The sequence below is a fragment of the Theobroma cacao genome, chromosome 3, assembly GCF_000208745.1.
Source record: "Theobroma cacao cultivar B97-61/B2 chromosome 3, Criollo_cocoa_genome_V2, whole genome shotgun sequence".
Lineage (NCBI taxonomy): Eukaryota > Viridiplantae > Streptophyta > Magnoliopsida > Malvales > Malvaceae > Theobroma > Theobroma cacao.
This window is the reverse complement of record NC_030852.1, coordinates 17,935,421-18,007,509: the sequence shown is the minus strand read 5'-3', so window position 1 is coordinate 18,007,509 and position 72,089 is coordinate 17,935,421. Positions and strand designations below refer to the sequence as shown.

Here is a 72,089-nt window from a genome sequence, read left to right as displayed (position 1 = left end):
TCCATGATTAAATTACATGTTTTCATGATGAATTCAATTCTGAAAAAATGGGTTAGGAGAGAGAAAGTTGTTGGATTTATTTGATTTTAATTTATGTTAGTGTTTTTAGTTAGTTTAGCATATTTAGAAACAAAACAACAAGAAAAGAATTTATTTTCTCCCCCAACCATTAATGGCTGAATTTACCATGTAGTGAGTGAGGATGAGTTTGATTTTATTCTAGGAGAATTGGTTAAGGAATAATGAATTATGAGCCTAGAAAAATAATGGGAATTTTCGGAGCAAAAATACGAATTTTTACCCACTAGGGGTATTTTCGTAATTTGCTGTTGGGACTGATAATTTGCACCACACTGAGGGACATTAAGTTAATTTGGGTGCAATTGAGGTATAGAAACTGAAAAGAATTAAATTGGAGTTTAAACGGACCCGTTAGGAATTTAATCGGGTGATAAGACGAATTAGGCCAATACCGGGTTTAGATAGTTACCAGTGCATTTTTGCATTCCATATCATGCATTGGTAGTCTAAATTAGTTTAATTTTGATTTAGTACCAACTTGGTGAAACTCTCGATTTTGTACTGTGTCAAGGTGGTGAGTCCTCCGATAAAGGCAAGGAAATTGCATCCGAGGACCAGTAGACAGAGTGCTTCGAAAGTCTGCATTCTAGACATTGTGAGTAAACTTACTGTCATTTTAATTATCTAGGGTGGTTTTTAGATGCTTTCATGAATTCTATGGAAAAAGGAATTTAAAAAGATAAATTTTCATGTTTTATGAATAAATGAGTTTCAATGAAATTAAATTATAAATTGTTTTGAAATTAATAGTGATTTTGAAAAATAGAGTACACGGAGACTGTTAATTGTGGCAATTTGATTGTTTAAATTAACTGGCTTATGATAAATCGAGCATGATTGGCTAGTTGGCAATTGTATTGAAATGCGAATTGTTTGGTTACCTTGAAAAACTACGAATTACAAAATTGCCATATCATGTTATTGAGTTTTATTATATGGTGGATTATATATTAATTAATCACTGCAGTAGGGGGTTTCTGTGGACCAGCCTTTTAGAGGGGCACGGTAAACCCCATTATATTCTTACCTCGAACGGAGAGGCGCGTAGGGTATCTCCTGGGGTAAAGTTTAGGGTTCACTTCACGCTAAACCACCACGTGAGGGGGAACTCAGCCAACGCCAAGGAACGGCTATGTTTTCAAAACAAAAACATGATTTATGTGAAATGTGAATTTTAATAGCCTTGGCGGTCTCGGTAGGATGCCTCGGCCAAGGTGTCCCCGAGAATGGATTTATGGCACAAGCCTAGATTTTTATGAGATTCATAAGCCTCTTTACGTGTTTTGAACAAAATGTGTTCTAATGCTATAACCCAGTTTATGATGATTTACTTTATTGTCTCCATGTACTCAACTCTAGATGTTTATGATGATGTTTGTTTACTCATTGGGATTTTATAATCTCACCACCCTCCTTTCCACCCATTTCAGGTTCAGTATAGACTGTAGATAGCTGATCTCATCGAGGACTACAGTGGGATCTGCATTTTCCAAACCGTAGGTTCACAGTCCTCTTTACTTTTGTTTATTCGGGGGCACTCTTGTTATTGTAAATTAAATTAAATATTTTGGCTTACTGTATTTAAGTATGTATAAATTTATTTAGCTTTTACGTTATAAAAATTATTCACGTATAACTCTATAAATATTGTTTTATAAGAAAATAGAATATTTTACTTAATATTTCTTTTATTTTCTTATTATATTCAAATAACCATAATTTCGTTTTAAATGAAGATTTTAGACTTTTAAACTCATTTTGAATATGAATTGTGTGTTTTGTACTTGTATATTACGTTTTAGCCAGTTTTAAAATTTTTGAGAAACATGACCAAAATACCCTTGTGAGACGAAAAATTAATATTTTATTTGTTTAAAGTTGGAAACAGCTTAAAATATTTTAGAACACGATATTTGACAATGGTTGCTCACAAGGGAACAGAGAAACTGATAGTAAAGCCTTGCGAGGTTTCGAGTTGACATTCCAGGCAATAAGTGTCTACCGGGACACCGCGACGGTTGTCACGGGCTCGAGGGGAGTACCGGGTCATGACACAAGGTATCCCCAAGGATCAGTTTTGGCTTGAGCCTTGTTTTTAATAAAATTCAGAAGCCTTAACAACTATTTTGGTAAATTATAAATATTTTATGGTTTAAAAAATAAATTGAAAACCTTATGAAATGGTTTGTAATTTGTTGTTTAAACTTGCCTCCATGTTACTCGCCTTTAGATATTTATGATAATGTCTGTTTAATCATTGGGATTGCAAAATCTCACCCACCTCCTTTCCAAATATTTCAGGCCTGTGGTAGCTTGTAGATACCGATTTTGTCGAGGATTCCAGTTGACCCCTCTATCTCACAGACAGTAGGTTACTATCACCAATACTTGGTGTACTTAGGGGCCACTTGTCATTGTAATCATTATTGTACATTATAACTTTGTAAATTTTTGTATGTATGAATTTGTTTTACTTACACGTGTTTCTATAAATGTTGTTTTATGTAAAAATGCTATATTTTTGTCTTTTAATTTACTTGAGCCGAAAATGACTGGTAATTGTTTAAAACGGAATGTTTAAAACGATTGCTCACAAAAAAGGCAAGAAACTGATATGTAAGCCTTGCGGGGTTTCGATTGGCATTCCGGGCAATGAGTGTCAATCGGGACATTGCGGCGATTATCATGGGCCCGAGGGAGGTTCTAGGTCGTGACAATTTAATTGGTATCAAAGCTTTCAATTTAAAAGCTTATGGTTTTGAAAGAAGTTTTTGATTTTTAAAGTTCGTAGATTTAAAGTTATTTAAAAATAATTTACAATGTTAATGTGGCCCAGTTAAGATTAGTTAGTTGTATGTAGTTGCATATAGAGTCTTAAGTTGTCTAAACCAATTCCGTTTTTCTTGTAGATCATTATGCCTCCTCAACGTGAGCTACCACCTATCACTAGATCTATCGGTAGAGGAAGAGGTCACCCCAGACAGAGTCTGTTGGATTCCATAGAAGAAGAGTCGGCTGCATCTTCTTTTAGAGCAGTTCCTACTGCTGAGTCTACTGACATTTTTATACCTCCTCCACCACCTGTTGCTACTCCTGGCGTACCTGCCATGTCACCTGAGGCAATTCAAGCATTAGCGACTTTTCTCGCTACTCTTACAGGCCAAGCTCAAGCTAGTCTAGTTCCACCCGCTGTTTCCCCTGAAACAGCCCTAGTACCACCACCTCCTATTCCACCCCAGACACTGAACGTCTCCATTTCTAAGAAATTGAAGGAAGCTAGACAGTTAGGTTGCATCTCGTTTATTGGTGAGTTGGATGCGACCACAGCTAGGGATTGAATTATTCAGGTATCGGAGACACTGGCAGATATGGGATTAGATGATGATATGAAATTGAAGGTGGCTACACGGTTATTTGAGAAGAGAGCCCATACCTGGTGGACTTCAGTAAAGTCTCGCTCTCTTATACCACTGACTTGGACGGATTTCCTCCGAGAGTTCGATGGTCAGTATTACAATTATTTCCATCAGAAAGAGAAAAAGAGAGAATTTCTGAGCTTGAAACAAGGGAACCTGACCATTGAGGAGTATGAAACTCGTTTTAATGAGCTGATGCTTTATGTACCTGAGTTGGTGAGATTGGAGCAAGACCAGGTAAACTACTTTGAGGAAGGACTCCGTAATGAGATACGTTAGGGTATGATAGTGACTAGCAAGGAGTCATATAAGGAAGTTGTGCAGATGGCCTTTCGGGCTGAGAAGCTCGCCACTGAGAATAGATGAATCCGAGCTGAGTTCGCAAAGAGAAAGAATCTGCCTAAGTTCCCGGGTCAGTCTTCAAAGAGAGGCAGAGATTCGGCATTTGCTGCAGGAAGTACTACCTCAGCGTCTGTGGCATCCACTAGACCTCCATCTCAGCAGTCACAGCCAAGATCTTCTAGATTTGATCTGCCAGTGATGAGTAATCAGAGGGGGACTTCAGGAGGATTGGACAGATGCGGTAATTGCGGAGGATTTCATGTTGGGTCATGTAGAAAATTTGTAAGATGTTTTAAATGCGGCCAACAAGGGCATATCCAGAGAGATTGTCCTTAGTTAAGACAGGGTATAGTAACTACTTCTACTCCTCCAACTCGTCTTAGTATACCGCGGAGAGACATTTCAGGATCACAGTCCGGACAGGGCCTAGTGATACGGTCAGGCATGGGGAGTAATACCCTAGAGCAGCCATCTTCCAAACCATAGCCCCAGATTTTGACCAAGGTTTTTACAGTGACAGAGGATGCAGCCCGAGTTCGACCTAGCACAGTGACAGGTACTATGATTGTGTTTGATAAAGATGCACATGTTTTGATAGATTCAGGCTCTGATAGATCATACGTGAGCATATCATTTGCATCATTCTTAGATAAGAACTTGTCACCATTAGAGGAAGGGATTGTAGTGCATACTCCTCTAGGTGAGCGGTTAGTAAGAAATACGTATTATAGAGACTGTGGTATTAAAGTTGGGGAAGAATAATTTATGGGTGATTTAATTCCTTTGGAGATTCGAGACTTTGATTTGATCTTGGGTATGGATTGGTTGTCCACTCATCGAGTAAAGGTGGATTTTTTTAAGAAAGAAATGATTCTCCAAAGTTTAGAGGGAGTAGAAGTTATATTTACGGGGAAGCGTCGAGTATTACCATTTTGTGTAATCTCGGCCCTCAAAGCTTTAAAATTGGTGCCAAAGGGATATCCGACATACTTGGCTCATGTGATTGATATATCGAGGGAGGAACTTAAGTTAGAGAATGTCCTTGTAGTAAGTGAGTTCCCTAATGAATTACCGAGACTTCCTCCCGATCGTGAGTTAGAATTCACCATTGACTTACTTCCGGGTACTACCCCTATCTCTATTCCTCCATATAGAATGGCTCCGACAGAGTTAAAGGAGTTGAAAGTACAATTGCAAGAGTTAGTGGACAAGTGTTTTATACGCCCTAATATATCTCCGTGGGGAGCACCAGTTTTATTTGTGAAAAAGAAAGACGGTACACTTCGGTTATGTATCAATTACCGACAGCTTAACAGAATGACCATTAAGAACAAATATCCGTTACCAAGGATTGATGATCTTTTCGATCAATTACAGGGAGCTACAGTGTTTTCTAAGGTTGATATGAGGTCTGGGTATCATCAGTTGAGGATTAAAGAATAGGATGTACCCAAGACAGCATTCAAGACTCGGTACGGTCATTATGAGTTCTTGGTCATGCCTTTCAGGTTAACTAACACACCGGCAGCTTTTATGGATCTCATGAACAGGGTGTTCCACCCTTACTTGGACAAGTTTCTTATTGTGTTCATTGATGATATCCTGGTTTACTCAAGAGATAATGATAAGCACGCTACCCACTTGCGTATAGTATTACAAACTTTGCGGGAAAGACAATTGTATGCAAAGTTTTCGAAGTGTGATTTTTGCTTATAGGAAGTGGTATTTTTGGGAAACGTAGTATCGGGAGCTGGAATATATGTTGATCCCAAGAAGATAGAGGCAATTTTACAATGGGAGCAATCTAAGACAGTGACGAAGATTCGTAGTTTCCTCGAATTAGCCGGTTATTATCGGAGGTTTGTTCAAGGGTTTTCCTTAATAACAGCTCTTTTGACCCGTCTAACTCGTAAGGGAGTTAAGTTTGAGTGGGATGATGTTTGTGAGAATCGATTTCAGGAGCTAAAGAACCGGTTAACTTCCGCTCCCATTTTAACACTTCTTGTGAGTGGTAAGGGATTTGTAGTTTATAGTGATGCCTCAAAGTTGGGGTTGGGGTGCATACTGATGCAGAATGAAAAAGTTGTGACTTATGCTTTTAGACAACTAAAGAAGCATGAAGCAAATTACCCTACCCACGATTTAGAGTTAGCAGCAGTGGTGTTTGCTTTAAAATTTTGGAGGCATTACTTGTATGGTGAGCATTGTCGAGTATTTACGGATCACAAGAGTTTAAAATATTTGCTCACTCAGAAGAAGCTTAATTTGAGGCAAAAACGATGGTTGGAGTTGATAAAAGATTATGACTTGGTGATAGACTATCATTCGGGAAAGGCGAACGTTGTAGCTGATGCCTTAAGTCGTAAGTCTTCATCGTCTTTAGCCACACTTCAGAGTTGTTATTTGGCAGCCTTACTAGAGATGAATTCTCTTGGGGTCTAGTTGAGAAATGGTGAGAATGGATCCTTATTGGCAAGTTTCATTGTGCAACCTTCGTTACTTAATCAGATCAAGGACATTCAGAGGTCTGATGAAGAGTTAAGAAAAGAAATTCAAAAATTGATCGATAGGAGAGTCAGTGAGTTCAGATTCAGAGAAGATAACGTCTTGGTGTTTAGGGATCGAGTTTGTGTTCCTAAGGGAAACCAGCTGAGATAGGCGATTTGGAAGAAGCCCATTCATCTGCCTTTGCATTACATCTTGGAAGCACCAAGATGTATAGGACTATCAGGGAGAATTATTGGTGGCTGGGTATAAAGCGAGACGTAGCAGAATTCATAGCAAAGTGTATCGTATGTCAACAAGTTAAGGTGGAGCATCAAAGGCCAATAGGTACACTTCAGTCTTTACTTGTTTCCGAGTGGAAATGGGAGCATGTAACTATGGATTTTGTTTTGGGACTGTCGCAGACACAGAGGGGAAAGGATGCGATCTGGGTGATCGTAGATCGGTTGACTAAGTTCGCTCACTTTGTAGCTGTCCATAGTACATATTCTATTGAGAAGCTGGCTCAGCTTTATATAGATGAGATTGTGAGGCTACATGGAGTTCCCGTTTCTATAGTGTCAGACCGAGATCCTCGATTCACTTCTCGATTTTGGTCAAAATTTCAAGAAGCTATTGGAACCAAATTGAAATTTAGCACTGCTTTTCACCCACAGACGGATGGTCAATCACAGAGGACTATCCAGACTATGGAGAATATGTTGAAGGCTTATGTCATGGATTTTCTTGGGAGTTGGGATAGACACTTGCCGTTAGTGGAATTTGCTTACAACAACAGCTTCTAATCTAGTATCGGTATGGCACCGTACGAAGCTTTATATCGAAGGAAATGTCGTACTCCACTTTGTTAGGATGAAGTGGGTGAAAGAAAGTTAGTTAGTGTGGAATTGATCGATCTAACTAATGACAAGATCAAGGTTATACGAGGAGGCTAAAGGTAGCCTAGGATAGGCAGAAGAGCTATGCAGATAAATGGAGAAAAGACTTGGAGTTTAAGATCGATGATAGAGTTTTTCTTAAGGTTTCTCCGTGGAAAGGTGTGATTCGATTTGCGAAGCGGGGAAAACTTAACCCGAGATATATTGGACCATTCCGAATCATTGAGAGAATTGTACCAGTGGCTTATCGGTTAGAATTACCTCAAGAGTTAGATCAGATCCACAACGTTTTCCATGTCTCCATGCTTAAGAAATATGTACCAAATCCCTCTCACATCCTCGAAGCACCTCCGATCGAGTTGCATGACGATTTGAAGTTCGAGGTGCAACCTGTGAGTATCTTGGATCAAAAGGATCGAGTATTGAGGAACAAGAGTATTTCAATGGTCAAAGTGTTGTGGACAAGTGCTCGAATTGAGGAAATGACATGGGAAGTAGCGCATCAGATGAGGAACCAATACCCGCATCTATTTGTTGAATTTAGTAAGTGAAATTTTGAGGTCAAAATTTTATTTTAAGGGGGGTAGAATTGTAAAACCCGACCCTATAAACACATGTCATGACATACATGCACTGAGTAGCATGTTATTATGCTAGGAAAGTCTTAAGAATAGACGAAACCTGATATTGTACCTAACGGTACACTTGAGTTTATTTAACCTCGAATTAGCTCAAATAGGAATCGAATGATGAAATTTAATATTTTATAGTCCAGGAATGACTAAAAATGGTTGTTCGGAGTTCGAGGGTTCATTTGGGAAAAAATTGAAAATTTTGATGTTTAGGGGAAAAATCGTCATTTTGCCACCTAAGATAATAATTTGATCATGGAGTGAAATTTTTGACCAATATTAACTATTTGGAGTATAATTTAAAGATAGGAAGTGAAAAATTTTAATTCCGGTAATTTTCAGAACATAGGGGCAAAACGGTAATTTTATCATCCGAGGGTAAAAATCGTAATTTTCACCACCCAAAACTTGTCAAAATTATAGGATTTCTTTATTTTTGGTATGAATAACTATGGTATTTCAAGTGGTGAAAAATAAAAGTCTAATAGATGAAATTTTAAAAACTGGCCAATGGGAAAGTGACACATGGCACTTTTTAATGATTTAATATTATTTTAATGAAAAGTCAGCCCATTTAAACCCCATATTAAGTGATGGCCAACCATAAGGAGAGAACAAGAGAGAAAATAGAGAGGAAAGGAAGAAAAGAGAAAAACCAAAGGAAAACTAGAAAATTCAAAAGGGAAATCGCGTTTTTCGACCGTTTTCGGGTCTAACGGTAAGATTTTTCGACTTTAGCTTGATTTCTACCTTTCTTATGCCTTTGTTTCCATTTAGCATGCTTGAGGAGAGAGATCAAAAAGTGATATCAAGGGCATGATGAAATTCAAGGGTGAGGAATTTGAAATTTTTATGTTTTGATTTTTAGTTAAATTGATAGTTTTAGTTAGTTAAATGTGTATAAAAATCAAATTGGGCAAGAAAGCATGAAATTTTCACAATACCCACCCTTGACTGAATGTTCAATGATGTACAATGATGATGAACTGATTATTATTCTAAGAGAAATGAAGAGAAAATGATGAAAAATGGTTAAATGTGATAGAAAAACAAAGTGGAAGATTTACCGAATTAATGTCCCATTTTTGGCCAAATGTTTCAAGGAGGAAAGTGAGCTGATTTTGGTGATTTTAGAACGTTATTGGCTGATATTTAATGGTTAGAAATGTTGGAGAGAAAATGGGACAATTTAAAGCTAAAATAGAGCACGTTAGCAATTTATCGGGTAAAGTGTCAAAAATAGGTTAATACCGCGTTTAAGCTGTTTTAGGCTATTGCATTTCATACCATGCATTAGTATAGGATTTAAGTCAATTATATAGTGATTTAGCATCAATGCGGTGAATTGGGTAAATTTTGCAATGTGTTTAGGAGGAGAGCCTTCTTGTAAAGGCAAGAAGTCGTACCCGACGAACAGTGATCGGGGCACCTAAAAAGCAATTAGTTTGTACAAATGGTGACTAAACCTATTATTATTATAAATTATCTAGAGTTTATTTTTAAATGATCTTTATGTATTTTATGAAACGAAAATGAGATTAAAATGGGATTTTTGATGTTTTAGAAATAAATGTGACAAATAAAAATATATTGTATTGATTATGAAATTGAGTAATTGGAGGCTGCCAATTATTTTGAAATATATATTTTCCTATGAATGGCTTATGATATATGAGTATATGTGGCTATATGTTATAATTGCATTGGGAATTTATGTAAGTTGTCTTTCACTATGCAGGCTGGGTAAATAATTAAAAGCCATGTTATACTGTCAAAATTTTATTAAAATTGGTGGGTTTAGTCACTGCAGTGGTGGGTTTTCGTGGACTGCCTATTAGAGGGGCACGGTAAACCTGGTTATATAGTTACTTCGGTAGTAGAGGCGATGAGGGTAAATCCCGGGGTAGTGTTAGAGTTCACTTCACGTCGAACCCCAACATGAATGTGTAACTCAACCAACGCCAAGGAACGGCTTGTTTTAAAAATAAAAATGTGTTTCCCATGTAAATATCTTAACAACCTTCACGGACTCGGTTAGATGCCTCGGCCAAGGTATCCTCGAGGATTAGTTTTGGCTTGAACCTTGTTTTTAATAAAAGTCAGAAGCCTTAACAACTGTTTTGGTAAATTACAAATATTTTACGGTTTAAGAAATAAATTGAAAACCTTATGAAACGGTTTGTAATTTGTTGTTTAAACTTGCCTCCATGTTACTCGCCTTTAGATATTTATGATAATATCTGTTTACTCATTGGGATTGCAAAATCTCACCCACTTCCTTTCCAAATATTTCAGGCCTGTGGTAGCTTGTAGATACTGATTTTGTCGAGGATTCCAATTGACCCCTCTATTTGACAAACAGTAGGTTACTATCACTAATACTTGGTGTACTTAGGGGCCACTTGTCATTGTAATTATTATTGTACATTATAACTTTGTAAATTTTTGTATGTATGAATTTATTTTACTTACACGTGTTTCTATAAATGTTGTTTTATATAAAAATGCTATATTTTTGTCTTTTGATTTACTTGAGCCAAAAACGACTAGTAATTGTTTAAAACGAAATGTTTAAAAACGATTGCTCACAGAAAAGGCAAGAAATTGATATGTAAGCCTTACGGGGTTCCGATTGGCATTCCGGGCAATGAGTGTCAATCGGGACGTCGCAGCGATTGTCATGGGTCCGAGGGAGGTTCCGGGTCGTGACACACATAATCATTCTAGGACCTATAGTGAGCTTTATTTTTCATTTCTCCTAATCACTTTTTTTCTCTTTTCTTCACCTTTTTTCCTTCATTAAACACTTTATTCTATTTTTTTCATTTTTTTCTTCTTTTTTTCGTTTCTTTTTCATTCACAATTTAACACGCCTAAACTTATTTCTTTTTACGTTAGGTAGTGAGGTGAACACAAATTTTGGGCATTTTTCTCAACAACTCCACCTTTTCTACCTTTTTCTTTATTGCTTAGCTCAATTACACTCCTTAAAATGATCTATGTACATAAAAGTGATGGGTGTTAAAGTGGAAGTTATTTAAAAGCAAAGGTTAATTAGCTATATGTTTAACAAAGAAATGGAAAAATTTAAGCTCAAAAAGGGGTGACTAAGGATCATAGCATAGCAAGGTGGGCTCAAAAAGCTCAAATGATCCAAAGATAGCCTAAGTTATTTCCCTCACTAAGTGTAGCCTAGGATTTCACCTCGAGAGAAACTCAAACAAATTCTAGAACTCAAGACTTTATTCAAAAATTACACTCACATAAACTTACTATAAATGTACTCAACCATTCAAAGCAGGAAATATGCTCAAATTGTGGGAAAATCACATTTTACAATAATGCTTAGCAAATGAATTCAACATAATACTCAGACAATATTTACCTTCACTAAGAGCACAAGATAACAAGATAACTATTTTTCTTCATTGGATAAGTGAACAAAGAATATGGTGCAACTAATTGTAGCTAATTTTTTTTTTCACAAAAACATGCAACAACATGAAAACTAACAATAAAACTAAACATCAACATTAAAAAAGACATTAAAATTCAAGAAATAAAAAGAAAAGTTTAAACATAAACTCCCCCCCCCCCCAAAACTTAAAGCTAACATTGTCCCCAATGTTACTAAAAGTAAGGAAAAGAATACTCTTCTAATCTAGTCTTCCTTTTCCTCCCCCTCCTCCTCATTATTATCATCACTTATGAAATCCTCTGGGAAAGATGGAAAAGTGGCCATGTCCATCCCCATATGTAGTGCACAAGCCCGCAACATCTGCTCCATCACCTTCGCACACTCTCCCTGGTGCGCTACTCAGCATTGAAGACACTCAATCTTTATGGTATGGTGAGGTTCGTAGGGCGTGGTAGAGGTCGTGGTGCGGAAGATGAACTCACACCAGCTATAGATTGCTCATAAGCGCAAAACTAGTGAATGATGCTAGCATCTAAGAGAGCTCTTGGATGCAAAAGTTTTTCATTTCCAATCCATTGAACTTCGACTGGCTTGCATAATGCAATGATGGGCGATGGGTACTAAAGTCCATCTCTAATTGAACGAGTAGAAAAAGCAATATTATCGAAAATAAATAGACCAATGTTAATGGACTTATCTGAAATGATGGCATAGAGCAACATTGCTCTATCCTTAGTGATGCCACTAACATGCTTAACCGGAAGCATTTTGGCTATAATGAAGTGATATCAAACCTTGTAATCATTTTTCGTCAAACTAGCCTTGATTGACATTGGAAACCTTTTAGTTGTTTTCCATTATGTGGCTATGTTGTTGATAACTCTATGATATAGAGTTATTTTATCACATTTTGGGGGCTTAAGTAACTATGTCTAGAGATTTTATTTTCAAAATTTAAAGTATTTTACTCATTTTGCTTAATTTAGTTTAATACATGTTGATTAGTTAGTTTAAAGTATTTTAGTTTAGTTTTATGTTATTTTGCTTTAAACTATTTTAAGTTTAGTTATTGTTGATTTATGTTATTGCTTGTGTAGGATATTCGATGAAAAGACCTTAGTTGTTGAAAATCAGTGCAAGTATGGTGATGGCTTCATTCATACATGCTGTAGTATTTTGAAAATAACTTGAGTTAAAGAAGTCCAATTTACTTGATTCTTGAACTATTGGAAAGTTGAAAGATAAGGCTACAACTTTCATATTTACCACTGCACCTAGTTTTGAACAAACTGAGGGAAAATTACATTGGAAGAGGCTAGACTGTTGTAATTTTATGCAAGGTAGCATAAGGGAATAAAGGTCATGGCCTTGAGTTGCTCAAGGCTACAGCACCATGATGCACTAGTGCATCATACAAACTCCAGAGAATAGAGCATTGTGGTGATAGAAGAATGTGGTCACGGTGCTGATGGATGGGAAATAGCCTATACTTAGACCCTAAAGTGGAAGGTCAGGGCACTGAGGAGAGTAGCGCCACGACGCCATAAAGCTAATGTGCACCATAGTAAAACCTGCGAGCACAGTGCCGTAAGGCCAGATGAGATTCCAAAAATAAAATTTTAGTGGGAATTTGGAGATTAAGGATTTTAGAGCTTATTTAAAGGACCTTTTCTAAAGGTTTTTAGAGGAAGACAACAAGAAATTATTCTAGAGAAAAAAAGCCAAAAACAAAGCAAGAAAGTAAAAAAATTTGAGAGAGAATTGAGATAAAAAAGCTTAAACTACTAGTTTTCTCTCTCTACTTTTGTGTTTCTCTTAATTTCTTTAACTTGGATTAATGGCTAATTTTCACTGGGCAATGTTTTTATTAGATATTACGAGCTAAACTATTTTTCTAGGATTGTGGTGGATTGTAACATGCAGTTTGAATATTTGTTTCTCTTTTATTTGCTATGAATTGATATGGTTTTGTTTATTCAAATTTGTTCATAATGCTTTTAATTGTCTGGCCAATAATTGAATGATTTGTTAATCTGAATGAAACTCAACAGAGTAATTTTAGATTAAACTAAGGTTTGAAAAGTATATGTTCACGTCACTCAGGTGATCTCATTCACAATTAGGGTAGATATACGCCTAAATAAGATACATAGTTAGAACATTAGCGTAATGAACCTTATTTAATTGATTACTAAAGACATATAATGCCCCAATTAAGTTAGGTATTTATGCAAGCATCTTGACGGAGACTTGTGTTTAGGTTTGGATTCTAGGCTAGCAAAACTACCCATGAATGTAAATATTGAGAGAAACAGATGTTAGATGAAGTGTTGAATGAACCCATAATCATAGGTTTTAATCTATTGCTTTTCTCTAGTAGATTTTTAGTTTTTGTCAATTAGTTTAGTTTTCTCACAAAATTTAGTTTAATTTAATTACCTACAAAATCGAGTTACTTGAATAAGATTTATTTATCATAATTTTAGTACTTAGTGAACAATTAGGAGCAAATCCTTGTGGGATATGATTCTAGACTTACTGCATATGTTACTTGTTTGATACGTATACTTGCATATACTAAATCAACAAAAAAATTTTGGCACCATTTCGAGGATTTGTTTTCCTATTTATTTTGCTAACGTTAAAATTTAATACATTAGTCTTAATTTGAGTTTTCCTTTGTTTTTTAGGTTTAATCTGTCATTGTATGAGAAAAGCAAAAAGCTTGGAGATTGTATCTTGTGATCCAAATATAGATAGAACATTTTTAAGATTTCGACAAGAAATTTAGCAAGTTTATGCTCAAATTGATACAACGGCTGATCAACAAGGTGAGCAACAAATCCAAGAGCAAGTAGTGGAAAAGAATCATTGCTTAAGAGATTATGTCGTTCCTTTAGTAGAAGAGATTCCACTAAGCATTAAAAAGCCAGCTATTCAAGCTAACAATTTTGAAATTAAGCCAACCATCATCACCATGATCTAAACTTCAGTCGAGTTTGGGGGTTTTTCAAATGATGATCTCAATGCCCACATTTCGAACTTCTTAGATATATGAGACACCTTTAAACACATTGGCATCATAGATGATGCAATCTATTTGAGACTTTTCCCTTTTTCATTGAGGGACAAAGCTAAAATGTGACTGAATGCGCTCCCTACTAAATCCATCACAACATGGGATGACCTTGCTCAGAATATTTTTGCTAAGTTCATTCCTCCAACTAAGATAGTAAAAATGAGGAATGATATCACATCATTCATACAACTAGATTTTAAATTGTTGTACGAGGCTTAGGAAAGATAGAAGGATCTACTTAGGTGTTGCCCTCATCATGGTCTTCCAAAATGGCTTCAAGTACAAACATTTTACAATGGATTGAGTGGTCATGTTCAAACCACCACTGATGTTGTTGCGATAGGAGCTCTAATGGCAAAGTTAATTGATGAGGTATACGGCCCATTGGAAGAGATGGCATCAAACAAATACCAGTGTCCAATAGAGTAATCAATGCATAAAAGAGTAGCTGGAGTTCATGACATGGATGCCATTATGACATTGTCAGCACAAGTAGTAGTTCTAACTAAGAAACTTTATTTTTTTGGTGTTAACTCAATTCAAAGTCTTTTTGTAATTTGTGAGTATTGTGGTGATGGGCATACTAGTAATTAATGTCCAAGTAGTACCAAGACAGTTCAATTTGTGGGGAATAGACAACAAAACAACCCTTACTCCAATACTTATAACCTATGGTGGAAGAACCATCCAACCTTCTTTTAGGGTAACAATCAGGGATCATCTTTAGCTTCAAGGCCGAACATGCCTCCTAGATTCCAACAATAGACAAGAGCTTCTATTCTAGAAAAGAAACCATCTATGGAGAATTGTTAATGTAGTACATGGCCAATACCGATTCCTTTATACATAGTTAGGCGGCTTCAATAAAGAACCTTAGGACCCAAGTTGGTCAACTAGCCAACTCATTAAACAATAGAGCTCTAAAGACCTTACTAGTGATATAGAGGCAAATCTAAAGAGGGAAGGTAAGGAAAATGTATGCCATTACCTTGAGCAGTGGTAAGGAAGTTGAAAATAGCCCAAAGCAAACTGAATAGAAAGGTAAGATAGTTGAGAGTGAGAACATACTGTAAATTCTAGCAAGCAATGTCAAGAAAAAGAGACTGAGGAAACTCTCCCACCACCACCACCTTTTCCTCAACACCTCAAAAAGCAACAAAAAAAGAGCTAGTTTCATAAATTTATGGACCTGTTTAAAAATCTTCACATCAACATTCCTTTTGTTGAGGCTTTAGAGTAAATGCCTTCATCTGTGAAATTTCCTAAGGATATCTTGTCCACGAAGAGGCGATTGGGTGAATTTGAGATAGTGGCACTCATGAGGAATGTAGTGTAATCATATAGAACAAGCTTCCTCCAAAGCTTAAGAACCTTGACAGCTTTACTATTCCTTGCATAATTGATGCATTATTTTTTGCCAAGGCTTTGAGTGATTTGAGGGCAATTATTAATTTGATACCTTTGTCTATCTACAACAAGTTGGGTTTAGGGGAGATTAAGCCCACTATCGTCACTCTACAATTGGCATATAGAATCCTCACATACTCAAGAGGTATAGTGGAAGATGTCATTGTAAATGTGGATAAATTCATCTTCCTGGTAGATTTCATAGTACTAGATATGGAGGAAGACAAAAAGGTTCTTATTATCCTTAGGAGACCTTTTTTACGCATTGCTAGAGCAGTTATCGATATGGAGAAAGGAGAACTTACCTTGTGAGTGCAAGATCAAGAGGTAACATTTTAACATTTTTAGAGCTTTAAAGTTTACTAACTATCATGATGAGTGTTTTGCAGTTAGTGTGGTGGATAGGGTCACAAGTGAAGTTTTAAAGGAAATCCATCCTACTGACCCATTTAAGGTGTCATTTATTATTGAGTCTGAGACAAGTAATGAGGCTGTCATAGAATGTGTGAATGTGTTGAAAGCTCCATCCCGTGTCTTGAGAACACAATTTGGATTTGTCTTCCTTTTCATCCTTACTAGTGAAGTATTAAAGAACTTCCTAAGTTGGAACTCAAATAATTGCTAAATCATCTGAAGTATGCATATCTTGGTGACTCGTCTACTCTTCCTATTATTATTTCATCTGGTTTTACTAATAAATAGGAAGATAAGTTGTTAAGTGTTCTGAGAGAGCACAAGAAGGCATTGGGGTGGACAATTGTAGACATAAAAAGGATAAGTCATTCAATATGCATACACAAAATTTTGTTAGAAGATGATCACAAAGCCACTATCGAGCATTAGAGAAGATTGAATCCAATCATGAACAAAGTGGTGAAGAAGGAGATCATCAAGTGGCTCGATGCTAGCTTCATTTATCCTATTTCAAATAACGTGTGAATAAGTTCGGTGTAATGCACACCAAAAAAATGTGGAATGACTATAGTTGCAAATGAAAACAATGAGCTCATTCCCACAAGGACAGTAACTGGGTGGAGAGTTTGCATGGGCTACCGAAAGCTCAACAAAGCCACAAGGAAAGATCATTTTCCTTTACTATTTATTGATCAGATTTTGGATAGGCTAGTTGGAAAGGAATACTATTCTTTCTTGAATTGGTATTCAAGATATAATTAGATTGCAATAGCTCTAGAAGATTTGGAGAAGATAACTTTTACTTGTCCCTATGGCATTTTCTCCTTTAGGACGATGCCATTGGACTTTGCAATGCTCCAACCACATTTCAACGATGCATGATGGCTATTTTTTCAAATATGGTGGAGAAAACACTAAAGGTTTTTATAAATGACTTTTCTACTTTTGGAAGTAATTTTGATAAATGTTTGTTGAATCTTGATAGGGTTTTGAAAAGATGTGAAGAGACAAACTTGGAGTTAAATTGGGATAAGTGCCATTTTATGGTATAAGAAGGCATCATTTTTGGTCACAAGGTTTCAAGCAAAGGATTGGAGGTGGACAAAGCAAAGATAGAAACAATTAAGAAGCTTTTACCACTAACCTCGATAAAAGGTATTAAAAGTTTCCTTGGACATGTTGGTTTTTGTTAGCAATTCATTAAAGATTTCTGTAAAATTGCTAAACCTTTGTGTAATCTCTTAGAAAAAGATGACCCATTTAAATTTAATGATGTATGTCATGCTGCATTTAGAGAATTGAAGAAAAAATTAACATCTACACCCATTATTGTAGTTCCTAATTGGTCACTCCCATTTGAGATTATGTGTGATGTTAGTGACTATGTTGTAGGTGCAGTATTAACACAGAGAAAAGATAAAGTTTTTCATTCTATATATTATGTTGGCAAAACCTTAACTAAAACTCAGATGCATTACATTATAATTGAAAAAGAATTATTAGCTGTTGTGTACGGATTTGACAAGTTTGGTTCATACTTGGTTGGCACAAAAGTTATTGTTTATACTGACCACTCTACAATTAAATATTTGATTACTAAGAAAGATGCCAAGCCAAAATTGGTAAGGTGGATTTTGTTGCTACAAGAATTTGATTTGGAAATCAAAGACGAAAAAGGTTTAAAGAATCAAGTAGCATACCATTTATCGAGGTTAGAGAATGACAACCAAGATGAGGACATAATTTTGATCAACGAAACCTTTTGTGATGAAGAATTACTCTATGCTAGTCAATAAAATTTACCATGGTATCCTGACAATGTCAATTATATTATAAGTAAGCTTCTTCCTCTAAATTTAAATTATCATCAAAGGAAGAAATTTCTTCATGATGTTAGATTTAATATGTGGGATGAACCACTTTTGTTAAAGCAATTCGCTGATAGAATGTTAAAAAGGTGCAGTCCGAACGAGAAAGTTGAAAACGTATCAAGGCATTGTCATTTTCCGGAGTATAGGGGCCACTTTAGAGGAGATAGAATAACAACCAAAGTTCTTCAGTTAGGTTTGTATTGGCCAACACTTTTTAAGGATGCGCATAATTTTGTTTTGCATTATCATAGGTGTCAAAGAGTAAGGAACATTTCAAGAAGACATGAGATGTCGCTCAATAGCATCCTTGAAATGGAGATTTTTGATATATGGGGAATTAATTTCATAAGGCCATTCATTTCTTCTTTCAACAATCACTACATCTTGGTGGTCGTTGATTATGTGTCGAAGTGAGTGAAAGCCTCAACTTTGCCTACAAATGATGCTAAAGCTATGTTAAAATTTCTGAAGAAGAACATTTTCACTAGATTCAAAACACCAAGGGCTATAGTGAGTGATGAAGGTAGCCACTTTTGTAATAAATATTTTACAGCTTTATTTTTCAAAGTATGCAGTAACACAAAAGGTGGCCACAGTTTTTCACCCCTAGACAAATGGCCAAGTCAAAGTGTCAAACCGAAAAATTAAAAGAATATTAGAAAAAGTAGTATCTCCATCAAGGAAATATTGGGCTAGTAGACTCGATGATGCATTGTGGGCATATAAAATTGCTTATAAAACTCCAATAGCTATGTGCCTATATCGATTGGTATTTTTGGAAAAGCGTGTCACCTTTCAGTTGAGTTAGAACACAGTGCCTTTTTGGCCATCCTAAGTTAAACTTTGACTTAGAAATAACTAGCGAGAAGCATTTACTTCAATTAAATGAGATGGATGAACTTTGCTTGGAGCTTACGAAAATGCCTAGATTTACAAAGAAAAGACAAAAAGATGGCAAGATCAAAAGATTGTTGAGCATCATTCTGAGCTAGGCTAGCATGTATTATTGTTTACTTAAAGCTATTTTCAGACAAGTTGAAATCAAGATGGTCAGGACCCTTTATTGTATCAAAGGTGTTTCCACATGGAGTTGTGGAAATAATAAATGGGTTAACAAATGAAACATTCAAGATGAATGGGAAACGGTTAAAGCATTAGTGGGGAGGTGACATTGATTGTCAACAATTCTCTATCCATCTTTCTGATCCCAAATGAGTTGCAAAGAAAGTCTAGCTAACGACTATAAAAAGAGCATTACTTGGGAGGCAACCCAAGTTTCTAAACTTAGTTTATTTTTTTATTTTATTTAAAGTATTTTGATTTTTATTTTTACTTGTAGTTGTCTTTTACATTTTATGTTTAATTTCATGAGTTTAGTTTTATTTTTCTTTTTTTTTTGTGCAAGGCTTATTTTTCTTAAACAAAAAAAAACAATTGAAACATCGTTGTGGCATCGAAGAGGTTAGCATCGCGGCACCATATGATGCCCTACCCAATAATAAGACTCAAGGCTAGAGCGTTATGACACCCATTTGGGCTGCCACTTTTAAACCCGCCCATCCCTTTTTCATTTTTCCTTTTTTTTCTTTTTCTAGGTTTCCCTTCTCTTTCTACCTCCAGACTTTCTCACTCCACTACTTACCCATTCAAAAACATGCCTTCATTCTCAATCTTTTGCACTAAATCCAAGCTTTGGAGCCACTAACTACTATTCCAACAATTGATTTTTCTACTCTAAGTTTATTTAGGTGGTTGTTCTTTGATGATTTTTTTTATTCTTTAGTAGATTTGATAATGTAGAAAAGCTTATGGTGGTTGGTTAATGGGTTTGTGATTAATTTGAGATTGTAGTATGTCTGCTTTCTTATTAATTCTTTTACATTATGTATTTAAAAGGTTGGTTGCTAGAAAGTTATGAATAGTGTGAAAATTCTACACTTGAATAGTTCATGTGGGAGTGGGAATATTGATGCAATAGTGATTAATTTGAGAAAATTGTTGCATATTTTGTTAACACTTGAGTATAAATTGCTGCATATTTGTTGAATGCTTGATGGCACCCAAGAAGACATTTAAAGGTACTAGTAGTTCGACCTAATTTGATCAAAGTAAATTTGTTTATGATAAAACGACTACAAGGCACACATAATCCCTTGTGCAAAAAGTCCCTATTCCAGAGCGAGCCATTGATCTTCATCTCGCCCATTATGGTTCTATTCATAGGCTTATCACTGAGCGGTAGTGGGAGAAATTTTATGAGCAACCTGACGCAGCTGTATTACTTATTGTTTGAGAATATTATGCCAACGTCGTCGAACATGAGAATGGGCAACTTTTTGTTCAAGGATGTCTGGTACGCTTTGACAGTCAGAGTATCAACCAATTCTACAACTCACCAGACATTGAAAGTGATGAGCATTGTTCAAGCTACTCGCTCGCCACGTGATGGACTTTGGCATCCATCCTTGATCATAGCCTTATGCAAGAAAGTGGGAGTGAGTTAGGACAAAAGTGAAGAAATTTTGCATCCTAAAGTTCCTTTGGATGCAGGCATTATGCACAGGTTTTATGCTCGGGAGTATTCGGCTGCTAGAGGACATTCTTCATTAGCTCCATGCCATCCACCACCGCAGCAGCAACCTCAGCATTTTTTCATGTCTCAGAGGATGGAAAAGCTTGAACTTCAAATGGATTAATGCAGCATGTATGTAGCCAATTGAGCAAATAATGCGAGCTTATGTTGAGCATGTTGGCATGGACATGGCCAGTTTTCTCACTTTGCCAGATGATCTCACAGTGGAATATCAGAATAAAGATAACAAGGAGGATAATCAGTAGAGATTGATAGCAAGTCAAGGGAGTATTCCTTTTCCTTTCTTTTAGTAACATTACGGACAATATTATTTTCAACTTGAGGGGGGGGATTTTTAGTTTTTAAGATTTGTTTTCTTTATGGTTTTAGTTCTTAAGTTAGTTAACTTATTTATCATTTAATTTATTGCATGCTTTAAGAACTTGAGCTAGATTTAATTGTGCCAATTTCTTTTAATTTACCTATCCAATCATGAAAATTTAGTTCTATTCTTATTTTTATTCTTTGAAACATGTGAATATTGTTTGCATATTATGTAAATTCTTGTGCTAAGCTTCATTGTTAAGATGAGATTTCTACAATTTGAGCACCATGTCTTTTTCTTAGATTCATGGTACATATCTAAAGAAGGTTTAAGTGAATGTAAAATTTTGAATTATGGCTTGAATTCTAGAATTTGTTTAATTCTCTCTTGAGGATAAATCCTAGGCTATAGATAGTTAAGGAGATGATTTAGGCCATCTTTGGACCGTTTAAACCTTTCGAGTTAACCTTTCTATATATTTATCCTTAGCATTTCCCTTTAAGCCTAATGTAACCTTTTCTTTGTTTAAACACTTAATTACTAACCTAGACCTTTACATAAAAATTTTTCAATTTTTACATTCCTCATTCCTAAGTGCATATGTCAATTTAGGAAGTGTAATGAGCTAGATAGTGAAAAAAAGGTAGTAAAGATGAAAAGTGATAAAAGATCAAAAGTATGATTGTATTCGTTTTACTATCCAATAAAAGAAATAAGTTTATGGGTGTAATATTGAGAAAAAAGAAAAGAAAAAGGAAAGAAAAATAAAGAAGTGTTGAACAAAAGAAAAATTTTATGAAAAATGGATGTATTTGGTGAAGGAAAATAAAACTCTTTATAAGTCCTATAATGACTATGTGTTAGTTAAAATTCTACTACGCAAGTATATGTATCAAATAAATAATATATAAGCAATCAGAGTATCGATCCCTCAAGCAATTGATCTAAAATTGTACTAAGTACTAAAATTAGAACAATTTAATCTTATCCAAACAATCAATATCAAATAACTAACTTAATTAACTAAACATAATTGACCAAAATTTAAACTAAAAAGAAAAATCAAAGCAACAAGATAATTGGGTAAAAATCAAATCAAACAAGGCTAGGATTACAATATCCCTCACACTTCATCTAAATCTTACATCTCTTCCTTAACTTATTTCAATGGGTTGAATTGCTAGCCTGGAGTCCTCAATTATTTATAAAGGTCTCCCGACTCATCTTATAAAAATATCTATTTTAACCAAAACACTATATCCCTATGTGAATTGAAATTAAAGCAGACTCATTAAGTTCAGGCTCTAATCAGGCTACATAAGGCCTATAGGTATATCCCTATCCTATACGCAAATCAATTAATATGATCATATGCTATCACAATTTTGGTCTACACTAAACTCCCTTTCCCAAGTTTATTTAGATTCCTAAATCAATTTAATTGGTGATCAGGCAATTAAAAGCATTAAGAACAAATTGGAATAAACAATTCAAATCCCATTAAAGATAAGAAAAAAGAGATTAAAAGTTTAGATTACATGTGAGTTCAATTGCAATCCTAAAAAAATAAATTTAGCTCATAATATCTAATAAAAACTTCATCCAAAGAAAATTAGCCATTAGTCCAAGTTAAAGAAAATAAGAAAAACACAAAAGTAAAGAGAGAAAACTAATAGTTGGAGCTTTGTGATCTTAATTCTTCCTCCAATTCTCTTATTTTCTTGCTTTGTTCTTGGCTCCAAATCTCCATAATAGTATTTTGTTGCCTTCCCCTTGAAATCTCTGAAAAAGGTCCCTTAAATAGGCTCCAAATAACCTAATTTTTAAAATCCTATCAACTTTTTTTATTTTTGGAAAATCGACCAGTGCTTCGGTACTACTTCTCCAATGCTATGGCACTAAGCTCTCTAGAAAATTGTATGTGTGCTTCCTTTCATCAACACTGCAGCCTTCTTCTCCTAGTGCTATGGCGGTCTATCAATTTCAAATGTGAGTTTCACACTGATATGATTCGAACTAGGAATAGTGGTAAACATAAAAGTTTTATACCTATCTCTTATCTTTCTAATGGATTAAGAATCACATCAATTGGACTTCGGGATTGAAAGATATGCTCCAAACACCGCATCATGTTGAGTCCATGCATACTACTACAGTGCTTCAAATTAGACAAGTATTTTGACCATGATTTGATTAGAACTAGGCAAATTGGTAAGCATAAACGTTGTAGCCTTCTTCTTATAATTCTAGTGGTCCAAGAATCACCTCATTTGGAGTTTTGTAGAAAGAGATATGGTCAAAATACTAAAACATATACAAATAAAGCCATCACCATACTTGCTCTGATTTTCATCGAATGAGCCTTTTTCATCAAATTTCCTACAAAAGCAATAAGAGAAATTAGCAATAGCTATTTTAAAGTAATTTAAAATAAAATAACATAAAATATAACTAAAATAACATAAATTAACTACTTAACATGTAATTAAACTTAAACTAGAAAAATACCTAAAATGCTACGATCTGAACCTAAAATCTCAAAGATCTAACTACTTAAGCCCCCAAAATGTGTCAAAATAACTCTATATAATAGAGTTATCACTATGTGCTTAGGGTGATTTAAGCTACATATTATTCTATATCCTACCTTGACCTTAACCATAGATTATAAGCTCTATAAAGTCCTATTGATCCTTAACTTAGTATTAGTCTACATTAGTGGAGAGAGAGAGATGAAAAACAAACTAATAGAATTTTAATACTAGTTTAAATTTTGCATTTGTTTAAACTTATCTGGATTGTATAATGTTCTAGGTGAAAAGGTAGCGCACACACACACACCTTGAGAAATCCACTTAACAATGAGCCTACATTTGAATTGTAAATGAACTTGAATAATATTTATGTGTTGCTTAGAGTTGATATTATGGATTAACTTATAAGGATATTAAAGATGATTGCTGAGTTGGTGCAATTTATTTCTAGTTAAGTTGTTTTCTTCATTTATGTTATTGCATTTTAGTTTATGTTTTGCTCGAGGACTAACAAAACCTTAAGTTTGGGGGTGTGATAACTCTATGATATAGTGTTATTTTGTTATATTTTGGGGGCTAGAGTAGCTAAGTCTAGAGATTTTATTTTTAGAATTTAAAGTATTTTAGTCATTTTGTTTAATTTAGTTTAATAGATGTTGATTAGTTAGTTTGTCACATCCAATTTCCTAAAGGGATCGTGACCAACGCATGGACGCAGATGGGTATAACCCGTTAGGCCCAAGCAAGCCTCTTTAACATTCATCATTAAATACTCACAATAAAACTTTCATCATTTCAAAAACATATATAATCATCATAAGTATACATTTTAACTCATGCATACTATCATACGCAACATTACACATATATGGAACTTTTCAACATATTAGTATATGTGCAACATTCACATATCATCTAAGTGCCACATTCTTAGAGCACTGTATCCTTTACATGTCTCAACACCCTCTGGTGTCTATATGGGCTCTTAAGCCGCTATTTGCATTTAAACATAACATTCATAATGTAAAGTGCCCAAGTGTAGGCTACGTTAACATAACATGTTTGTACCCACACTAGTCCAAAGACTGGAGTAATCGAATGCTACAAATAATAAAGTGTTTGTCCTCCCTTGTTGAAAACTAATGCATAATGACATATTTATATGTAGTAGATTGAAAACCATTTTCGAAACATTTTTCACATCCACAATCTCATTTTTCATTTCACAAATATTTACAGAAAATCATATTCATCAATAAACCTCAAATAATGCTTCAACTTTACATATCAAAATAGTTTTGAAAGTGGTGTATCCACTCATCTCAATCAAAGACCCAATCACAACCTTTCTCCAGTATTTCCTTGGAGTTTTTATCTTTCCTAACACACAATAATCATAGCAATCAATTTCTAGACTAACAATCTCGGAATAATAATTTTAAGAACTTTCAAAGGTTATTCGCTTTTACCTAAGTCTATTTTCTCTCACTAAACCCATTCTAAAATTCATAAATCCACTAACCTTACCTTAAATGAGCTTAAATGACATGAAAATCTCAAAAGCCTTAGTTTGATGTTCCAATAAAATTTTTGGGCATATAAACATAAATTTCAGAATACAAAAGATGAGCTTTAAAAGTTCTAAATGATAAAAATGACATTTTTATCATTAAATCTCAAAACTAAAATCAAAATCATTGAAAATTAATATTTTTGACTAAAAACAAGTTGAAAAGGTTTAGAAAGGGGTTTACCTTGGCAAAAATTGCTGAGGGTTGAGAAACCCTCAATTATTGTGACATATTTATAATTTAAGAAGTGAAAATATGCATTTATCCATTTTATTTTTGTGAAAACGGCATCATCTATCGTTAGATTAGGGCTATCTATTGATAGATAGGCTTTTACCCCTTTTATTTTTGTGAAAACGACATCATCTATCAATAGATTGTGGCTATCTATCAATAGATAGGCTTCAAAGTCCTTTTAAAATCTTTTTGGTTCCTATTTATCAATAGATGTGTCCATCTATCGATAGATAAGTGATAACTCTATGATATAGAGTTATTTGGACTAAATTTTGATAATAATTTGGTTAGGTTTTTGTAGTAATGCATAGAAATTAGTAAGTCTTATTTAATTATTTTAAATTAGTTATTTTAGGTAAGTCAATCTAATCTTGGTTAATTTTATGATTAATTTGGTGTTAATGTAGTTAAGATAGGATTTATTTGTGCTTTTGTAGGTGTTTGAAAGAAGAATTTAATGGAAGAAGGAGAGCAATTTCGAGGTGCAGACTTCCAATGCATATGTTTTGGTATTTTGGCCATAACTTTCTCTAAAGAGCTTTAAATAAAGCTATTCTTGACCATTGGAAAGATAAGAGAAAAATATACAACTTTCATGTTTATAACTTTACCCAGTTTGGCTTGTAAAATGGTCAAAAATCTTGTCAAAGTTGACACATTGCAGCAGTCCTAGAGCAATTGCGATTTCTGTTAATTAATTTGGCAAAACTGCGACTTACATAGTTTGATGAGAAAATCCAAGCTAAAATTGACTTCTTTCTTCACCCAACTTGGCCTAACTTCAAAGCCTATAAAAACAACCTTTCGGAGGACTTGAACAAGGAAAGGAGGAAGAAAACACCAGATTAACATCTAAGAGTCAAGCCACAGAGTCATTGAAGCTCAAGAAGAATTTGCAGAATTCAGGGAGATTTGAAGATCAAGAATTCAATTCTTGAGTTTTTCTAAATTTTCTTTTATTCTCTTATTTTCTTGGTTTTGGTTTTAATGTTTATGCTTTATTCAATGATGATGTATGACTTAATGGGGAACTAAATTTTTAATCTAAGATTATGATTGAACTCAATATATAGTCTGAATTATTTATCTCTCTTTTACTTATGTTTGATGGATTTAAGTTATTTATTTTATTCTGTTCTTAATGCTTCTAATTGCTTGATCACCAATTAGATTGAATTGGAAACCTAGGTTAAACCTTGACGAAGGAGATTTAGGTAGACCTTGAATAGAATAGTGTATGATTGAATGCACTTAGTGATTATGTGGTTTGATTTGCATATAGGGTAGACATACACCTATAAGCCATACGTAGCCAGGATTAGAGCACAAACGTAGTGAATCTTTCTTCAATTTAATTTGCATAGACATATGGTAAATTAATTGAGAGAGATATTTTTATAAGAAACTCGATAGAGACTTATAAATAATTTAGGACTCTAGGTTAGCAACTTGATCCATTAAACTAAGTTAAGAGAGGGAGACATTAATCAGATAAAGTATTGAGGGATATCATAATCTTAGGTCTGTTAATCACTAGAAGTAAAATTTACTGATATATTAGTTTTAGTTTAGTTTTTAGTTTATTAATTTAAATTTTCCTTTTTAATTTTAATTGTTTAGATAAAATTAAGGTGTGTTAATTTTAGTAGTTAACAATAAAGATTAATTCAATTCTCTGTGGGATCGACACTCTACTCATCTCTATATTATCTTTGCGATACGTACACCTGCGTGAGTAGAAAATTCAACAACAATAAGCCCAATCTAAGATCCAATGCGACAAGCTTTTAATGGATGGCTTTGCTGGTGAAGATGAAGTAGAAATATTCAAGGATTCAAATGGTGTCATCAAGACACGAGATGTTGTATCCAAGAAGTTCACATATTCCACAAAATCAACATCATCCCTATCAAAGCTAGAAACTATCAATGCTTCCAAAAGGTCATGGGGATAATTATCATCAAACACTTCATGAGTGACACTATTCATAACACTCACTACAAAGCTTTCATCATGTTCATTGGGAAACTTTAAAGTTATAAAAATATTGAAAGTTACCACTTGGTCTTGCACTTTCAAAGTAAACTCTACTTTCTCCACATCAATAAGAGCTTTAGCAGTTCATAGAAAAGGTCTCCCAAGTATGACAGGAACCTCACAATCCTCCTCTATATGAAGAACAATGAAGTCATCCGAGAAAATGAATTTATTAACCTTTACTAAAAACATCTTCCACAATACCTCGAGGATAAGTGAGAAATCAATCAACAAGTTGCAATGTCATTATGGTTGGCTTAATTTCCCCTAATCCTAACTTTCGATAGATCAACAAAAGCATTGGATTAATACTAGCCCCTAAGTCACTTAAGGCTTTAGTAAAAATTAACACACCAATTATGTAAGGAATAGTGACCTGGATCCTTGAGTTTCGATGGAAGCTTGTTCTGAATAATAGCACTACACTCCTTAGTGAGTGCCACTGTCACATAATCACCCAATCTCCTTTTTATTGTCAAGATATTTTTCAAGAACTTAACATATGAAAGCATCTACGTTAAAGCTTCAACAAAAAGGATGTTGATGTGGAGCTTATTAAAACCTCTAGAAATTTCAAAATTAATTGTCCAACTATTTCTTTTGAAAGTGTTGAAGAAACGAAAGAGAAGGGTGTGCAGCCTATGCATCCTTGACCTACACTTGATTATCTAACTTTCTAACTTCTGATTCATTGTTAATTGACTTCTTTTATGGCTCTTTTTGCTTACTACAACTGCTAACCTCTTTCCCATTCCGAAGGGTAACTGCCATACAAAATTCCTTAATTTCCCTCTTAGGATTAGGTTCAATATTACTCGGTAGGGTCCCTTGAGGCCTATTATTAACAGCATTGGCTAATTGGCCCACTTAAATCTCAAGATTTTTCAATGAAGCAATCTAACTATGAATAAGGGCATTTGTCTTAACCATATATTGCATGAACAGCTCCACCAAAGATGACTTTTTTTCTTGCATTAGGGGTCTTGGTTGTTGTGGAAAACTAATAGCAAAATTTAGTCTCAAAGCTAATGAAGAACCTTGATTATTGTTTCAAAAGAAGTTAGGGTGATTCCTCCACCTTGGATTATAAGTGTTTGAATTTGGGTTGTTTTGCTGCTTATTCCCCATAAATTGAACAAACTTCATACTCGTAGGACAATGATCACAAGAGTGTACATTGCCGCAATAATCACAACTAATAAAAGGACTTTATATTGAATGCACTCCAAAGGAATCAATTTTCTTAATGAAAAAGGTTACTTGAGCAATCAACACATTAATAACATCCAGCTCGTAAACACCAACTACCCTCCTTGGTAAAGCCTTCACAAAATGCCACTAATAGTTGTTTGATGCCATCTCTTTTAACAAGTCATAAGCATTACCAATCGACTTTGCAGAAGAACACCACTAGTTGCAACATCAATGGTAGTCCAAATTGGATTCAACAACCATTATAAAATGTTTGCAGTTGAAGACACTTAGGTAGACCATTGTGTGGGCATCTCCAAAACAAGTCCTTGTACCTCTCCCATGCCTCATACAATGACTTAGAGTCTAATTGTATGAAAAAAGTGATATCATTCCTCATCTTAGCTATCTTAGCAAGGGAAAAGAACTTGGCTAGAAATTTCTGTGCAAAGTCATCCCAAGTAAAGACGGAGTAGGTGGTGAGAAAGTTCAACCAAACTTTGGTCTTATCTTGCAATGAGAAAGGAAACAACCTCAACTAAATGACATCATCAGTAACTCCATTATACTTAAAAGTCTTACAAATCTGCAAGAAGTTTGAAATGTGAGTGTTTGAATCATCATTTAATGGGCCTCCAAATTGAACAGATGTTTGGATCATTTGAATGATGGCCAACTTAACCTCAAAATTGTTCGCTTGAATTGTCAGCCTTTGAATACTCGAATGGAGTCCTTGAACCAAAAGAATCGTATAGTCTCTCAAAGATCGATTATCCTTCGCTACATGCTCTTGCAGTTGTTATTCTCTGGGGTTTTGAACCATTGTTTCAAATTGATTGGAGTTTTGTCTCAATAATCTCCGAAAAGTCTTCTCGATTTCTAGATCACAAAGTACAAGTTCCAAACTCACACTCTTCTCAAACAATGACTTTACATACTTGAAAATAAAAAGAAACAAAACTTAAATTAAGACCAGCTTGAATTGGTATTAATATTAACAAAAGCATATAAAAACAACTCCCCAACAATGGCACCAAAAACTTGTTGCAAGCTTAAATCCCATATGAATTTAAACTGACACGCAAGTGCACGTGCTGTGAACAATTAATAAAGTGATAAGTACAAGTGTTGATCACACAAGGAGTTGATTATAATTTTTCACTAAGTACTAAAATTGGGTCAAGCTAGCCTTATCTAAGCTAACCAAAGTGTGTAAAAACAAAGTAATTAATTAAGCTATTAAAGAAATGCAAGGTAAAATAATCTAGACACAATATTTTAAAAATCTAGGATTATTGTTTCATTCAACATTTCACTTAGACTGTTATTTCTCTTAATTACATAATTCAATGGGGGTTGATGCTAGTCTAGAATCCTAATGCATGTACAAACCTATTTCTAGGTATTTTTACAATTGCCTAGATTAATTGGGTTTGTATATGTCTATAGGATTCAATTAAACTAAGTTCTTTAAGCACAATTTCTACTTAGACTATACCTAGTTGCTAATCAAGGCACTTAATTTCTAAGTGATATGAACACTTATTATCTAAACCAAGGTCTAATCTAAACTAACTTTGTCAAATCTCATTTAGACACCACAACCATTCAATTGGTGATCAAGCAATCAATGGTCAAAAAATTCATATTTGAATAAACATCAACATACCTATTCAAAATAAGTAAAAGAGAAACAAATAATCCAAGTTACATGAAGAAATGCTCCAAAATCCTAGATAAAAGCTATTTAGTTCATCATAGTTGATAACTCTATTATATAGTGTTATTTTGACACATTTTGGAGGCTTAAGTAGTTAGATCTTTAAGATTTTAGGTGTTTTTCTAGTTTAAGTTTGATTACATGTTGAGTAGTTAATTTAAGTCATTTTAGTTAAATTTAATGTTATTTTACTTTAAATTACTTTAAGAGTAGTATTGGTAATTTCGTTTACTGCTTTTGTAGGAAATTTGATGAAAAAGGCTCATTTGATGAAAATCAGTGCAAATATGGTGATAGCTGCATTCATATATGTTGCAGTATTTTGACCATATCTCTGCCTAAAGAGCTCCAAATGAAGTGATTCTAACACCAATAGACTTATAAGAGGAAGGACTACAACGTTTATATTTACCACTTCACCCAGTTCGGATTGGATCATGGTCAAAATATTTGTCTAAGCCGGAGCATTGCAGTAGTATGCATAGACTGAACATGATACGGTATTTGGAACTTATCTTTCAATCTTGAATCTCAATTGACGTGAATCTTGAGCCATTGGAAAGTTAAGAGATAGAGGTAAAACTTTCATGTTTATCACTTTGCCCAGTTCGAAACAAATCAGGGTGAAAATCATGTTCGAAGTTGATAGACCGCTGTAGTGCTAGGAGAACAAGGTTGCATCGCTGGTGAAAGGAAGCGCATCACATTTTCTCGAGAGCTTAGTGCTGCAGTGCTAAAGAAGTAGCACCGTAACATTGGGCGATTTTCCAAAAATAAAAAATTGACTAGATTTTGGAAATTAGGTTACTTGGAGCTTATTCAAAGGACTTTTTTCAAAGGTTTAAGAAGGAGGCAGCAAGCAGCTATTCTGGAGATTTAAAGCTAAGAACAAAGCAAGAAAACAAGAGAATTTGAGAGAGAATAGAGATCATAAAACTTCAATAATTAGTTTATTTCTATACTTTTGTGTTTCTTTTATTTTCTGTGGCTTGGATTCATGGCTAAATTTCTTTGGATGTTGTTTTCATTAGTTATTATAAGCTAAATTATCTTTCTAGGATTATGGTGGATTTCAACATGTAGTTTGAATATTAGTTTCTCTTTTATTTATCATGAATGGGTGTAGTTTTGCTTATTCAAATCTGTTCTTAATGCTTTTGAGTGCTTGGCCAACAATTAACTGATTTGTGAATTTAATTGAGACTCGACAGAGAGATTTTAGATTGGACTAAGATTTGAATAGTGTATGTTCATATCACTTAGGTGATTTGATTCGCGATTCGGGTAGAAATATGCCAATTGCCATACATAGCCACACTTGCTTCATGAATTTTAATTTAATTGATTCCAATAGACATGTAGTGAACTAATTAAGTTAGGTATTTATACAAGCAACTCGACGGAGACTTATCCATAACTTTGGATTCTAGGTTAGTGAAACCACCCAGGAAAGATAAATAACAAGAAAAGCTTATCTCAGATGCAATGTTGTATGAACCCATAATCCTAGGTCTTTAATATATTGCTTTTCTTAACTTATTTAGTTTTTTAGTTTATTTACTGTTGACTTTTAATTGTTTTTAATTAGTTTTTCTTCAATTATCAGATTGCTTAAATAAGATTAATTTGTTTTATAATTTTAGTAATTAGTGAAACTTTAGGAACAAATCTCTGTGGGAGCAATACTCTACTTCATCATTATATTACTTGCTCGATACGTATACTTGCAAGTGCAAAATCGACAACAATAGTTACAGCAAAATTCAATATTTCTAGAAAATAACTCATTTCTACAATACAAAATACAGAGAGAAAGGAAAACTAGTGAGAGAAATGACTTGCTACAACTTTTTGGAACCAAACCCCTTTTCTCCTTTCGTAGAAAGCTTTCTTTTCCAGAAAATATTCTATGCTTCCAACCCCCAAAAACCCACTTAAAATGACCTATTTATATCATCCTTTAAAAAGCCCCAAATGCCAAATTCGAGCATGTGCAAATTAAAATTCCTAGTGCTGGAGCCTAAAAGTATAGTGGTTGGTGCGTAGGCACTAGGCTCTCTATCCCTTTTTGCTGTGTTTGAGGAGTGGCCAGTACCTAGGTGCTGGGTGGCTGGTGCCTAGGCATTAGGCCCTCTATTTGCTGCATTGCAATATGCAACAGTCCTTCAAATTCCAATGCATTTTGTACCATAATTAGATCAGAACTTGGTAAAGTGATAAACACAAAAGTTGTAGCCCTTCCTCTTATCTTTCCTGAGGTCCAAGAATTATGGTGGTAAGACTTCTGTAGCTCAAGTTGCACTCAAAATACTATAGTATGCTCAAGAGATACCTCAAGCCATTTTGCACAGTTCATCATCCATTGAGCTCTCTTGCACATAAAAGCCTTCAATAACAATAAGACCAAATTAGTGATGGTTCAAATTGGGGTTTTTAACATGAAAGTAAATTAAAATCACTTAAACTAAAATAATTAAATATGCAGGAGACTTATTAATGAAAAACATGAAAATTACCTAAACACAACTAAAAACACACATGGACTTAGCTCTTTTAATGCCCAAATAGTGCAAGATAACTTTATATAATAGAGTTAGCACTATGTCATGATATCTACTAAATATTTTTGATTTATAGTGCTACAACTCCAAGTATAATAAATAATATCCTTGATAGAGGATGTTATGGTACTAAACACAATGCTTGATATCATTGATCTATAGTGATATAGTTCAAATCATTATATTTGATATCCTTGATCTGTAATGCTACACTTCCAAGCCTAATGCTTCATATCCTTAATCTAGGGTACTACGGTTCCAAGCATAACAGATGATATCCTTGATATTGCTTAATTATATCCTTGATTTGTAGTGTTACGTTTCCAAGTATAATGCTTAATATTCTTAATATGAGGTTCTACAGTTCCAATTATATTGCTTGATATCCTTTATATATCACGATATGTAGTTGATATCCACAATTTAATTATCCTTGATTTGTAGTGCCATGATTCTAAGCATAATGCCTAATATCCTTGATTTGGGATCCTATGGTACAAAGCATAATACATGATATTCTTGATATTACTTAATTATATCTTTGATTTGTAGTGCTATGTTTCTAAGCATAATTGTCACGACCCGGTACTCTCTTTGAGCCCGTGACATCCGCCGCGATGTCTCGATATACATTCATTACCCAGAATGTCAACCGAAACCCCGCAAGGCTCTCGCATCAGTTTTATATCTCCCCTATGAGCAATAGTTACTAAATATCATGTTTTAAGGGAATATAAACTATTTTTAAATCAAAACAAACAAAAAAATAATTTCTGCCACACAGGGGTATTTTGGTCATTTTTACCCGAAAATTTTGAAACCTAGTAAAAATACAGCATACGATCGAAAAACATACATTTTTTATCTAAAAATAATTTTAGTAATCTAAATCATCCATTTAAAATGAAATTATGGCAAATCAAACTAAATAAAAATATTAAATAAAATATTCTATTTTCTTAAAAAAGAATATTTATAGAACTCTGCGTAAATAATTTTTGTAGCGTAAAAGCAAAAGAAATTCATACATACAGTGGCACACGCAGACATGTATACAAAATATTCTACAATGAGATGTGGGCCCCGATATAAACGAAAATATGCAAGACTGTAGACCTTCTATTTCTAAGGATGCAGATCCAAAAGCAATCCTCAACAAAATCGGCTGTCTACAAACTGTCTTGACCCTAATATGGGTGAAATGAAGGGGTAAGTTTTTATAAACCCAGTGATTAAGCAAAAGTTCTTCTATAAGATCTAAAACCGAGTAAATAGAGATAGTTAAATTATCCCATCATAATATAATTCATAACATTCAAAACTCATTTCAATTCATATAAAATAATTACATTTCATCAAAATAAATCAGAAAGGCTTATGACTCTCTTAAAACTTGGCTCGTGCCAAAACTCGCACTCGGAGACACCTTGGCCCAAGCATCTAATCGAGTCCGTCAAGGCTGTTACAACGATATATACATATAAAACATGTTTTACGTTTAAAAACGTAGTCATTCCTTGGCGTTGGCTGAGTTTCACCTTCACGTAGTGGTTCGGTGTGAAGTGAACTCTAAATATACCTTAGAAGATACCTTCCGCGCCTCTCATACTAAGGTAAAATATAACGGGGTTTACCTTACCCCTCTAATAGGCTGGTCCACGGAAACCCGCCCAATACAGTAAGCTAATCAAATAACCCACCAAATCAATAAACATTTCAACAGCATGACGTGGCTAATATAATATTATCCAGCCTGTGTCACGACAAAACAAAACAGTTTATATATTCCACAAAAAAAATAAATCCAACCATTCATGCCATCACATTGTCATAAGCCACTAATTCAAACCATATATCAAAACACGAGTATATAGTCTCCACTTACTCAATTTCCAAAACCAGTATTCAATTTCAAAATAAGTTATAAAACTCATTTCATTTAACCAACAATTCAATTTTAAAACAAAATAATTTACCATTTAAACTCATTATTCTTTAAAACATAAAAACGAGTAGAAACAACTTTAGATAGTTAAGATGAAAGTCTGTTACTCACAATAGCGGGAGTTTGGAGTACTCCTATTCTTGGTCCTCGGGTACAATATCTTTACCCTTATCAGAAGGCTCACCACCTATACATAATACACAACACATAATTCAATATATTCGTGCCAAACTATTATAAAATTATTTCAGGCCTATATGAATGCATGAAATTGAGTGAGAATTGTTTGAATAATCACTTAAAGACGGTGTTCTACGTGGGTTCAATTATGATCGGACTGAATTTGTAGTCGACCTAACTCAAACTATACACTGTTAAATTAACCAAAACATCCGATTCAACTTCAAATATATTCATTTCACTTCTAAAATTCCAAATACACCTAAGTACCTCAATAAGCTTAATTGTGACTTAATTCACCGTAATGGAATTTCATTCCGATTTCAATATCCGATACCATAAATCATCAATTACTAGCTAAATAACTTGAAATACAACAAAATCCATCATCAATATGTCACCATAAAATTCGGCCAAAATGGGTTGTTGAAGGGCATGTGATTTTCTTGCTTGTTTTTCATGTCAAACATCATCAAACAACTAAAAACACTAAGATATCATGAAATCTAGCAAAATCCACCATCAAAATCTCTCTCTCTAAGTTCAGCCAGCATGCAATCCTTCATGGAAACTTGTGTTTCATCCATAGAAAATGAAAAAGAAAGCATGGGTAAGGTAAATCTTAAGCTAAAATTGAAAATCTTACCTTTACTTGCTTGATTCCTTAAAATCCAACAATTTCTCTTGAATTTTTCCTTCCTAGGGTTTGTTCTTCTCTTTTTCTCTTTGTTCCCTTGCTTGGCCGGCCATAAGAGTGTGAATGTGAGAGTTTTAAGTGAGTTTATATAGGAAATTAAAATAATATTCAAGCTTGACACTTGTCACCTTTTAATTGGTCCATGTTTAAAAACTTAACAATTAAGCATTTCATTCCCACCACATATAATCTCTCACTTAAAAAAATAATGGGTGAAATTCATGGGTTTGACAAGTGTCATGGTGGTGTGAAATTTCAAAAATTTCAATTACGTCCCCATGGACACGTAAAATAATCATTTTGCCCTTATGTTCAAAAAAATGTCGAAATTAAAATTTTTCACTTCTAAAATTCAAATCATGCTCCAATTAGTCAAACTTGGTCATAAATTTCGTCCAACATTCCAATTTTGCCCTCGAGTGCCAAAATGACCATTTTACTCCTATGTTATAAAAATTCTTAATTTGACTCCAAATTAATCTTCAAACTCCGAATCACCATACTAAGACATTCTAAGGTTCAATAACTCTCAAATACATCCTAAAATCTCTATTCAGACTAGTTCGAGATTTTAATCGACTTAATTGTACTACTAGGTACGATACTAATTTTTAACGATTCTCCGAGGCATCCAAGTATGCAGACATGTTATCAAATACATGAATGACATGGCAAGTATATAATAGAGCTGGGCTTGACAATAATGCTTGATATCCTTGATCTAAGGTACTATAGTTCTAATTATAATGCTTAATATCCTTGATATTTCATAATATCTACTTGAAATCCACTACTTAATTAATTATTCTTGATTTATAATGTTATAATTCCAAGCAAAATGTTCAATACCTTTTATTTGAAGTTCTATGGTTCGAAGTCCAATATCAATTACTACATTACCAAATTTAATTAGACTCATGCAATCTAATTCTACCGATCTAGTTTTAACCAATAAATTATATATATTGCTCGAGCTCATTGTGCACGTATTACTCTAGTTATAGTAATATGATTGTTATAAAATAATTCAATAATGTTCGAGCATTTGGTTTATCAATTGGTACATAATCTCCTTATTTAAACAGAAAAAGTTGAATCTCCCTTTCCCCAATTAAAAAAAATTAATAAAAATAATTTATAATGCTTTGTTGGTTAAAAAATAATAAATGAAAAATAAAAATTATAATATTTTATTATTTTATATCCCATAAGAAGACATATGAAAACTGTTTTAATTTTTTTTCTTAATATAAGACATTTAACATTAATCCACATAATTTTTTACATTGATAAAAATTTTCTTAGTTCCAAATTAAAAGACTTTTCACCTCACTAACGGAATCTAAATTGGATTAATATTGTTGTAAAACCAAACATGCATGCTGAAATCTGTTTCCTCGAAACCCGGTTTAACGTTTCTGGACTTTTCCGAAACCCGGTTCAGGACAAACATGTGCTTCCTAAAAGCCTGGCTGTTATGTAGGAAAAATAATGACTGGAGTAACTTGAAACTCGAAGCACAGCACCAGATAAAGAAATTATTTGGCCTTAAAATAAGAATGGGAGTCTTGTTGCTGGGCAACTCTTGCTCCTGTTCCCTGGTACTCCCAACTCCTCTTCAGTACTTTTGCTTCCACTCTGATTTCGTTTCGTATTCAACATAATACAAGAATTTTCTGTTTTGTTTGTTTTTTGTGTGGCAGTGGGCTTGGAAGAAACGTTCCCCGTTTTCCCTGAATTGCAATGGAAATAACTCCAAACGGGTGCTAGTCAAAGCGTTTTTCTTCGATCCCAGTGAAGTGCCCATCCTCAAACAAGCCGTTAAGGTCTACTAAACTTTCTTTTGTGTCTTTCATTACCTCAGAATCCTTTATTTACAACTCGTCTATGTCGTGGGATCTTCTCCTTTTTGGTGTTTTAGATTCCGCTGATGCTAGATGATACAATCTAAACTAAGTTATAATTACTGTTTGCTTTCTGTTTTCACTGGAATTGGATTTTGATTTGGTAGGTGTGACATTTTGTATGGATTTTGAGGTTTTGTCTCTTAAAGCGCCAATTTAGTGTACTCATCACATCAATTTCATTCGACTTGGATGATAAATTTGCTATGGAGAGATATCCTAGCATGCCAAGTTTAGAAAATAAGAATGAACTACTCTTGGTAAATGCCAACCGTTTTTAAGGTGGAGGATTCTTACTATATTTCTAGAACCTGCCGTCCTGCTTGTTGGAGGACAAATGATATCTTGAGTCAGGGAATACTTCTTGCTCCTTGTGTTGGTGTTCTAGCATTATATTTATTAGATTTCACAGGAAATTAGTTCTGTCATGAGCATGTTGAGGATAGACTCTGCAAGAGTTTGACTTGGATGATGATTGTATAGGGTAGTTTGTGGCATGATCAGGATTTAAAGCATTGCTTGTTCATACTGTTCAAAAGTGTTGCTTGTCAAATACACAATGCTAGCTGCACTGTATTTATTTGTTTTTCCCTCTGTTTATTATAATTCCCTTAATAATCAATTTCTCTCCCAGTAGATATCAGGTTACCCAAAAGAAAAGCTTAGTTCAAAAGGAAAGTCTAATCTCCCATCTTCATTGAATTTGGAAAAGGCCCTATTTGAATGTTTTTCTTTCATTTTTTCCTTCTCTTGTTTTGTTAACAATATTATAGTTGAATTGGAAACAAATTTAAATGTATATTTTTGGATAACTAGAGAAAGAGATCTAAAGTATAAAACTGAAATACTCTTTTGATAAATCAAATGCTAAAACCTTTGACCCTAGTGGAGGATAGGCAACGAAATGAGGACTTCAAATGAAAAGAGTAAACAAATCACTTCAAATAATTTGTTCATTTTAGTTGATATTATTGTGAATTGTAGGAGGACTTAGTTCTGATCTAAAATAACTTATTTGATTGATTGCAGTTTGTTATTTGTGTCAGTGAATTCATACATCATAAAATCTTGTTTATAAATCTCAGTATGGGCCACGTTTTCTATCTCAACTAACTCCTAGGGCATGCAAGCTCTAAACTTACTGTTAGTTTGATTGCTAACAAGGGAAAAATGAGGCAGGTATATGATGGGTGTTTGCAAATGAGTTCTATAAAAGTGTAAAGCTACACATTAGTACATCATATTTCTTCTTATGAACTCAGTCCATAGAATTTGGGTAGTAATTTTATATATTCAAAACCATTTTAGTCAGTTAAAAACGACATGGCACTCTTTTTCTGGTAGGTTTGACTTGACATTCAAAACCAGCATTTAATCTACTTTTTAACTACTAACAATCTTTCAAATTAGGATATATAGCAAGTTAGAAGCCTTTATGTAATATTGGAAGGTGATCATTTATTTTGTGTCTAATAGCAATTGTTTGTTTTTTTCTGTGATAATCTTAGAGACCCAAGAACACTTGGGAAGAATGATGGAATATTTTTTTTTTCCTAGAGAAGAAAGATGCAATTAGATGCTCTTACTCTTTGTTCCTTAAAATTGGAAGGCCTAAATATTGAAAAAGCCCTTTTACTTTCCAAATTTTTTCAGATCACCATCCTTCTATTGTACCCAATTAAACCCTTACAATATTATTTTTGTTTAATTGAAACATTATTTTGCATGAAAAGCCACTAAAGTCAATTATTTTTCCACGTCAGCATCTACGGGTTGTTATTTTTGCCAAATTAGCATCCTTGTGGCAAAATAATATTAATGCTAAGTTGGTGCTTACATGGCATGTGACATAAGTTTACATGACATGCCACATCAGCATTTACACTGCCCTTTTTTGCTATTTATGTGTAATGTACATGTTGACGTGGAGATATAACCACTACATAGATGCTGACATGGCAAGATAACAAATTTTAGTGGTTTTCATACAAAATAAGAGCTTAATTAAACAAAAATAGTGCTTCAAGAGCTTAATTGGACATAATAGAAGGATATGGGTTTATCTGAAAATTTGAGAAATGTAGTTCTTTTCTTTTTGTATTTTAGCCTACATTATACAGTCCATAAATTATTATTTAGTACTTAATTTTCTGTCGTTAATGAGTGATTGAATTATAAGAGTTAAAATTACGTAAATTGAAAGAATGGAAAAGTCCTTTAAGGTGTAAAGTCAAGAATCAAGAGCATATAAAGTAAGAAATGGGAAATGAAAAAGATACTTGACATTGGTAATAAGCAGAAAACTCAAATAAAAATGCTGTACTCTAGAGTGCGTTTAAGCTGTTGATTTTTAAGTATTTTCTACTTTCATAATTTTTCATTACTTTTATCTTTTCATATACTTGACTTATATTCTAGACAAGAGTTCTAATTGGAGGAAAGAGTAAAGACATTGATAAGGAAAGGATTGGCTGGAAGCAAATAAGTTAGCATTCAATCAAATTTAGTTGGAAAAGTAAGAAATAGGAAGCTATAGACATCTACATTTGAGGAAGAAGTATGGTTTAAGATTAAGACTGAGTTGTTTGAAAAAATTGAAGAAGATTATGGAGTTGGAAATGTGAAGGGTAAGATCAGAAAAAATGAAAGGAAAATGTGTCACATGGTATAACAGTAAATAAAATGATTTATTTTACTTGGATAAATGTTGTTTTTATAATTTCTTCCCAATTATCAAATAAGTGAATTTTGTGGGTATGGAAGTGTGCAAATCCACCTATTTTCCTTCCATCCTCCCACTTCAATCCAAACAAGGGAAAGTTGTTTTCCTTTCCACCTCTTTTTACACAGTTCTTTCGCTTCTACCAAGCACAATGTTAGAACTTTTGGGTGGAATCTACATTGGAACTTACATGTAACACTAATATTATGTTTGGTAGGAGAGAAGATAAATGAGGGCAAGGGAAAAGGTAGGGAAGAAAAATGGAAAAAGGAAATTTGTCTTTCCCTCATGTTTGATACGAGTCAATGGAAAAGAAGTGGAATGTGGCGTTGAGAATAAAATTGGAAATAAAATGAATAATTGTAGTCAAATAAGTGTTTTCCTTCCACTTTGCTTCCTCTCATGGATGAATTTTTAATTTTAGCAATGGGCAAGTTTAAAATCCACTACTCTTCTTTATTCCTTTTATTTTCTTCTCACCAAAAAAGGAATTTAGCTTTTTTCTTTCACATTTTCCTTCTAGCCATTGCCCCTTTACAAAACTGAGTGTGAATCATGTTCACATTTTTAGAAATTATGACTATCTTTTTAGGCAATATAATTAAGATTACTTATGGTTCATTAAAGAGAAGCTGACTTTGGAGCTGTGTTTTAGAACAATTAAGACGTATTCTGGGGGTTGTGCTATGACTTCATTGCTTTTGTAGTATGAAAAACATTATCTTGAACATATTGTTGAACTTGACTTCATTAGACGAATGGACTAGTTTGTAGTAGGGAAATCACGAGATTTATGTTCAAAAGTGAATCAGAAAATTTTCATATACTAGCTTCATACTCAATTTTTTTACACTTTTGATTTCTTTGCTATGGAATCTCACATGTTTTAAGCTTGTTGCAATATAGCTGCTTTGCATCTTTTGTAGTTAACTCCCAATGTGATCCGATAAATCAAGCTTTGGATCTCAAGTCCATTAGTTGGACAACTCTTTGTGATGTCACTAATTTATAATAACGTGCAAGTGTAGAATAGACAACATGACTGCATTCATTCTAACTTTGAGGTGAGAAATGGCAGGAAGCAAACATACCCATGTGGAGTATTACTCTTGGCTATGGAGAGAGAAAATTGACATTTGTGAATGGTATTCACTGATTTGGAGAAAACTTATGGGAAAATCCTCAAAGAAATTCTTTGAAAGTGTTTTAAAGGAGAATAGAGTTTGAATTTCATGTATCTAGGTATAAAGGCCATTTATAATGGAGTGGCTACTTGTGTATGAACTCATGGAGAGATAATAGAGCATTTTCCAATAATAGGTCTCTACCCTAGTAATGGATGAACTTGGCAGGCATATGTGGGATATTGTACCTTGGTATATGCCTTTTGACTTGTTGATGATATGCTATTGATGAATGAGAACAAAACGGAGCTTAATGTCAAATTTGGGTTATGTAGAGCAAATTTTGAGTCTTTACATGTTCGAATTTTGTCTGTTTAAAACAGATTTTAGAATGTGAATGTAGTAAAAATAAAAATAGGAATAGAGTTAGTAAGAATTGAAGACCAATACATATTGTTAGTAATTTCAGGATCTTGGGTCAATTATTCCAAATTATGTCGAAACTGATGGAACTATTTCCTATAGGATGCAAGTGTTTATCCCAAAATTTCAATTTACAGGACAGTGCCTGAGTTCTAAATTTATCTAACATGCTCCTTAGATGCATGCCAACTAAACAATTAACATGTTTTGCACATAGACTCCGATGAAGAAAGCTTCAAGTTGATGAAATATTAAAGTAAGGCCTAGCAAGACATGTGGTTAAGAATTAATGAAAAAGAGGTGAGGTTCAATAGAACACTGGACCTTTACTTGGATACCATGCTATAAAGATACTTGGTTGACAAAATTATCTCAAAAGTTTAAATGTATAGGGAAAATTCAAACTTTTTATATGTAAGTTTTGACACCAAGCAGGATAGATGAAAGTGGAGAAATGCTTTTGGGAAACTTTTGTAATCATAAAATTCTACTAAAATTTAAGGGAGTATTTAGTGTTGTCAATGCATGTGCCTAGGCACTAAGGCGTTGTGTAATTTAAGTACAGTGCCATGCACCCTTTGAAGTGCATGCCTTCTGTGCCGAGGTGTGTTCTTTTTAAAGATGAAAGGCACACTTTTAAGTGTCCCGTTGGTTTCTGTTGTTTTTAATTTGTTAGCCATTCTTCTAATAATAAAAAATGGACATTTCAGCTCTATTTTCAAGAATGAGAAATTAAATAATGTAGTCAATGCACAACATTTTTGTAGATGGAAATGAAGAAAACTTGAACTCTTATTTGACGATATTAATTATAATAACTCTTTATCTTTAAACGCATTAGGGAATGTAGTGGAATATGATGTTATAGTAAATTACTTTCTTGGTCACCTAACTTTTCAAGATTTCTTGTTTAGGTCATCTAACTCTCAAAAATAACATTTTGGTCACCAATGTTAAAAGATAATGGACCTCGCACCTAGGATTCCACGTTACCATACCTTGCTCATGTAGCATAACCACGTTAGCTATTCTACTCACATGATAAAAAGAAACTTAAAACCAAGGAATTAAAAAAAAGTTATTACCACATGGCAAAGCAGTGGAAGTGTGGTGAGTAGAATGCAACATGGGCAAGCCAGTTATTTTTTTACATCGAATTGACCAAAACAATAACATTTATAAACATTAGTGACCAAAATGTTATTTTCTAAAGTTCAGTGACCGAAACGTAAAATCTCAAAAAGTAAGGTGATCAAAAAGGTAATTTACTATATATTTTAAGCTTATTAGATATAATTTATAGAAGTTTCTTTGTGTATATATTAACTATCTTGTAGAAATTAGCAATTTTTGTTCACTCAGGCAAGCACTTTTTCTGCACCTTACAGCCTTGGGCAGTGTGAGGATTCCAGCACCTAGAGTGCACCTTGTGCCTTTGACAACACTGGTAGTTTATAGACTATTGATAAAACCAATTATATCCCATGTAGTTGAATGTTTGGCATTTTAATTGTCAACATACCCATAAAATTGAGTAGCTTAGACATGCCAAAATAAAAGAAAAAAAATTAAAAAAAGAAGAAAGATAAAATTGGTAATGGTGCATAAGGGAGGGTCTCACCATTTGAGAAGTATGAGTGAAATAATTTGTTTAAGGTGCATTGAAGATGCAAATAGGAAATATAAATACTCTTGTAAGATGTGGATTACGGATGATAACTGTGTGATACAAATACCAAAGAGAGTGGTTTTGGAAACTTTGTAAGGACTTCATTTCTATTGAGCTATTGAGGATATGGTCCCAAATAGAGCGCAATGGCACAACATAATCCATATGGCCAACCACATGTAGTTGGAAGAGTCTTAGTTTGTTGTTGGTTTCATTGTAAGTTTTTCTCTTAGTGACTTGAAATTCTTTTTTGAACTTGAGTCATCGATTGCACTTGTATGCTTGCAATGTTTAAATCTTAGCACATTTCATTTATTGTGCGTTTCTCTATTTTTTTTTTCTCCTAAAAGTTTTCTTGTGCATAGTTTAGGCTTTAGCATTTACTACACTCCAATAAGCATCTATACACAAATTGGGGAAATTGTCTCTGATATGGATTTCCATCCTTCGTTGTAAGGCTTAAATAGGTTTGCATAAATGCATGCATACTTGGTTTTTTTTTTTTGTTTTCATGTCTACTTAGATTGTTTTTCAGTACAGCTTGACAAATAATATTGACTTTGTAATTTTTAGGGCTTCTAGTTAATCAATTGGGAGTGTTTCCTTCTTCTCTGGATATGGTCCTTTCTTTCTCTTTTCATTTGATAGGCAAACAAGGCTGGAAGATAACCAGGCTCCTGCCTTGTGTTCATTCCCTGTTTATCTGGCCTAAGCTTCATGCTAATTAGCAGCTAGGACTTGAGCAGTGAGCAGCCCTTTCACCTCTCTGCTCTCCTGTTTATCTCTTATCCTCTGTCTGCTGGTATGCTGTTGCATGCACTTTTTCCAGTATGACAGGATAAAGCCTAACTGGAAGCTTGTTGTGGTTATAAACATGTGAGAGCTTGTTGATGAGGCCGTAAAGAAGAAAATCTTTGGAGTTTAAAACATTTGCAAGCTACAGTTGCATTGACTCTGTCGTTATATCAGTTTTCTCATTGATGCTTGTGATACTTCAAAGAAGGATTTTGGGAGTGAGTACTTTAGGATCATACTATATCCCTTCTTCCTAAAAGTGAAGTTCAATCATTTTGAGTGTATCCAATATGATAATTTTGAGAAAAATGAGCAATGTTTCATTGTGAAGATGTGATGGAAATATTGTTAATTCTAAGGTTGCGAATATTAGTTGGGGATTTAAGTAAGACATTGTTTTATGTAAATTTTATATATAAATATATGTCAAGTGGAGTTTCTCAGATTTGTCTGCAACTGAACAGTATTTACCAGGATTATGGAGCATTGTAGAGTGTTATTCACTGTTTGAAATTAAATCCCAGTAATCATTTTCATGAAACACTAATTAATTGCTTAATAAAACTACATCATTGGCTTAATTCTGCTATCAGCTAGATTTTTTGCTTAGCTGTTACTGACTTGTCTCTCTTTCAACATGGTATTTCATGTCTGTTTAGGAGCCAGTGGCCTTTATGGGTGGAATGTTTGCTGGGATTTTGAGGCTTGATTTGAATGAAGATCCATTAAAGGAATGGGTTGCTAGAACTGTGGAAGCCTCTGCGATCGATGTGGAAGGAATTTCTGGAAAAGGGTTCAGAGAGGAGGAAGACACTCCTCAACAAATTGAGATAGAATGATGGCTACCTGGGGTCCTACAACACAGCAAACCTGTTGTTTATAAAGTGGCCAATATACTAAAAATTCACCGCTAGTGTTGCTTTATTAATGACAATAGGACTATTTTAAGCATTTAATTGTCTCGTAATTTTTCTTATCTTAGTTTTATATATACTAATATCTTTACTATTGATAAGCTCTCACGTAAGTTTAGTATTACAAATCACGTAGTATCTATCCTATTAATAGTACTATGAATCACATGATACTAATTTTTTTTTTGAAAGTCACATGATACTAATTGAGTGAGTGAAACTCATAAATCAAAATGATAAAATTAAAAATATGTATAATATTTTAAAACGTTTGAATTATTCAAAAAAATTTAAATAAATTTTTATTTTTAGTGTTAAATCAGGATTTTGTATTTTTGTTGGCAGCTTCACTCTAGTTTTAGAATGACAAAATTGATAGATCTAAATATGTTTTGAAAATGCCTAGAAAATGTTTTTAAACTTGAAGACATCTTCAAGGGTTTTGAAGTTGATTATGCAAAGAAATATTTTTTAGACATTCAAAATCAAAATTACCTACTTTAAGAATTGACACTTTCAAAGTAAAGAATTCATTCTCAACGATATAGAAAGCAAAATCTATTTTCTTCTTACAGAAAGAATCAATTCTTTGGATAGAAAAAATCAATTTTGGAAAGCACAAAAGCTACTGGAATAGGCAACAACTAACAACTCGGAGAGGAAGAATCGATTCTAGAGAAATAGAGAGCAAACTCAAGAAGTTCAAGCATGAAAGAATTGGTTCTCTATAAAGCAAATATCGGTTCCAAGCAGAGAACGAGTCAATAAGCACAAGTCAGAAAAGAAAGAATCAATTCTCAGAGAAGCCGATGTTGATTCTCGAAACTCTAAAGAGAAAAGTCACAAACTTGGAGAATAAGAAAGAAATGGGATGAACAGATAAGAATGGAGCGTTAAAAACAAATTTCAAATTTAAAATTTGGCACCTAACTACGGAGAAGAATCGACATTTAGTGGAGAAGTCAATTCTCAAGAAAACCAGAAAAGTGCAACCTTTAAATCCAGCTAAGAAGAATTGACACTTAGAAAATGAAGAATTGATTCTCAACAAATAGAAAGTTTCAAACTTTGAGCTTGACATAAAAGAATTGACACCTTAAGCACAAGAAGTTAGTTCTATCAAGTTCCAAATTAAAGCAAATGTCAGCTCTCGATATGGAAGAATCGATTCCTCAAATACGATAAACTTGATCCAACTGGCCTAAACATTCAAAAAATCATTTAAAATTTAACCAAACGGTAAATTCTCTCAAGCCCTATAAATACTTGCTGGTAATGCATCAGAAAAATGAGAGAGAACAAGAAGAGAACTACAGCAAAGAGCAAAAGCAAGAAAAGTTGAAAAATCATTCCTTTAATTCAGAAAAAAGCAAAAATCATAGCAAGATAATTCCTTTCTTCATCATTATAAACTTATGAGCTAAAATATTCCTTCATCAATCCTTACTACTCAGAAAACTCTCATCTTTTTGTACTTAAATTGCTTACTAACTTGGTTAAAGGTTTTAAACTCCATACACATTCTAGAATCTATTGTTGTTGGTTATACCTCCTCTTGAAAAGGTAAAGTTTGGTTATTCATCCATTGAAAAGGTAGAGAGGTTGTGCATGATTCTTAAAGGACAGTTGGTTGTAAAGGTTGTGCTTGATCCTAAAAAGGTAGCGACGTTTGTAAAGGTTGTGTCATGATCCAAACCTGGGAGTCGTAACTGGTGCACAAGTTCAATAGGAGAAGCTCCCGAGACCTCGAGCAAACCTAAAAAATATTGATCAATTCAAGCGTAATACGCATATCGATAGATTTTCATAACCAACACATATTCATTTAATAAGATAACTTCAAGTTTATAAACATTACCCCATGGTACTTAGTTCAAACACATTACCTAAACATAATATTCACAAGCCATACATTGGTTAACATTAGTGGGTTCGTCCTATACAACCTTTAAACAAATAATGGCAACACAGTGCCTACATTTTCAAAATATAACATAATTCTAAAACTGAAAATTGGAAACGAAAATGACTCAAAATTCAGTTTCGATGGAGTGGACATGTCAAATAGAGAATGCCTACCAAATACCAAAATTGTCTATCTAGAGATGACGCTAGCCATGTAAATCTCGCAGCCTACTTATTTGCACATGGTACAAATAATGGAGTAAGTCATCAAATGCTCAATGAGTGGGAGCTAAACATAATAATTATAATATAAATATAAATATATATATATATACAGACATAATCCAATCATAATACAACATGACTACTTGCCAAACATCTTCAATAGATTAACGATGCGCGGATCATCCTAATATCCCTACACACACATCTCATTATACTAAGTCTTGCCGTGATCACCTCTTGAACGACGTAACTGCTATCATAACCCATCACATTTATGTGTCTATAAACCATGCATATTAAATTAAGGCTTACCTTTAAAGCCGTTACCAAACTAAGCTCCATAAGCACCCTTTTGTGCACGGAGAACAACATCGGAATTCGAATTTAATTTGCTTACCTTGTAGCTTTTCCATCCAATATTATTCACATTTCATTTAGTCATCAATAATCACATAATCAAATAATATAGCATGCTATTGACAATCATATCATCATAATCAAAACACAATCAATGAGTGGTCCTTTTTAAACATAGTCAAATCACGTATGGTGGCTAGTTGATCGAGTCAAATCACGCTCGATGTCGAAGCAATTGGTGGAGAGTCAAATCATTCTCAGCATTAAAGTAGTTGGTGGAGAGTCAAATCCTGCACAGCATCAAAGTGACTAATGGAGGTTCAAATCACGCATGGCATTGAAGTGATTGGTAGAGGTTCAAATCACGCTTGTGCCAAAGCAACTGGCAGAGGTTCTAATCACACATGGTACTGAAGTAACTAGTGGAGGTTCAAATCACACTTCTATCGAAACAACTGGTGAAGGTTCAAATCCCACATGGCACCGAAGTGATCAACGAAGAATCATATCACTGTCACAAGGGTAGGACACCATTCAATGTCAATCAAATCAACATTTAGAATTCACTCATCGAACAGATCATAATCTAACTTCTAGGCCATCATGCTAATAACAACTCATACATCATGTTTACATCAATTAATTATATCTCAATAGCTTAACACTCGTAAGCAGTTCCACATCAATTCATCATATGCTCACACATACCAATGTATGTAAACACAATAATACTCCATTAGGCTATCAATCATACGCTATTATCTTCGAATACATGTCATGATTTCATTTACAATTGGGTAGCCTAGTTCCCATAGGCCTCATAATCTAGGTCCCATATACTATTCAATTCAAAACATAATGCCACAGTGTGGCTTATAGCATAGCACACATAGATATTAACATATGTGTTAGCCTTATTCTTATTTTGAAATGACAAAATCGATTGAACTCAATGAGATTTGAAAATGAATGAAAGATATTTTTAAATATGAAGAAAATCCTCAAAAAGTGTTGAAGTTGAATTTATTGAAATGCTATGATTGTTTAAATGCAACGACCTCTCCCAGGTCATTGCCGGCGTCCAAGACTTTCGGAAAAGACCCGTCAATTCTCGAACAAGCCTGTCTAGAATTTGCTCGTTAATCTACTACATTCAATCACCATATAATATTGATACTTTCATATACTAAATTGAACCATAAATATAAAAATCAATACAAACTTTTTCCTTTTATTCGTAAGTATATGCATTAAAATCTATAATCTCCAAATTAATGCTTATATAAAAATTTAGAATTTGTTTACAACTTAATAAATAAAATGCTACGACTTGACCTCTAACAGCGGAGCGACTCAGAATAAATTGCTAGGAGATGCCTTTACCTATTCATGGTGGACCGAACGCGTCACTGACTACACGCTAGGCTGATCCCTATCTGCAAAAGGGAAATAAAGGGGTGTGAGTCTCATAGACTCAATGATAATCATCGACTCAGCGAGTAGGGTGTAGATGGGAAATAAGCAAACGACAGATCAGTTGAATATAAAAATGCAAGATTATAAAAGTAACTCGTTTCAAACGAGGGTTTGTGCCTTATATAAAAATCGAGAATTTCTTATAAAGTATAAATAATCGAGGTAATAAAATTTTTCGCATCAAAATATATTAATAATCATTTTCGAATCAATCAATAAAATTTAGCAAGCTCCCGTGAAACCAAATAATATTTAAAATCATGCCCAAATCATAACTCGCCCCATATGCGACGAATTACAGATTCATTTCACAAATAAACATATAGGGGAGTTGCAAAAAACCATTTAATTCCATTTTCACCATGCAGAGAAATATAATTCATAATATTAAAACTTATTTCAACTCATATAAAACCATTACATTTTTGTCAAAAACAAATAACATGGCTGATGACTTTCTTAGAAACCTGGCTTGTGCCAAAATCATTCTCATACTCAGTTGTCATGGATACCTTAGCCTGAGGCTATCCCAACCGAATCCGCCAAGGCTGTTAAAAAGTCATGTATGCATAAATCATATTTTTATTTTGAAAACCTAGCCGTTCCTTAGCGTTGGCTGAGTTCACCTTCACGTGGTGGTTCAGCGTGAAGTGAACTCTAAAGTTGTACCTCGGGAGTTAGCCTACATGCCTCTCCAACCGAGGTAAGAATATAATGAGGTTACCGTGCCTCTTTAAAAGGCTGGTCCACGAAACCTGCCCACTGCAGCAAGCTAAACCCAACATACAATAAAATTTGCAATAGCATGATATGGTAATTATTTTATTTTACAACCTCTCAAGGCAAATCAACAGTTCATACATTTTCAACACATTTACTAATCCAGCCAATCATGCCCACATTATCATAAGCCATTCGATTCAAAATACAATTTATAACACAACAAGTAGCAGTCTCCAATTACTCTTGAATTTCTTGGTTAAAATGAAATCACCTTTTAAAAGAATTCAAATTTGATCTTCAAGTGGATATTTTAAATCTTTCTCAAAATATCGGTCCCCACATCACGTTAAAATTCTCTTTTCGTAAAATGTTCATTATAAATATTTGCATGATATTTTGTATCAAAATAGCATGGTGAATATGTAATAAATTTCATGAATGCACACCACACAAACAATAAGGCACAATTTCCTTTGATGTAAATCTTTTCGAAAAGCTTGTTTCTCGGTTTAAAACACTTTATGTATAATATATATATATATTCCAAATGATTTCTAAAAATAACTTACACCCACAATTCTTTAAAATTCTATCAACGTATGCTTTCCATAAATTTTGCACTTCACGTAAAATATACGTACATGTATATATATACGAAAATTTTTAAAATTGACACCCCCTACTCACCTCATAATAGTGGACTCACCTCATAATAGTGGGATATTACTTCACTATTGATTCGTACGCGTATATAATTATTCCTATTTTTCAGACACATACTTCGTTCGACACTCCTCCACGACAAACTTTCCTAGCAAAAATTTAAACTTAGTATACTTAATCACACATTTGTATGGGTAACAACTTAATTAAAAATTCCTTAAGCGACTTGCATATTTTACATCCAAGATATTCACAATATTAAACTACCCATAAACCTTAAAATATAACATTAACTTACCATTGGGCCTTTTTCATTTCTTTATGACCTTTGGGCCCCCCCCTTTCGTGGGCTTTTCCAATTTTTCCTATTTGGGCTAAGCCCATTTATCTCCTATTGAGCCATGCCCACTTATTTTGTACTGGGTTATGCCCATTTATTTTCTTTTCTTTTTCTTTCTTTTTCTCTCTTCCACGTTTCTTCTTTTTTTTTTCCAGCCTATCACTCCCTTCACCACCATGGCTTCCTCTTCACCACCGTGGCTTCCTCTCTTCTTTTCCTCTTAAAATTGATTACCAAAAGCCTCATTTTCTAACCCTTTTTGCTGCCATTTTCTGCTCTAAAATCAGCAGATTTCCAGCAACAAAACTTCTCAATTTTGGCAGCATAAAGTTGTCCAATTTTCCTGCACAAACTACCAGCAAACAACTCCAATTTTTCTACACAAATTGGCAGCAAATAGCTCAAATTTTCAACAGCCAAAGTTGTCCTTCAATGGCAGCAAAAACCTCCAAAAATTTCCAACAACATAACCTCAAAATTCAGTAGCAAAAACCTTGAATTTTCAGCACCAAAATCCCTCTAAAAAGCACCAAATTTTCTCTCTCAAAGTGTAGCAAAAATCAGCTTCTTACCTCAAAAATTTTCAGCTTTCTTCTTCCTCCAAAAATTACAGCAAAAGCTCTCTTTTTCTTTCCTCAAAGTGCAGCAAAACCGTTCTCTTTTCTCTTCCTCTCCCACGGTTATTTCTCTCCCTTTTTCTCTTCATTTCTTTCTTCCTCTCCCACAATTTTTTTTTCTTTCCTTTATTTTTCTTCTCCCACTCTCAACCGACTTCCTCTCCTTTTTCTCTTTTATCTCTTTTTCATTTCTTTCATCTCACATGGCCGACCCCACCATCATTTCTACATTCTTCTCTTTTGTTTTCTTTGTTTTTTTTTTGTGTCTTTCTTCCTTTCTTTTGCTTTTATTTTTGTCTTGCTTGTTTTTACTCACATGAGATTGAAATTGAAAGTCAAAAAAACTTGTGCACCTTTTCTATCCGCCACACACTTTTCTTTCTTTTGTTTTTGTCCTCATTCCATTCTTTACTCATGTGGCCACTCATGTACATATAATAATATTGTTTAACTTTTCAACATCTTTTTTTCATTATTTTATCATCCATTTTATTTTCATTTTGTTTTTATTTCTTCAAAACAATAAAATTTACATATTATGTCTTAACTTCAATTTATTTAACATGCCTCCCTCAAATTTTCATATTTTAAAATAAATTCTTTCGACACATGTAAAAATTCTAATTTCCTTCTATCTTCCTTTTCTTACACGTGTATAATCAAAATATTAAGATCGCATTTCAACGTGGTGTCACCATAATATTTAAATATTTACTTACCCGCGTTAGCTCTATTTAATAAAATCACGCTGACACAATTATCGTCGTTTTCCTTCAAAATTCTTCTTTACTTCTTCTCCCCCACTTAAATTAGTCATATTCCATTTTTCATGACTAATTCCGACAATATATAAAATATTAATATTTTAATATTATTTTATTGAATAAAATATTATTTTATTTTAAAATTTTTTCACTTGCCTTATTTGGTCCCGAAACACATCATTACATCTCGATTTACTTCTGAATCATCCTTTAGCTTACTAATTCCTCTCCAACTAAAATATTATTATTTAATTGTTGTTTCTGCACGCGCGAAGCATTTTATTCTTGAATGTTCCTTTCATCCTTTGTCGCTCTTTAGCACGCAAATTCACATCAAATGATCATTCGTTTGATCAATAAGGTCTTATTTGTGTCCAACGAGGGTGTGGGGTATTACATTAAACATATTTTGAATACGAATGATCATGCTCTTGAACTTAGAGAAATATCTCTTAATTTTTGCAAAGATCCCTTGTTTTCAAAATTCAAAGTGCCAGCCTAAGAATCAAATTATCAAAAGAAAAAACTTGTTTTTTAAATGAAAAGAAAGCAAAATCTATTTATTTGGTAATAGCAAAAATCAATTCTGAAGAAAGAGAAGTCAGTTCTTAAGTAGAGATCAGCAGTGAAGAATCGATTTTACGACAAGAAGAAGTCAGTTTTTGAAAGATATAAGTTTCAGAATTTGTGAAGAACCAACACCTTAACGACAAAGTATCATTTTTAGAGAGATATAATATAGAAGGTAGAAATACAAGGAAGAAAGAATCAATTCTACACGGAGAAGATATCAGTTCTTGAAGCACTAAAAGTACAATTCAGAAACTTGGTGACCAATAAATAGATGGTACAATTAGACAAGAGTGAAGCAGCAAAAATCAAGCTTAAATTCAAATTTTGGTGCCAGACCATAGTGAAGAACCTACACCTTGAGGCAAAAGAATCGATTCTACAAGATTGAAAAGGTGTCACCTTTGAACCCAGTTGTAGAAGAATCGACTCCTTAAAACAGAAGAATCGATTCTCCAGAGATAGAAAGCTATAGATTTTGTGAAGAACCGACAATTCAATAACAAAGAATCGATTCTACATATGCGATAGAATTGTGCAAACTGGTTGGAATGTATAAGAAGTTATTCAAATTTCACTCCAATGGGTAGAAAATCACAGAAGCTATAAACACCTACCTTGAGGATGTTAAAGCAAGGATTTTGGAGGAATTTGACTGAATTTGTATCATCTTTGAAGAAGAAAAGAGTGAAAAAAACAAGAGAAAAAGCTGTGAGCAAAAAGTTCCCATCTTTAAGTAAGAGTAAAGCCTAAAGATCACTTTTTTATCTTTTAGTTGATCCTTCTTGAGCTTAAACTTTTTTTGATCACTCATATCCTTGAGAAAAGCTCAATGATAACTCTATTATATTGTTTATGAATCTCTAACATAAGGAAAAATATAAACTTCATTCACATTCAAGTTTTAATTCAATTGTAAGCATATTCTCGAATGGACTTTCGTGTGTGTGTAAAATCTTTTACTAAGAATATCATGCCTTCTAGATGAGTTTATACTAATGCAAAATTTCAAATTAGTACTAGATCTCCATAAGTTTACTTTTCATCTCTCTCTCCATTAATGTAAACTAACACAAAATTAGGGATCATTAGGACTTTATAAAGCTTGTAATGTGTGACTAGAGTCAAGGTAGGATAAAGGATATAATGTAGCTCAATATCACCTTAAGCACTTAATCAGTCTAGGGCCTATATAGAGCTCTATTTTCATTCTCCAAGAACTTCTTGTTCTTCTCTTTGAACTTTTCTTTCGTTCAACACTTTATTATACTTTTTCTTCTTTTTTTTTTTCATCATAATTTCACACCTCCAAACTTATTTCTTTGTATTGTAGGTAGTGGGGTGAATACTAATAATATTTGAATTTTTTTCACATTAACATCACCTTTTTACCATATGGATTTAGCTCAATATATATTTTCTAAAACAATATACATGCTTAGGAGTGAGGGTTGCAAAATGAAAAATTTTATTTTAAGGCTAAGCTCTTTATTAATATATGGTTAAACAAAGCAAAGAGAAATTAGGCTCAAAAGGATATACTAGGGATAAAATATAACAAGGTTGGCTTGAAAGGCTCAAATAGTCAATAGATGGCCTAAACCATCTCCCTAACTAAGTATTGCCTAGGATTTTGCCTTGAGAGAGAATTAAGAAAATTCTAAAATTCTTGATATAATCTGAATTTTATATCAACATAAACCTTTTCTAAATATTCAAAATAATTCAAAGCAAAATATATAATGCTCAAAATTGTGGAAATCACATCCTAACAATGATAGTAAACTAAAGAATTTACCATGAATCCAAACAAAGGCCTTATTCACCTAAAGCTAAAGATACAAGACAACTAATTATCATCATTGAATAAGGAAATCATTGAAAAATTTGGCATTGCTTTACTCTAGATTCCTAATAATTCAAGCAAGTATAAAAATTAAATGATCAACTACCCCTAATTACTTAAAATCTAAATAAATATGCAAATAAAATTAAATCTAAAACTTCCATAGAATATTCATCACCAGAAAAAATAAATTCACCACCCAAACTTAATCTAAACATTATCCTCAATGTTAGAAAAATAAAAAAAGGTAAAGAATACTTCTCTGGTAGTTGGAGGACTCTGATGAAGCTTTACTTATCTTCTTTATCTTCATCATTATCACTAATCATTTTTTTACTACAAAAAGAAAATAAGTAGAGATTAAAGTAGAAATTTAAATAAAAAAAATAAAATAACAGAAAGGAGAAAATATGAGTTTCAAAAGCTTGGGTTGCCTTCCAAGAAGTGCTTCTTTATAGTTACTAGCTTGACTAGCCCCCCCCCCCCCCCCCCCTTTGCACTTTTTCACCACCATAATAAGGCTTGATGCATATTTCATTAACCATCAATGTTCCAACAACCTCACTAGTAATTTCCATGATATCACAAGGATATACCTTAATCATTTTGAAAGGACCTAACCATCTTGATTTTTGTTTCCATGGAAAAATCTTAAAGCGTGGATTGGAAAGTTAAAAAACTTGTTGTCAAACCTCAAAATTTGTTTTACTTGTTGTTAAAGGATAATCCTCATCAGATTCCTCTTTAGCCAACTCATCAACTGAATCCATTCTATAGCAACTATCCCTATAGGGATACTTAGTTGCATTGAACAAATTAAATAGTACTTTCTCCTTTCCAACTTTGCCATTATTCACATCTATGATTGTCCCTATTATAGCTAAGAATGGTCATCCTAAAATAAGAGGAATTTCAACATCATCTTCCATATCAAGCACAATGAAGTCCACGGGAATGTACAATTGCCTAACTTTAACTTAAACATCCTCTATAATCTTAACAAGATACCTGATTGTTCTGTCTGCTAATTGTAAAGAAACTGTAGAAGGTTGTATCTCAGTAAGTCCAAGTTTTCTTGCAATAGTTAAAGGCAATATTGAAACACTAGTACCTAAATCACACAAAGTCTTAGAAGTTTTAAAACTACCAATAGTGCAAGGAATAGAAAAACTCCCTAGATTCTTAAGTTTTAGTGGAAGCTTATTTTGGATTATAACACTGCACTCCTCAGTAAGTGCAACTGTTTTAAACTTTTCCAATTTCCTCTTTTTGGTCAAGATGTCTTTCAAAAATTTCACATAACTTGACATTTGTTTCAGAGCTTCAGCAAAAGGAATATTAATGTGTAGCTTTTTAAATACCTCAAGAAATCTTTGGAATTGTTTGTGAAGTTTTTGTTTCTGAAATTATCATTGGAAAAGGTGGTGGGGGTGGTTATGAAAGCTTAAATTTTGAATTTTCTACACTTAATTTTTCACTAGAATTTTCAACCACAACATCTTTTTCAACTTCCAACTTTTTAGAACTTAAATTTGTACCACTTACCTCTTTTCCACTTCTAAGTGTGATTGCTTTGCGATGCTCTTTACCTTATTTTCTTGGATTAGGTATAGTGTCACAAGGTAACATACCTTGAGGTCTACTATTAAGAGCACTAGAAAGTTGGCTTGCTTATGTCTCTAGATTTTTGATTGATGCTGCTTGATTTTGAATGATGGCATTATTCTTTGTCATGTAGGCATCAGTCTTTGCCATTAATTGCATGAACATCTCCTCCATTGAAAGCTTTTTCTTTGGCATAGAAGCTTTAGGTGGAAACTTAGGAGGCAAGTTTGGCTTAGATGTTGATGAAGATGCATGGTTGTTGTTCCAAGAAAAAAAAGGATGATTTCTTTACCCCGGATTATATGTGTTGGAATAAGGTTCATTTTGTGGTTGCCTATTTCTAACATAATGGCCTTTTTTAGTGTAAATAGGAAAATGATCACTAGAATGTACTTCCCCACATAAATCACAAATCAAAAAAGGGCTCTGAATCACATTAACACTCAAATTGTCAATTTTCTTAGTGAGAGCAGTTAGTTGTGAAGTCAAAGCATTAATTACATCAAGCTCATGGATACCAGCAATTTTTCTTGGACCTAATCTCTTAGATGGCCATTGATAATTGTTGAATGCTGTCACAGCCTAATTTTTGAGCCATGACAGGCGCAAGGACCCAATAAGCATATCCCATTAGGCTCTAGCAAGCCTTCCTGTATAAACCTATACATTAGCCCATTTATCATCCATATTCCCTTTAAGATCTATGACTCATAATGTTCAAATAATAACTCCATTGAAATCAATTCATAAAATCCAAGCTTATACTCATAATGGTATTCATCAATCATAATACACATAAATAGTTTACCAAACAATACTTAGCAAATTACATCCAGTTTATGTGTACACATTCAAAGACTCTGACCATCAGCGGAGTGACTCTGGGTGTGGGTGTTAACACTTAGTATCATGGCAAACCTACCGGACAATGGATAGAGAGGATCACCTCGTTCTAAGATCCAGTCACCTTTTACTTAGAAAATTAAAACATGAAGTTTAAAAATGTGAGTATAAACCCAATGAGTGAACATAAGAAGGGAATAAGCAAGCAGTATGGAAAGTTTAGAAAACATGATGCACTTATTTAAAAACAATGCAATTTAGTTTAATTCCTATTAAAACCCCTCATTTAAACCTTTAGTTGTTTAATCACTTGATGATGAAGAATCCATGAACAACAAAGAGTTTGAAGAGTGAAAACTTTAGTAGCATTCAAGCAAGTCAAGTGAAATAGATTGATTTTCTGCGGTGAGAATGCCTTTCCGCTGCAATGAAATTTGGGCACAAATCATCAGCTGACCAAGGGTTTCTCGCTGCAACGAAATTCTGGCGAGGGTTTGGAATGCAACCACCCAAGGGTTTCTCGCTGCAGCGAGAAATAGGGCTGGTTCACACCCCACCACCCGAGAGTTTCTCGCTGTAACTAGAATCCATTTTCGCTGCAGCGAGATTTAGGGTAGATGAAAATAATGGTGTTTTCACATGCCACAAAAATCCATTCCTGCCATATTGAACATCAAATTGAACACATTGACAAATATCAAGCTTTCTCAATATTCAATGCAATCACATACTATTTTCATAACCTTTTCTATAGCATATAAAAACATATTTATAGCATATATATATAAGCATGTATACAACCACCACCTCACCCGGCTGATGTGCACTCTGCACCGCACATAGCCGGAGTCATTGTGTGCACCCCTACATCGGCACAACTAATGCCATCATGTGCTCCCCCCACATCGCGCACATGGCATATATCATCATCATCATGTGCACCCCCACATCGTGCACAACTAATGCCATCATGTGCTCCCCCCACATCGCGCACATAGGCAATCTCATCATCCACACTCCCACACCCCGTCATCACCGACGTGTGCAACCCCAACATCGTGCACATGCACGGTTATAATTATCACACCATAAACTATCAATACATAACATATATATCAACATAATATGGGAGCACAAGGATTCATCATATTACACATTCACAACATACAACATTTCATCAAGGGCTTGTTCCCATGCAAGTTTTAAGAAAAACCAGTAAAATGTTTCAAGTGGTTCAATCAAGCATATAATCATTTATTCCAAAACATTTTAATGCAAGTTCACTCAGATGTTTTTGTTAATGCTTGTGGATCGACTCCAACTTCGATTAATGCTCCGTGTGAAGGTGTGAGGTCTCGTTGGAACCTATCACACACAATAGCATCACAATCAACTCAATTCACATAACTATAAATTCTAAAGGCTATTTTCTAAATAATATTCTACTAGTTATTCCTAACTAGCTTCCAATTATCATTAAGTGGCTATTTAGTTTCACTATTCTAGTCACCCTAAAGATGAATAAACAACCTCAACTACAAAACACTCACAAATCTAGCCATTAGCCATTCTCAACAACTCAAAAATCAACTCAATTTCATTACTCACATTGGTAGATTTGTAATTGAATTCCTTTTCAAAATTTCTCAAGCTATTATAGAAAGTCCCTCCTTTTCTCTTTAAAACACCTAGCTAGTGATAGAAAGGGTTAAGGTAAGACTTTTGAGGGTTTTTGAAGTGTAGAAGTGAAAGAGCATGAAAAATCCTATGACAAGGTATATAAAAACATAAGTTTTGGGGTTAACATGAGAAAATTTATGGAGGTTTCAAAGTAAGCTTCCATGGAAGATGAGAAAACGTGAGAAGGGGAGAAAAGATGGAAAGAAAGAGAAGAAGAAGCTATTGAAAGTTAGGAGAAGCTATTGGAAATTAGATATTTATATCTAAAGTTTATCCAATTTCTCACACAAATTACCAAAATGCCCTTAACAAGGTCACTTTGTCTTCCCCTTACCTTTATACAATCTTTTTACTTCTTTGACACTGAGACAAAGTCCATTATAGTCTAAAAATACTCGGGTTCACGAAAATGTAAAAATTTAGAATAGAGATGCAAAATGACCATTTTGCCCTTACTATGGAAATTATCAGTGTTTCTATCTTCTTCATTTTTTGTAACATCATTCATTTATTCCTTAGGCTTACTTAGACCTTAATAACATTAGAAAACTACTTCTAGGAGCTCACCATGAGAAATGACAAAATTACTCTTAGTTCGTGTTATCGCGTCTACTTCTAGTTACAAGTCTATGGAGGTCGAGGTTTCACAATATGAGGGTACTGGGTGTCACAAATGCCATATTCTCTAACAAATCATAAGGCTCATCAATTGATTTACTCATAAGTGTACCTCCAGCTGCAGCATCAATGGTGGTTTTAATTTGTCCAGGTCAATCATTATAAAAAGTCTGAACTTGCAACCATTTAGGTAACCCATGGTAAAGACATCTCCTTAGCAGATCCTTATACCTCTCCCAAGCCTTATACAATGATTTAGAATAGAATTGTGTAAAGGAGGTGATATCATTCTGCATCTTAGCTGGTGTAAAAAATTTTGCCCAAAATTTTTGAGCTAAATCATCCCAAGTACTAATAGAACTAGATAAAAGCAAATTCAACCAACTTTTTGCCTTGTCTCTTAGTGAAAACTGAAAAAAAGCAATTTATGGCATCATCAAAAACACCTTTATTTTTGAAAGTATCACAAATCTCCAAGAAATTCACAATATGTGCATTAGAATCATCATTTGGCAATCCTCCAAATTGAACAGAAGTCTGAATCATTTGAATGATTGTGGGCTTGATTTCAAAATTAATGGCTTGGATGGCAGGTCTATGGATGTTGAAATAAAGGCCTTCGACAAGAGGTACAACATATTCTCGCAAGGATTTATTTTCTTGTTGTTGATCTGCCATTGTGTGACCAAAAGTACCTAAAAATTAAAGAAAAAGAAAGTTTGAAGTAAAACTAGGATTGGTTGGTATTAATATTAATAAAAAAAATTTAAAACAATTACCCGTCAATGGTGCCAAAAACTTGTTGTCGGATTATCCACGCAAGTGAACGTATTGTTAAACAAGCAATACAGTGAAAAGAGTAGAGTGTCGATCCTATAGAGAATTCAATTAATTCCTACTATTAACTACTATAATTAACATACACTAATCTTATTTAAATAACCAAATTTAAATTATTAAAAAGCAAAATTAAATCTAACAAACTAAAAATAAAACTAATCTAAAATTAATCAGCAAATTTGTTTTAAAAGCTCAATTAACTACCAAACCTAAGATTATGATATCCCTCAATTCTTCATTTGATTATTGTATCTCTCTCTTAACTTACTTTAATGGATTAAGTTGCTAACCTAGAGTTCTAAATTATTTATAAGTCTCTATCAAGTTTCTTATAAAAATATCTCTTCTAATTAGCTTACTATATGTCTATGTGAATTAAACTGAAGAAAGATTCATTAAGTTTATGCTCTAATCTTGGCTATGTATGGCTTATAAGTGTATGTCTATCTTATATGCAAATCAAGCCATTTAATTAACTAAGTGAATTCGATCATACACTATTCTATTTAAGGTCTATCCTAAATCTGCTTCGTCAAGGTTTAACTTAGGTTTCCAATTCAATCTAAATTGGTGATTGGGCAATTAAAAACATTAAGAACAAAATATAATAAACAACTTAAAACCATCAAACATAAGCAAAAGAGAGATAAATAAGTTAGACTATGTATTGAGTTCAATCATAATCTTAGATAACTAAATTAGTTCCCCGTAATGTCACAAATCATCATCAAATAAAGTGTAAACATGGAAACCAAACCAAGAAAAATAAAGAATGACAAAAAGAATGCAGAAACTCCAAGAGTTGAAATCTTGATCTCCAAATCTTGTTGAATCCTTCAATTTCTTCTTAGCTTTAATGAGACTTTTCTTCAATGATTTTGTGGCTAAATCTTAGCTCCAAATCTTGTGTTTTTCATGCCTTTAAAAGTCTTTTAAAAGGTTCATAAATAAGGCTTTGAAGTTGGGCCAAGTTAGGTGAAGAAAGAAGTCAATTCTAACAAGGATTTCCTCATTAGAATATGTGAGTTGTGGCCTACCTCAACCAAGGCCACGGCCTTGACCATTTAATTTACAAAAATCAAGATTTAATTGTTCTCTTTAGGACTACCGCAGTGCTTCAAATTTTATAAGGTTTTTGATCACCTTCTAGGCTGAACTGGGCAAAGTAGTATAGATACAAGTTGTAGCTTTTTCTTTTATCTTTCCAATGGTTTAAGAATCACCTCATTTGTAGTTTTGTAAGGAAAGTTATGGTCAAAATACCAAGACTTATGTAGTGAAGGTTTGCATCTCAAAATTTCTCTCCTTCTACCATTAAAAGTCCTTCAATAAACACCTACAAAGGCACAAATAAATTAATAACAACTTATATTAGGCACATAACCATCAATTTAAACACGAGATCAACTAAGATTAGATTGACTCACCTAATTAACTAACTTAAAATAATTAAATAAACCTAATTAATTTCTATGCATTACTAAAAGAACTTAGCTAAATTACTATAAAAATTAAGTTCAAATAACTCTATATCATAGAGTTATCATATATAAAGTTATCTTGCCATTTTTTGGGTGCTAAAATAGCTAAGTCCTTGAGTTTTAGGTGCGATTTCAGGTAGTTTTCACTATTTTTCTTTAATTAGTTTAAAGCATGTTAAGTCATTTTAATTCAAGTAATTTTAGTTTGATTGCATGTTAAAAGTCATAGTTTGAGCCATCACTAATTCAATTCTTTGTTTTTGAAGGTTCTCAAGTGCATAAAGCTTAATGAATGATTAACCATGCAAGGATGAACATGCTACAAAATCTTGAGCATAACGCCCACTATAAATGTCCAATCAATGTGATTCTTAAACCATTGGAAGAGGAAAGGCTACAACTTTTATGTTTATAACTTTGCTCAGTTCAAATCAGATCATGGTCAAAATGATGTTGAAAGTATCTAGATTGCTACAGTTCTACCCAAGGCAACTTGAAGGCCAACGTGCGGCCTCAAGAACTCGAAGGCTGCAGCTCCAATGATGCTTGAGGATCCCCATACATTGGTTAGAGAAAAGGTCACCGAGGCATCAACCACCTAGTGTTCAGTGCCCTGATGCTCCAAAAGCACCATAGTATGTCTAGAAAGCCTAACGCCTAGGCGCCAACCACTCGGTGCCTAGGCGCTAACATGTGACTTCAAATTTTCTGCAACTTACAGTTTTTTTTTTTTAAGGGCTTTTAAAGGGGTATAAATAGGACTTTTTAAGCAGCTTTTTAGGGTTGGTTAGAGCAGCTTTTTAGAGAAAAAGGAATCACAAAAAAAAAAAAGAGAAAATTAAGGAAGATCGAGCTTTTGAAAGCAGTTGAAATTTGTTGCTTTCACTAGATTTGTCTCTCTCTCATTCTTTGGCTGTAAAAATGGTTTATTTTCTTGAGATATTGATGTTTTCTAAATATATTATGAACTAAATTTTTTTCTAGGATTGTGGTTGATCTCAACATGTGATTTGGATATTTTGTTTCTTTTTTACTTATTATTAATGGGTATTGACTTGTTTATTTCAAATCTATGCTTATTGCTTCTAATTGATTGATCAACAATTAGATTGATTTGGGTCTTTAAATGCAACTTGATGAAAGGAGTTTAGAATAAACCAAGATTTGAGTAACATCTGTTCATTTCACTTAGAGATTACGTGATTTGATTAGTATTTAGGATTGAAATATACCTACGTACCACATGTAGCCAAATTTAGAGCATGATCTTAATGAACCTTCCTTAATTGATTCACATAGATATATTGTGAGTTAATTATGAGAGGTATTAGTACAACAATCTCGACAGAGACTTGTAGATAAATTTGGACTCTAGGTTAGTATTTCAATCCATTGATCGAAGTATAAAGAGAGAGACCAATTAGAAATTAATTGTTGAGGGATACCATGATCCTAGGCTCTTAATCAACTGCTTTTCTAGTAAATTTTAGTCTTTATTCCTTAGTTTATCATTATTAATTAATTTTTTAATTAATTTTCAAATTTTGGTATATTTAGATAAGACTAGGATGCCATAAGTTAGTACATAGCAATAATTTAGGCACAATTCCTTATGGGATATGATACTTTCTTACCTCTATTACTTGTGTGACACATACACTTGTGTGTGTAAAGTCAGCAATACTTTCACCTTTTTGATCCTAAACTTCTTTATCAACCTTTCTAGAGGTTTTGAGTTAAAGATTCATTACAATGCACTATTGTATTGGTTATTATTGGGATGAACCTTACAGCCAATTGGGATTGGTTAAAGCTTGATTCTAATCATGCAATGATATCATTCATGTTGAATGACTAGAGGTTTTCCTTCATCGCTAAGATGTTAATTATAATGGATTATATGTCTAATTGGATGAAGTCCATGAGATTACTTGCCTTGCAAGGGAATTGTAATGGGTTACAGTTATGAGATATCAATGCATCAAAGATAATCTCAAAATGTTCTTGGTCGATGTATTATTAAGACTGGACATCAATGATACCTAGAGATTGGCACATGCTATGTTCCTTACTTGGGAAGTAAGTAACCAATCTCATAGATTGAAGTATAGAGATACTTGGAACTAGAATGTAGGTGCTTGCTTAAGAAAGCAAGTTCACTGAACATGATTAGCCATAAGAAGTGCATTTGGTATTTCACTCAAGTGTCTATGCAATACTTCTCACGTGTCAGTTGTGTAAATACTTCCTAGACTTGAGACACTAGGTTGTCTTATGTGTGGAGTGCTATATTTTGATTTCATCCTTATGAGTGCCTAATTGAGGATGCCAAAATAGGATGCTTTTGGGTACAACATAAAGCATGTGAAGGCAAATGAGTGGTCAAGATAGGAATCATCACCCCAAGTGATTCAAGGGACATATCTGTGAGACCCCAACCTCTATAGGCTTGTAACTAAGTATAGATGTAATAATACGAGCTAGGGGTAGTTTCATCATTTTCTCTAATAAGCTTTTAGAAGAAAGTTTTATGATATTTTAAGGTCTAAATGGGTATAAGACTGCATATATGATGTGTGCTGATGAAAACACGAAGAAAACTAGAAGTTTCAATAATTTTCATAATAGGGGCAAAATGGTCATTTTTCATCTCGAGTTAAAATTTTAAGTTTTTATGAACCCGAACATGTCTAGACCATTATGGACCTTGTCCTAGTGTCAAAAGAACAAAAATATTGCATAAAAGATTGGAGGAGAGTAAGTTAATTAGTGGAGGGGCATTTTTGTAATTTTAAGGGAAATGATAAGATTGGCTATAAATATCTTGAAATTTCCAGCACCTTCTTGAATTTCCAACAGCTGGTCTTCTTCTTCCCTTCTCCTCTCTCACGTTTCTTCAATTTCTCCATGGGAGTTTTCTTCAAGCTTCCATAACTTTCTCTCTCTAGCTTCAATTTTCATGCTTTTGGTGTACTCTTCCATAAACCCTTGTGCTCTTTCATCCTTTCACGTTAAAACCCTTGATAAATCTCATTTCTGTATTTTCTCTCACTAGTTGGACGTTCTAGAGAGAGAAAGAGAGAATTTCCCCATTGATTTGGAAGCAATTGGAAGAGAATTTGACTACAAAGGAGCCCTACGGTTAGTGATGACTTAAGCTTGGTTTTTAGCTGTAGAAAATGGCTAGTAATTGGGATTTATGAGCTGTTTATTGTTGAGTATGTTCATTACTTTTAGTGATTAAGATAATGAACATAGATGGCCATTTAATGTGGTAATTGAAAGCTAGTTTAGAGATAGCTTTTAGGGGTCATAGTGTGTAAATTGACCTATTGCTTATGCTAATGTGATCCTAGGTTCTAATGAAGCCCATCATCTCATTTGGACAATTAGGGAAATTAGAGTCATCTAAAGGCTCTATAATCAATTGGTGAGTGGACTGCCTTCAAAACTTGTTTTAGGAAATATAATGTATTTGCCACCCATTTGAATGAATTATCAAGTCTTTCATAAAGACAAGTGCCTTGGGAACAAGCTTTTGCAAAATGGTTTTATATTGTGATATGTGATTGCTATGGATTCATGCACTATTGTAGTATGATGATATATAAATGTGTGTGTTGTGCATGATGAATGATATTGTGTATAATGACTGTAACCGTGTGTGTGCACGATGTAGGGGGATGCACATGCTGGTGATAATGGTGGCGTGAGAGATGGATGGTGATAGTGCCTGTGTGCACGATGTGGGGGGATGTACACGATGGCACTGATTGTGCATGATGTGGGGGGATGCACACGATGGTGCCGGCTATGTGCACGATGTGGGGGGATGTACATGAGCCGGGTGTGATTGTGATGATGTTGATGTTTATCTATGTAATTATGCACATCTAGACTTATGAAATGAAAACTTATGAATGTGATCTATGATTGACATATATGAGAAATTTGATACATTGCACTTTGGGAATTTCATGTGCTGTATGTCTATTTTGTTGGTTTAGCAGGATGGCCTTTTTGTTGAGTGAGGGGAAACTTTTCTCTTGTTGTTTTGTTTTCGCTGTAGCAAAATTCATTCTTGTTGCAGCGAGAAACTCTCGGGTTTGAGAACCTTTACCAGAACTGGTTCTCGCTGCAGCGAGAAGGTATTTCGTTGTAGCGAGATAGTCACTGTAGCTTCTCGCTGCAGCAAAAAGGAATCTCGCTGCAGCAAAAAACTCTCTGTTTCATCAACTGAATTTCGTTGCAGCGAGAAAGAATCTCGCTACAGTGAGAAACCTTCTGTTTCTGGGTTATAATTTCGCTGTAGAGAGAAAGAATCTCACTACAGCAAAAAACCTTCTGTTTTGGTCTCCTATCTTGTCCAATTGCTGCCCTATCTTTCACTTCTTTACTACCATATCAGAGCATGGACTTCCTACATTAAGGATTCAATGAGTTTAGTTTAAAATGAGGAGGTTTAGTGAGAAAGCCTCGGCCAGTTGAGAAACCCTTGGTCGGCTAATAACCAAATCCCAATGTTGCTGCAGTGGAAAGGCATTCGCGCTGCAGCGAGAATGCCTTTCCGCTGCAGCGAAGATTCGTTGTCATATTTGACTTGCTTACGTATCATTGAAGCTTTCATTCTTCAAATGGTTCATTGTGTATGGATTCATGATTTTCAAATGATCAATCAATTAAGGGCTTGATGAGGGGTTTTTATTAAGAATAGAAACAAATTGCATTGTTTTGAAAAAGAATGCATCATGATTTCATTAAAGATTGCTTATGGTATGCTTGTTCCCTTCCTTGTTCACTCACTGGGTTTATAGTCACCATTTTCAACTTCATGTTTTCAGATCACGAGATTGTCGGTAACTAGGAAGAGGTGTCCTTATAGACTTGTACACATCTTTTGGTAGGTGTCTCGGCATTCAGTAGCTATACATTCGTCCGAGTCCCTCCGTTGAAAGTCGAGTATTATTTTGTTGTGTATAGACGAACCTAATGTAATTGTTAAGATACATGTTGTAAACAAATGTATATACACTTGTTTAGTATGTCAATATGAGATGGCAATGTTTAATAATATTTTGATTCTAAGTTTTGAAAAATGACTTAGTAGTTTATGATGGAACGATGAACACATCGGACTAATAGGCTTACTTGGGCTTAGTGGACTACGTCCATTGGGCCCATGCACCGGTCATGGCCCGAAATTTGGGTCGTGACAATATCCTAATAGTTTTTGGTTAATATTAGCTTATTGAAGTCCTTGGCCTAGGCACTTTAGAAATTGTAAAAGGAGTTTCATAAGTCTTTATAAAGCTAATGATCAAACTTCAAGAACAAATATAGAGATTAATAAGAGTAGACACTGAACCATGCTTTTATCATCTCCGGGATATATGATGAGGGAATGAATTACACTGAAAGGCTGATCATTGAAAGGTTGAGTTAAACCATCTTGAATTTTTTAACATTTAGGTGGCCATGATGGATTGGTAAATCCTAATCTTGGTCTATGAACTCTAGGTAGTTGATTTGATTAATGATAAATTTAAAGTAATTTAAATTTATCTAATTCTAAGTTTGACTTAAGAATTACGTATTAAGTTCATTGCCAACATGTTAGAAGCTTAATGGGTCACACACCTAAAATGAATATTGAAAATAAAATGGGAGAGGTGATTAAGTTGGACTTAATCAAATTAGAAGTTATGAGCTTCTCAAGTACTAGATTAAAATTGTTTAATTAAGTTGTTGGGCTTAATTAATTAAATTGTTTAATTAAGTCATTGGGCCTAATTGATTAAATTAAACAATTAAGTTAACTTCACTTCTTAAGGACTTGATTAAATTGTTTAATCAAATTATTCGATTAATTGACAATTACAAAATAGGTCTATAATTAGGGTTTAAAATTAATCCATGGTATAAATACCTTGCTATAGCCTCCAAACAAAAACAAGAGAGTGGCTAAAAAATTGGAAGAGCGGCACACTAGAAATTCCTTTAGCCTTGCCGCCCCTTGAGTTATGAAAAAATAGTTTTTCATTCACTTGATTTCTTTTGTGTCTTCAGCCCTAAATTTTTGTGTGGATTATGAGTTTATGAAACTCATCTTTTCTAGCACATTGTCAAGGCATAGCACTTCCAATCCTTAAAAGATGGATTTTCTAATTTATTGGTGTGGATTACCATTATATGTTGCACAAGGATTCTTTGGATAGCTTTGGTTTTCAACAACTGGGTTGAGGTGTCACGACCTAAATTTGGGAATTCGTGATTGGCGCATAAGCCCAGTAGGCAAGCCCACTAGACTCAAGCAAGCCTTAGAGTTCACAACCATATAACACATAGCCAAGGGATTAAATAGTCGAATGCTCATAACAAATTCAAATAAAATACAACATCCCTGGCTCAAGTTCTATACAGATAGTCATAAGGCCATACATTGGCCATTCAAAGCAGGTTCATACATAACAACCCTTACACAAGTTCATATGGCACATTGTGCCTACATACATGGTCACAGCATAAGACTTCACTGACTCAGCAGAGTGACATGTTAGAAGGGAGACTTACTAGATGCCAATTATGTGTTCGTCCAATTGATGACACTTGCCACGTAACCCTATAGCTTCTCTTATCTGCACATGGTACAACAGAGGGGTAAGTCATCTAAAACTTAGTGAGGGGATGCTATCATAGCATAATATTTTACATATAAAATATATTTAGGCCTATCTAGCCATAATACATTCATATTCAAACATCTTCAATTCAAGGTGCGAGGATCATCCTAATATCTTACATTCACATCTCATCATGTTAAATCTTGCCAATTACATCTTGACAACGTATTATATTCACAATTCATAAGTTTTGTGTCCTCACATCAAATCATATCAAATCAAGGCTTACCCTTAAAGCCATTACCATCAAACTAGGCTTCATAGGCACACCTTAGTTGTCGAGCGAAACCTTAAATATCATTCACATAGAAATTGCTTATCACGAAGCTTTTCATTAGATATCATTTATAGTGGTCACCACATATTCATATTCAAATCGAATCATGCCATCTCCATTGCATGTTATCATAATCAATGGAATCAAATGAGTGGTCTTGCCTTGGACACAATAAATCACACACGGTGGCCAACCGATGGAGAATCATATCACGCTTAGGGCAAAACTGTTTGGCAGAGAAACAGATCACACACGTGCCAAAGAAACGGGAGGAGAACATATCACACACAATGCTATAGCAACTTACGGAGAACAAATCATCGCTGGATTAAACTCCTTACATCAGCATCACCCAGAGTATTCTCATATAGGTGCTATCACAGTCATCATTCGAAGTAATCTCCTAACCAATGGCATCGTAGACTGTAGGTGGGAATCACAGGTAGGATATCAACCATTGCCCTTGCTTACCACCATCCTTGAGGCACAGACATAGTCACAGGTATCGAACTTCATTCATCCACAAATCAAATCAACGTCCAAAATTCATCCTTTGGACAAAACACATAACCACAAATCAAGCCATCGTGCTTGTGACATTCCATATGCCCACATCAATTCACATTTAGATTTATCGAGCTTTTGTCATCTCTAAGCTCGGTATAATTCTAAGTGCCTTCAAATCTCTAAGGCATCATCAAACAATACATAATTAATCTCTAGACCATTATGCCCATAACCCCACATGGGTATTCACCATATTCAGTTATATCAATCATGGCTTAACAGCCTTATACTTATCCTCAAATCAACTATGAATACGTGGGCATTTATACACATATCATGTTCATAAATAATCATGGCCCTTCGGCCTCACATATCTAATATCACTCAATCACTATGCCATTAACCAAACACATATCGGGCCATATACCTATTTGGCAGCCCATTCATCATAATTCGGCATAGTCCTCAATCCACAATTCCATCGCAACATGTGTAGGTCTCTTGCTCTAGGTTCTACATACCATGGTTTTCATCGCAATGCCACCTTGTGGCTCACCACAAATCACACAAGCCTAAATTCTTTTCATAGATAATTAATTAGCCTAAGCATCCTCGACTAGGCACATAATCATTTTTGTTCTCTAGTATACGCACCTACCTCTAGACAAACATACATATACACACATATAGATATATACATACACATTCATTCTCTAGCCTAGGCATACCTCATACACACATATATAGTTTTCTAGCCTAGGTTCATCCATCTAGGCGTGCATCTTTTATCATAGGACCATGGCAATGCATACATTATGTGAAATGCATGACATGGATTTAATTCAATCCCACTCACCTTGACAATTAGAGGAACACCGTAATCAAGCTCAACCTTTAGCCTTTAGTTGTTCTTCAGCTCACAAATGCATCAATAGCCTCCATTCTGTTAGCTTTCAATTATTATAGTTTTGATTATGACAAAATGATCAAATTTGTTTGAGCATTATTTGAGTAATTCTTGACAATTTCTTGAAATGATTTAACTCCTATACACTTATTCTTACATTGACACAAGCTTGACTCTTGAAGTTATTGAACTATATCTATAAGCTTGTATGACTTAGGTGTATGAGTGCTTATGATTCTCATTCATTAAAGTTTGATTTAAAGATTAAAGGAAAATCTTGATGCACTCATTAAGGAGGAGTTTTGAATATTTTGTTTAATGATGAAAAAAAAAAAGAGAGAAGGAATACTAAATCAAATAGAGTTAAATAAGTCTTCATGTTTAATTTATGTGTGTGATGCTCAGTTTTGGTTTTGTTGAATATTATGTAAAGAAAAGTAGATGCATTGACTAAAGGGGAGCACCTCATTATGCATAAAGATTTGAAGCATTCATATTAAACATAGACATTGCATTCTTAATCTTGGAGTGTTTTGTGATCATAAAAAATAAGAGATAGAGAATGTTGACTCTATATATTTTTAATGATAGCAAAATATTCCCATTCATTGATGTCTAATATCTCTACTTGAGTGTGCAGGACAAAAATTGTATGCCAAGAATAAATAAATCATTCATAGGCACATATCAAAAATTATATGAAGAAGGGAGCTACAATTGATCAACAAAACAGAAGCCTTTTAGTTGGATAATGAAGGGTATTAGTCAGCTAAAATTCAAATTAGAAGTTGGCGGACTCAAGAGCATTAAAAGACAGAGAAGACTTAGTTGACCAAGAACTAAGTTAGTCGACTAAGAGCCTACTGCCAAAAATCTAGACTTCAAAACAGAAACAACTTAATCGACTAAGAAAGAAGTTAGTCGACTAAGTGCTCACTACCAAAAACTAGGATCAGAAGACAGAGACAACTTAGTCGACTAAGAGCGAAGTTAGTCAACTAAGATCATTCTGTCAAAAAATTTGAATTGAGCACTAAAAGACAAAATAACATCTAGAAAATGCTAGTTTCTGTCTCCAACGGCTAGAATTGATTTTGCAAGTGTTTAAAGCCTCTCTAACAGTAAAAAACAAGAGAGAGAAGCCATCCATAGTGATTTTGAGCTTAGAAGACCAAAAACCTTTTCTTTACACTTGTATTTCACTCTCATCCTTTGAAAAAGTGTTTGAGCTTAGCTTTATACATCTTAGATCAGCTAGGTGATCAATTGTACTTCTTCTTTTCTTCATTTCTTGATTACTTAGAGTGTGCAAGGCACTCTAAGGGATTTATTCAAGCTTGGATTGCTTGATTGAGTGTATAGGTTCTAACTTAGTCTTGAAAAGTTAGTTTTTAGGTTTTGGTTGATCCCGTGAAAAACCATTGTTGTAGGTTGTGGTTGAGCCTTTGAAAAACCACTTTGGGTTTTGGTTGAGTCCGTGAAAAACCATTGTGAAAGGTTGTGGTTGAGCCTTTGAAAAACCACTTTGGGTTTTGGTTGATCTCGGTAAAAACCATTGTGAAAGGTTTTGGCTAAGCCTAGTAAAAGCCATTGTAAAGCTTGGTGAAAGCTTGGTAATTTCACCTTTCTTAGTGGATTGTTTGGAAAATCCTTGGTTGAACAATCAAGGTAGTGGATGTAGGTTTTGGACTGAACCACTCTAAATTCCTACGCATTATCTACTCTGTTTTTATTTTCATTGCTTTTCAAATTAGTTCCTCATCTTGCCAAGAGCCAAAAAATGCTATTCACCCCCCCTTTAGCACATTTATTTGGGACCAACACATTCTCCCCTTAAACACATCAAAGCATCAAAATTATAATTATTTCTTAGATTTTTGAACATATCCCAACTTTTCAAAAATACCCAAATTTAACATATAAGCTTAGTCTTCCAACAAATGAGCTAAACCCTTACCTTAGAAGCTGGGTTGCCCAAATCTAGGCTTTAAATCTCCAAT

General features: G+C 33.9%; 1 protein-coding gene across 1 annotated transcript; it reads left to right on the top strand.

The window, feature by feature from the left end:
* LOC18604527 (UPF0426 protein At1g28150, chloroplastic) lies at positions 37,087-45,266 on the top strand. The gene is made up of 3 exons (XM_007037054.2): positions 37,087-37,215; positions 37,318-37,440; positions 44,911-45,266. The coding sequence occupies exons 1-3, from the start codon at positions 37,174-37,176 to the stop codon at positions 45,088-45,090; spliced, it is 345 nt and encodes a 114-aa protein (XP_007037116.2). The 5' UTR covers positions 37,087-37,173; the 3' UTR covers positions 45,091-45,266.

Coding starts and splice junctions, on each gene's coding strand:
- LOC18604527 (XM_007037054.2), top strand. CDS start 37,174: ATGGGAGTCTTGTTGCTGGGCAACTCTTGCTCCTGTTCCCTG. Junction 37,216..37,317: donor ACTCTTGCTCCTGTTCCCTG/GTACTCCCAACT, acceptor TTTGTGTGGCAG/TGGGCTTGGAAGAAACGTTC. Junction 37,441..44,910: donor TCCTCAAACAAGCCGTTAAG/GTCTACTAAACT, acceptor ATGTCTGTTTAG/GAGCCAGTGGCCTTTATGGG.